Here is a 72089-nt window from a genome sequence, read left to right as displayed (position 1 = left end):
CATCTCATAGACCCCAAAATTTATTTTTTAACTTTCGTAGACACCTCGCCAGTGTTCGTAGACCCCCCCCCTGGGGTCTTTGAGAATCACTGGTTGAGACTATATATATATATATATATATATATACTTATATAGAATAATCTAGATATTACATGTATTTTAATCAAAGCTAGATCTAGATTTAGATCTAGACTCTATAGTATTAGCCGATCCAAAGGGGGTTGGGCAATAAGGGTGATCGAATCCCATCCACTCGGTCAACCCCCCTCCCCCCTCGATACAAACGAATCACTGGTTTAGACTATTATATATATATATATTGTTATAAACTTGATGGTGGCACAGATGGGGGTAGTGGTGTGAGTGTAGTCAGCCGACGCAAATTGCCCCAGGCCAGCGCAAGACGAGCGGTCAACCGTGACGAGGTACGACGGTCAGCCAAGACGAGTGTCAACACGGCGGTTCGGGAAGGATCGACGGCGGTCCGGGAAGGATCGACGTCGTAAACAGAGCTCAGGAGCGTCACGAGAGTTGTAATCATCTGACCACCTAGAAACGTCGAGCGGCGTTTTTTCCGGTTCGAGAAGGCCAGTAGGGACCCTATATAAGAGCGGAGGTGTCGCAGTCAAGACGGTTCACGGCAGGAATTTAGAGCCCGTTTCACTACAGTCCGGTTGACTACAACACAGTTCAGCGGTGTGGTTCTGTACGGAGCATTACGACGGTTCAGTGCGGAGTACTGTCAAGTACAGTTGAGACGACTGGCGTCTTGATCTTGGTCTGCGATCGAGTCCGACACAATGAGCCTGGTGTGTGAAGTAAGTCCTGAACTATTCAACCCAGTGCTAGCCCGGAACAAGACGGAGAGGCCAGTGCAAGAGTTTATACGGCGGAACGGTGTTATCGGTGAGATATTTGTACAGTGTACGTGTTGCCAATTGTACAGTATTGACTGTTATTTATTCAACTATTAAAGTGTTATGTTAGTTTGGAGCCCCTGAGTTGTCAAGTTCTTTAAGTTGGTGGTGTAAGGTGCAGTTTGCAGAGAGCCTGGATAGTGAGATTCGTAACAATATATATATATATATATATATATATATATATATATATATATATATATATATATATATATATATATATATATATATATATATATCCTTCTCTTAATTGGCCATACAAGAGTCGTTTTGGGATGCGGTGGTTTTCCATTCTGCAGACGTGTCCTGCCCATCGCAGCTGGGACTGCATCAGGATTGTGTGGATGCTTTGCAGATACGCTCTACGAAGGACTTCAGTATCTGGTATTTGGTCTTGCAATTTAACGTTAAGTATTTTCCTCACACACTTCATGTGGAAGAGGTTCAGTTTCTTTGCATGTTTTCTGTACACTGTCTATGTTTCTGAGGCATAGAACAATGTAGAGAGGATGACGGCTCTATAGACCCCTAGCTTTGTATTTGTGGTGATACCACGTCTGTCCCAGAAATTTTTAGAGAGTCTGCCATAGGATGCACTTGCCTTGGCGATGCGCAGGTCAATTTCACTATCGATTTTTCCATTTCTGGAAAGTGTGCTGCCAAGATATGTATTTTTTCCACTGCGTTTATATCCTGTCCATTTATAATGATGCTTGGATCCGAGTAGGCTTTCCCATGGGGAAGGTAAATATAAGAGTTCAGTCTTGTTTGTGTTAATGGTAAAACCAAAGTCTGAGCATGCTCTTGAGAAGTCACTGACGATGCTCTGCAGATCATTTTCAGAGCAGGCATTTAGGGCACAGTCGTCAGCAAAAAGCAAGTCTCTGATTACTGCTGAACTGGTTTTTGATTTTGCTTTAAGCCAACTCGGGTTAAATAGGCCACCATTAAATCTGTATGATATATTTATCCCGTTGTTATCACAATTTGTGAATGCATCTGTCAGCATAGCGAAGGAAAGCGTTTGCAACGTGGTCAAATAAAGCGCTTCAGGGACACCCTCAAAGCTTCTCTGAAGGCGTTCAGCATAGACCCAGGCACCTGGGAGACAGAGGCACATGACAGAGCATCATGGCGTCGCGCTGTGAAAACTGGCGCACAGGTTGCTGAGAAAAAGAGAACAATGCTGGCAGAAGAAAAACAAAGTGTTCAACATCGAACCACCATGGATGAACAATATATATATATACATATATATATATATATATATATATATATATATATATATATATATATATATATATATATATATATATATATATTTATATATACTTTTATAGAATAATCTAGATATTACATGTCTTTTAATCAAAGCTAGATCTAGATATAGACTATATAGTATTAGCCGATCCGGAGGGGGAGGTGCGATAAGATCTCCCGGACCCTCACTTCGGGGTAGGGGCCCAAATGGGTGTCCGAAATTTGTTTGTAAATACATAAATTAATATATTTGATTGACAAATAGTGTCAACGGGTGTCTTTTTTTACAACATTTATGAATTTAATTTATAACAAAGACTAAACCTAGAATATAGGTCTATCATTACGTTGACTTTGTTGACATTTTAAAAATATTTTTTTCCCCTCAGAGAAAATTTTTTTTCCAAGTTAGTATTACAATTAAAAAATGCAGATCTTTAATTCATTTGTAGTCGATTTATTTACCTTTCAAATAAGATAAAACATGTGCTTGCAGCAAAAGCTAAGAATATTACTCTCTTTGTTTCCACGAATAAAACTGTACAGCGAGAGGTATTTTGTTACCTTAACTAATAATAGATTTATATGGCGAGTATTTTAAGGTTACGCTTGTTAACCTTGAAGCAAAATTTACAGAATCGAGTATAACATATTCAAAAGTTATTCTTAATAATTGCCCATTAGTCGGGTTGGGCCTCTATAATTTCAGAATTAAACTTCACACTCGAGTTATTACCCCTCTATTCATCTTTTCTCAATCCTATGGAAACACGCTTTTGTAAATTTAAAAAAAGTTTTTATAGAGTGATAAAAGAGTGAATTGCAAAGGTGGGATAATGAATCATAAAACCTAAATGCATGTCTTTTCGTCAGTGAAAATTTCACAATCATGGCATATTTTTTATTTGTGAAATTAAAAAATGTGATTCTTTCTATGGGAACTTCCCCCATGCCGAGTTGACCAGAGTGGGGCTACAAAACTGAGTGACTCAACTTTTTTTTCAACTTTTTTCCCAAATAAACCCCAGAGATGGACCAAACTGAAAGAAGATGACGCCGGGATTTAAAAAAAAAAAGAGTAATACAAGAGAAGAAGCTACGTCGGCAGCTTCCCTGCATCTCGACAAAGTCATCATACTGTTGGAGAACCTCTTCGAATCAACAACTGAAAGAATGGACACTAGAAGTAGGGCACAGAATCTGTTCTGTTGTCACAGATATTAACATTAACATACTGTAGACATTAATTAATAATAATGATAATAATAACGGAGACTGTGATTATCAAAATAGACATAAAAGACTCCCTTTTTATTTTCGTCTAATCCTTTTACTTTCGCACAAAACATAAAACAGCAAACAATGACGGAATATCATATAATATTAGCATATCCTTCCTTTTGAAGTTATTATCACATCCTTCATTTTAAAGTTCTTAAGAGTGATATCTACTAGGAACTTAACAATTCGACCACTTCTGGTTGTCTTGATTGGCACAACAAGTTCTTTAGACGTTGATCTATAACTGTCTGTTTCGATTGTTTTAACAGTTTGTTGTTCATTATCTTCGTCGGTATCTTAGTATCCAGAGATGTCTTCATCGAAACTTTTGTTCAAAAACCGTTGATTTCGTCTGTATTTTTTCCATCATTTGTCTTTATGATCTGGGTGATAAACAATAAATAAATTGAAACCCTTTCATGCTTTCCTCAAAATGATGAGAAACTGACAAAACCCAATTTATCGAAAAAGCAAAAGAAGGTAGTAAATAATATGGATTCCCTGTAATCAAAACAACCAGAAGAAAGAAAAGACTTGATGGGAAGTTAAGTTCTAATGTAGGACTGTCAATAAAACTGCAATTCAAACGTGTTGCGACAGAAGTGCAGGACAGATTTCATATGGAGATGAAGGACAGATTACAAAGGCTGAAAATAAAATGGATAGCTTTGGGTTTCTTCTTGAACCAAGACACCTATTATGTGATGACACACTTATGACAAGCTGTGTTACTTTTTCCTGTTTGTATGATGAAAAAAAGGCAAATTGCTTGTTCAATGATGTCATTGATTAACATGCACTTTTCATCAACAAACCAGGAATACAATCACCAATAGACATATTGCGGAAATAGGCTTCATATGGTAATTTACGTGTGCTCAAACCTTGCAACCTCCTCCGAATACCGCTAACTCATGCCACTTCCATTACATCATGTGAGAGATCATTCTCAAAGCTCAAATTCATCAAAAACTATCCCAGTAGCACAATGACGCAAGAAAGGCTTATCATGGCTTTTATGTCAGTGAAGTCACAAATACTAGAAAATATCAATGTAGATGATGTTATAGAAGTCTTTGCTGCACAGTATGCACGACTTGAAGCGATATTAATTTAGATTTGTCACTTATGCATTATTTAGCTAATAAACAACTGTATTATTCATTAAAAGAGTATTAATGATTATTTTTTGTTAAGTTTACTGATATACTGAACCAATTTGATTTTGGGCTTATATATATATTCTTGCGTACATTATGTCATGTCATATTCTAATGTCAAAATGCAAGGGGCCCCGAAAAAGGTCAATCCCCACGGGCCCTCAAAACCCTAGCTACGCCCCTGCCCTTAACTTTCAAAGGGGGATAGCGGTCCAATTTTGTTCTTAGAAATCATGGGATTTTAGCATAATTAGCTACATATTTATATGATAAAAGCTACTTATATATATATTAATTAATCTTTACATTATATATATATATTGTTACGTTTCTCTCTCTCCTACTCAGGCTCTCTGTCAACACTGCTAAACACATCAGCACGTCAAGATCCTGACAACACGATCTCCAAAAAATTTGGTACTTTAGTATTGGTCAAATAGATAACAGCCAATACGACACAATTGGCAATACATCAACAACTAAAAATGTTGTACTGTACATCACAGTACTAAACTAATAAACTCTACTGTCTCTATCTCTTCCTGGACTCGAACATAACACTTGAGGACTCCACCATAATTGACTCCATGTTAGACTATAGTTCCTGTCTCAACGCTCTCCGGTCTTTAACTGCCGCTTTCTTACACACTCTGTCTCTGGTCCAAGCATGCTTATGATAAGATGACCATAATACTCGTCATATTTCGTGCAAAGTTCATACCAGTACTGTCCCTTTCCCTTTGAAATAACACGCTAAACTGTATTGCTGGCCTGTGTCACAAATGTCAGCTGATCACACAGTTAACCCTATCGAGTCGCCAATAGGGTTATAACACTGGCCGCTACTCAGATTTGTCAAAGGGACAAAATCTACCTCACGACATGAGCAGTGAAGGCTAGTCGATGCAGGAGGGAGTCTGTCGGTGGGAGCGACAATGAGCTTATATTGCCATCTCGATGGAGCCATCTGCGTCGTAGTCTGCGTATGTCTCTTTCTCCTTCTACTCCAGTTGACCTTCACCTGGTTGCATTTACGTCGTGGTCGCATCGCCATCCACGTTGAACTTGCAAACGTCGCCTTCCTCTGTCGTTCACTAGTGAAGGCAGCTATTTAACACATGGGACAGAGGGATATGATGTCAGGACTGGGGTCGTTGGCCTATCAGGTTGTTTCATAGGGCTTTCACGAGAAAGGCTTTGGGAATGGGTTTCAGGTTCAAAGGAGGGGAAATAGTGGCACACATCATCATCCTTAGCCTTGTCTGGATGACATACTAGTGGGAGAGGTTGGTAACACTCCAGTTGCGTAGGTCCCTCATCTTTGTCAGCAGGCTTCAGTTGACTTCCTTGCCCACCATCAGGGCTTCAGCAAACCTATCGTCTGTAGGGTTCAGACAGTGTCGATGACTTTCTGCTTGCAGAATTCGACCAACTGCTGCATCAGAATTCGTTGCTATCTTCTGAACACCATCAGGACTTCTCTTTCTGATCTGAACAGCTAGGCGAACATCTGCTGGATGCAGACCTTGCCGATGGGTTCCTTGAAGTTGGCGTAATATACATGTTAAAATGTAAATTTTATAAAATAACAAGAATACAAAGAGAGGTTATGTTATCAAACCTATTGAATCAAGTAATGGTCCAGGAATATTGATTTTTCAATTAGCAGTGGTCGACGCCTTAAAACGTGATTTTTTAAAAAAATCTTTAATTGAAAAAGAAATTATTTTCACAATAAATACATTTTTTTTTTCGTAAAAATAATTTTTTAGTTAAACTTTTATAAAAAAATATTTTTCATATTTTTCATTTTGATGAAGCCATTTTGTGATTCCCGTTGGCCATTTTACTTCTAGATTTCACCACTACTAATGCACTAGCAGTAAATGGCTTAAGACTCAAGACTTATCTTCTGATAAAGAAATTTAGTACCAAGAATTGAGTGGTATTAGAAAACCTTTCGAACTATGCTGCTCTATCTCTTAGTTGCAATTTGAGATTTTTTAGTGTCATGCAAAAAATGTTAGCGGCTTCAACGGCATTCTTATTTAAATGACACATTTCTTCACTTAATAATATTAACCTCATTTTTACGCATTCGGCGTCGAAAAAAAAAAGTTTACATTTTAACTACTTTAAATGTGTGCAATTCTGTACTCTGCCTAGACCGACGACTTATTGGCTTGTCATTTTTCGGTAAATATTCTCGACAATTCTTTAATCTCTAAAAGTTCTTTTCTTCACGCCTCAAACTAAGAATGCCGCCATATTTGGTTTTGTTTTGAATTCAAAATGCTGTTTTAGGTCAAGTTGCATACAAACAGACACAAAGAGCTGTATAGAAATTAAACAAGTTAGCTTATTTTCACGTTCTAATTTTAGGTCAAGATCTGTCCACTTTTCTAGGTCGTTTCTACATTCAGAAACTACATTTTGCTTCTTCAAATCTCCTATTTCATTAACGCACAAATAAATATTACAAAGCAAAACACCATTCGCGCTGATATTAAAAGAAGACAATAAAAAATGCATAACCAAGATGTCAAGAACAAGGCCAACTGAATGCAGCATGGGAATTTTCTAAGATATGTCAAAAAAAAACCTGTCAAATGATCTCGCTAAACTCTTTTTTTTTTCTTACTAAAATGTTGCTAAATCTTGATTCAGTACGATAAGTGTAAGGATTGTTCTTTCGGTTAGTACCAATCAGTTTTCAAGTTCTGGTTCTGTTCGGTCGTAAATGAGTTTCGAGTTTGGCTCATTTTCCACCTCTATTTTGTACTCATAAAATGGACGAAACCAGTCATACGTAATCACATCAAATACGAAGTTCTCGATTCAGTGCTGAGACATGAAATTTGTGTGATGCAGTCGGCCATTCTGAAACTACTGACCACATTCTGACTAATTAGTCAGAAGTAAAGTTGAATACATTACATATGCTTAATTGATAGCAACTGTGTATTAAGGATTGGCCTCTTTACTCATACAAGAAGCTGCAAATGGAAAAGATCGTCTCCGACACGTAAAATGCCACAGAATGTTGAATACAACGCGGTTGTAATAAAAAAAAGTCGTCTTCTCTAAATCATTTGTATTGAAGCAGATGAGCGAGGAAAGTGAGTATTTGATTTGGCCCGAGGGTTCAAATAAGTTTCGCTATTAGGCCATCACTGCTCTAGACAGTTCCAGTATACCGGATACATTCGAAAGCAAATTACCATTATAGGTGTTTCTTCTTTAAAAAGTCTGAAAAAAATATTGTAACATTCGTTAAAAAATATATAAACTTTATATTTAAGATAGGAGCACATATTTATAGAATCTTTAATTATATTTAATGAATGCTTCTATAGTTTTTGAAAAGTCAACAAGTCTGTTCTTTTTTTTCCATATATATATATAAATATATTGGATAATACAATTTAAGTATTAAAAATAAGTTGCGTAGATTTAATATATTATTTTCTCTTTTTTTTACTTAGAAAGTCTTTGCACTGACTCAACTGACTAATCAGTGTGTATTAACAGTTTAATTTGTCTCCAAGTAAAGACAAACATGTTAACTCTAAACTTACTGCTACAAGTCTACATTTTTGGGCTATTGGTCAACAACGTTTTTCTAAAACCTATCTTTGCTCTGTATCTCTTTGACATTGTTCTTACTCCTGGGATCTACAACACTAACATGCTTTATCATGATCGTACAGACTTAACTTATTATCTCTGGAACAAAACTGCCATGTCATCAGTTGAGTACCAAATGAGCCTATGCAAAAATAAGTGTGGCTATGAGATGTGGATGGACCTGATACCGAATGTGAACTACGTATGTCAAGACTGTGAATGTGAACAACCAGCTTGTGATATCTATGACAACTGTTGCGAAGAGGTCACAGACAAACTGTCGTCTTCAAATAGTTCAGCTTCATCTCGAGAACCACCAAAACTATACTGTGAACATCAAGCTATTTATGACATACAATTTCTTTACATTCGTTCATGTCCAGTAGGATATCATGACACCGAAAACACTACAAGATTATGTTTGAATAATGTTAAGGTGGCCGAGACAACGCCAGAGACATTTATGAGAGTCATAGATACAGAGACTCAAGTTGTCTACTACAATATGTACTGTGCCAAGTGTAACAACGTCACAAAGGTTTGATTTTTTTAAAAATATCTCTATTGTAATTAGGGACTCATTCCAGAAGCAAAAATCACGCTTTCTTAATAATTTCTTAACACTTTTTAAGCTTTAGTCGTTTTGCACCCTACCATATAGTAACGTATATATATATATAGAGATAGATAGATAGATAGATAGATAGATAGATAGATAGATAGATAGATAGATAGATAGATAAATTCGATTGTAATAAAAATGGTGCCGTTAGGAAGGTTATTTAAAGCACTTTAATTATATATATATATATATATAGAAAGAGAGAGAGAGAGAGACAATAGCGTACGCAAACTTCTTGACCACGAGCTAGATATCGAGTTCAGTGTGAGCAAGTAAGGCGTATAGAAGCTGTGTTATCACCATTTTATTTCTTTTGGTCTAGGCAAACCACAGCACATGTCGTGTAGTTTTACATTGCAACTTTTGCGTCCAACTATTTGGACTATTATTGGCTTGGCAGAAAGTCTTGGCAGTGCAATATCTCAGATGGCTACGTTCAGGCACTTAATAATGCAATAGTATATTCATTAACACCTATGTACGATACATCAAATGACGCAAATCTCTACGTTATAGGGTAAAACAAGCACTTTGTGTCAAAATAAAATGACGCTTTTTTCTTAATACACTTAAATTAGGTAGTTGCACCAAAAAATTTTAATTAATCTTATACTAACAAATGTGTAATAGAATGAAAGAGGATAAAACATGCTTTCCAACAACACCAAATTTATTATGCTAGCATTATTGGTTCAAAAGTTATTGTGATTTTAAGTTTGTCCGAGGCGTCCTGACATCCAATGGACTTTATATTGAGAAATATAAAAAAAAGTGAAGCTAATTTTTTTTAAATGTGAATATTTCGAAAACTATTGTGAATACATATACAAAAGTATATATCAAATTGTACAGTTTTAAAGGAGTAATTTTAATTTATAAGTGGCAAATCAAAATGAAATTAAAATTATAAAATATCATTAGTAAATTATGAAAAAAATTTTTTTTTTCTAATTTTCTTAAAATAGTCTATAAAAAGAAAAATGCTCCTGGTTGTCAAGTTTTCAACACAATAAGCTTCTAAATTGATCTAGATCTATCTAGTTATAAAACAATAGTGTAGATTAGAAAAAGAATCTTTAAATTTAAGATTTAGATCTATTTAATTATATTTATTTGAAAGAATATTTTAGATACCTAGATTTACAGATTTTAGCTTCGACATCGACTGACCAAAAGAACTCCCAAGAATACAGATCTTTATATTTTATGGTAATAAGCAATGATATAGGTATAAAGAAGTGATTCATTCAATTTTACATGTTTTAGTGTACACTAATTTTATTTTTCTTATGTAAAAAACAGATATTATTGATAAAAGGTCATCCCGACCTTAGTAAAATTCTAGTACCTGATAAAAGTGTGCTAAGTTTTAAAATATCGTTGACTCGTTTAATCATAATAAATTTGGTATCATTGGAAAACTGAAGGAATTTTCTAAGTGTATGGTTTAAAACTAAAGATGTACGAAATCCTTTTTTTATTTTCCTTGTTATTTGAAAATTTCAAATTTTTCTGATTAAAATATTTAGGACATAGTATTAGAACAAAAATATTTTTTTCCCACAGGCCGTTAGAGGAACCTCTTATCTTTAGAATAAACTCAAGAAAATGTCATAAAAACACTCAGTTATAAAGCAATGTCTTTTCTTAGGACATGCTTAATTTCAGTTTTGTAAAACATGAACAGGAAATTGTTTTAATGTCAAATGTGTTTTTAGATACAATATGGCCGCCTGTGAGAGTACCTAACTTAAATCATTAGTTTTATAAAGAAACGTTTCCGTGGGGCACTTCTGTTACGCCGTCCTCCATACGGCATACGTGCCCTGTCCAAAATAACTGTCAAATTATTATATACAATCTCATACAAGCTTTAGCATGCATCCATCCATCCCAGTGGTACTACAGCCAGTGGAGGGATAAGGCCTGCTTTTACACATCCCTCCATTCAGATCTCTACTGTGACTTCCGTCTCCACGTCCTAACCCCAAGCTTTTACTGAGGCTGCAGCGTACGCCGCTAGCTAGATATCATGTTCAGCGTGAGCAAGTAAGGCGTAGAGAAGCTGTGTTATGAACATTTTTTTTTAGTGTTGGGTAGTAGGCATGGAAGCATGCACATATGGTAATAATTCTCCATTAAAAAATAATATTATAAACCTGGTGTTGGCACAGATGGGGGTAGTGGTGTGAGTGTAGTCAGCCGACGCAAATCGCCCCAGGCCAGCGCTAGACGAGCGGTCAACCGTGACGAGTTACGACGATCGGCCGAGACGAGTTAACAACATGAAGGTTCGAGTAGGATCGGCGTCGTGAACAGAGCTCAGGAGCGTCCCAGAATGGTCGAGCGACGTTCTGTCCGGTTCTAGAAGGCCAGTAGGGACCCTATATAAAGAGTGGAGGTGTCGCAGTCAAGACGGTTGAGAAAGCGGGTTCACGACAGGAGTTCAGAACACGGTCGACTACAGCACAGTTCAGCGGTGTGGTTCTGTACGGAGCATTACGACGGTTCAGTGCAGATACTATCAAGTACAGTTGAGACAAACGGCGTCTTGATCTTGGTCTGTGATCGAGTCCGACACAACGAGCCTAGTGTGTGAAGTCAGTCCTGAACTGTTGAACCCAGTGCAAGCCCGGAACGAGACAGAGAGGCCAGTGCAAAAGACTTGATACGGCGGAACGGTGTTATCGGAGAGATATTTGTTATCGCAGAGCTATTTGTACTGTTCTACGTGCTGCCAATTGTACAGTATTGGCTGTTATTTATGGACATTAAACCTTTACGTTATTTTGGAGCCCTGACTTGTCAAGTTCTTTAAGTTGGTGGTGTATGGTGCAGTTTGCAGAGAGCCTGGATAGTGAGATTCGTAACACTGGTGTCAGAAGTGGGATCGGATCGGAATCGGATTGGATCGGATCTACTATGGCTCGTCTGAAACTGCTGTACGAACTTGAATTTAGAGAACTGAAGCAAAAACTCCGTGGACGAAGGCTGAAGGTATGTGGAAACAAGGAAACTTTACAAGCACGCCTCCGAGAAGACATGTTGGAAGAAAAAGAAGATCCGGACACATATCTTTTTGAAGTCGAACCTAACTTGCTGGAACAGCTCACCAGTAGCATGCAGCAATAGATCACCAGTACCAGTATCATGCAGAAACAGATGGCAGCTATGCTAGACGAGATGAGTGTGACATTGAAGAAGAACACCGAGGAGTTCTGTAGAGAGATTAAAAAGATGTGTACCTCAGCGAAGGAAGTGACGAGCCCCGTGGTGAAAACGATTTGCGTGATGGAAGTAACCTTGTACGACCAAGGAGACTTGAAAGATGAAGGAGATTTACCATCGTTGGACATTGAACTATTACCCACCCAATGCTGTGAATCAATAAGCAGTAACAACGGCAATGCTGGTGAAGGTGGTACTGCCTGTGAATCCGAAGACAAGAAGTACAGACCTGAGAATCAGAAAGAGAGCGAAGAAGAGACAAGAGAAGCGGCCTATAGTCCAACAGAAGCTTGTGATGCAGCTGTACCTGATATGAGCACCTCAAACAGCAAGACAGATCAAGAGAACGCTGAGTTTGCCTACAAGCCTGTTGCTGAGGGACGTTTACATGATGAAAGCTACCGACGAGGCTTGGACTCTACAGACGTTCGTCCAGATGCTAAGACCAGCGAGAGAAGCCCTGATGGTGATCATGAGAACCCATTGAAACCTGACGAAGCCGTTGAGAGACATATGCAAGTCGAGAGATACCAGCCAGGTCCGGACCTAACAGACGTTGGTCCAGCTGCCAAGACAGGAGATAAAAGTCCTGATGGTGGTGAAGAGAAACCAAGGAAGCTTGACGTTGAAGTTGATGGACATTCGCACGATGAAAGTCATCGACCAGGTCTGAAACCAACAGGCGATTGTCCCGATACTGAGACGAGAGAGAGAGGTCCTGATGGTGGTAAAGAAAGCCGAATGGAGCCTGAAGCCGAAGACGAGAGACCTTTGCACGAGGAGTGTTACCAACCTGCCCCACAAGCATGCCCTCCAGACAAGGCTGGAGATGATGACCTGTCCCACTATTCCCTGTCCTGTGGATTTGAAGCCTATCCCAGTCCTTCTTCGCAAAGCCCTAAGAAGCCATCTCTTTCGTCAACAATCTTGGTAATCCCTGCCCTTACATCCTATACCTCTCCATGTGTCAAGTGGCTGTCCTCAGTACCGACCGACAAGAGAGCGATGCAACCACAACGTCACTGCAACAAGAGGACGATCAACTGGAGGAAAAGAAGAAGGCGGCGTTTGCGTAGTCCAACGTGCATTGAGTTTCTACCAAGAAATAACTGCAGCCACATGAAGACCAACTGGCGGAGAAGAAGAAGGCTACTTTTGTTGAGTGCAACATGGATGACGATGCGACAACGACATCGATGCAACTAGATGAAGGCTAACTGGAGGAGAAGAATAAAACGTTTTCTGAATTCAACATGGATGGCGATGCACGCAAGACGTCCCTGCAACCAGGTGAAGGCCAATTGGAGGAGAAGAAGGATGCGACCATTGCTGACTGCAACATGGATGGCTCCATCAAGCTCAAGAGGCAAGCCAACTGCCACTGATCGACCCCCGCCTGCAGCGATAAAACTTTACAGACAATGTCATGATGTTGATTCTGTCCGGGACGGACAGATCTAAGGAGGGGGCAGTGTTATAAACCTGGTGGTGGCACAGATGGGGGTAGTGGTGTGAGTGTAGTCAGCCGACGCAAATCGCCCCAGGCCAGCGCTAGACGAGCGGTCAACCGTGACGAGTTACGACGATCGGCCGAGACGAGTTAACAACATGAAGGTTCGAGTAGGATCGGCGTCGTGAACAGAGCTCAGGAGCGTCCCAGAATGGTCGAGGGACGTTCTGTCCGGTTCTAGAAGGCCAGTAGGGACCCTATATAAAGAGCGGAGGTGTCGCAGTCAAGACGGTTGAGAAAGCGGGTTCACGACAGGAGTTCAGAACACAGTCGACTACAGCACAGTTCAGCGGTGTGGTTCTGTACGGAGCATTACGACGGTTCAGTGATGAGTACTATCAAGTACAGTTGAGACGAACGGCGTCTTGATCTTGGTCTGGGATCGAGTCCGACACAACGAGCCTAGAGTGTGAAGTCAGTCCTGAACTGTTGAACCCAGTGCAAGCCCGGAACGAGACGGAGAGGCCAGTGCAAAAGACTTGATACGGCGGAACGGTGTTATCGGAGAGATATTTGTTATCGCAGAGCTATTTGTACTGTTCTACATGCTGCCAATTGTACAGTATTGGCTGTTATTTATGGACATTAAACCTTTACGCTATTTTGGAGCCCTGACTTGTCAAGTTCTTTAAGTTGGTGGTGTATGGTGCAGTTTGCAGAGAGCCTGGATAGTGAGATTCGTAACAATAATAATAATAATAATAATAATAATAATAATAATAAGGAATGTTATATCTCCTGAAGCTATGCAGCCCCAGCTGTGACCTACATTTTTTGCCACAATCAGTGGCTGCATAACCATTGTCAGCCGGTGGTTGATTAAGATTTTCTTTTTGCTGTTATCGTCTGTTTACGGCTCCGGATTTTCTTTTTGTCTCAAATGTGTATCCCTCGGACTTCTTATGGCCCGACAGTTACGCTTGGCAGGGCACTTATCCTGTATGGGAGACGAACGTATGCCAAAGGCAGTCTTTTTTGGTGAGCTAAAAATTGGTCGACGTAACAGAGGTGCCCCACGGAAACGCTTTAAAGATCAGCTTAGACACCAACTCGCCTTAGGTGACATAACAGATAGCATCCTGGTTGCATGCGGCCTTAGAACGAGAGCTGGAGGTCACCAACAAAAAAAAAAAACAACTAAGACAACTAAGTAAAAGCTACCTTCAACGCTCTAAGTAAATGAAGTGTAAAAAAAATATAAAACACTTAAAAACACAATTACTAATCATACATTGGCACATTTAATTTCAGTATTTCTCTTCCATAGTTCCACAAAAAATCAATTTACAGTAAGAGCTGTTTTCTAAACACAAATGTTTTATTAGGCTATTATTTTTTTTTATAAAATACACTTGCAATGATAATTTTAACACTATCTAATCGACTACAAATGCACGTGCATTTTATGTCACGTGTCTTGCTAGTTTCCTCCTCAACTTTCCCATGATTCCTTTTTTATAATGACGACTGTCCAGCGCGTGGTTTGATTCAGAACTCGTCAGCCTCTACACCCTAACCACACAAGATCTGTCAAAAGTTTTTCTCTTTTCTACTTTTTCATTGACTTGAATAAAATTTCATTCAGTGGCAGGCCAGTCCAGTCTTTAATGTGGTCTTCCTATCATGTTCTCTTCTTTCCCTTTTCTTTCTTCCTGGTACTGTTCCCTAAAGGACGATCTTTGCAAGCCCTGGCGACTTTGTGATGTGGCCCTAGAATTCGAGTTTACGTTTTTTTGGACAGTAGTTAGAACGTCATCGTTGGGTCCAATTGTTGAAATACATGTCAACTATTTATAAAATAGAATGCTAGTGACTAATGTGCCTGACTGAAAAATACCTTATTATTGACGATAATAATTTATAATCATTTTATCTAGTTATTTCTTTTTTTTTCTGCTTAGCCCAAACAACTTTTGCTGAACGCAACGTGTACAAGTTATATGTCTGTGTACATGGCAGAGAACATCAATGACCTCATCAGACTGATGTTATTAGATCGTAAACATTGTTCGGTATATCAAAAGTTCTACAATGACTCGAGACCGTTGGATTGTTACGTGAACGAATATGGGTAACGATCCAATTATAAATTGTATTGTTTAGCTTCATTAATAAGTCGATAACATTAAAAACAGCTAGTGGCTAAAATTATTGTAACTAATTTATAAACATTTTTTAGTTAATTTATTTATTAATTTTTAAAAATCTGTTGTTGTTGTTTTCTTTAAATTTGAGGTTTATGCTAAAACTTAGAGAAAAAAATAGCCATAATCAAACTACGTAACTTTCCATTTTACACAAACATTTCTTTGAAAAAAATGGACAAGGACAATAACAATGTATATGATTTCATAGTACTGCAAAATACTTTACAGTAGGAATACAAATATTGTTTTCTGGTACATAAATATTTTTTATAAAGCAAAATTTACAAAGAAGTTTGTATAATTCAGAAACGTTTTTATTGAGACATACAATGTGTGTACCACTCATTAGGTTCGCCTAGCCAGTCTATAAGCAGCTCCATGAATCTCACTAGTATATTATAATTCTGAACTCTAAACCTTCAAAAAAATATATCGCTTTGCAGGTGCGGTGGCTTAGTGGTAAAGTGCTTTTACTTTTGTGACTCGTCAAGGCGCCTGTGAACCCACCCAAAGAGTACCTCACGTTATTAGGGAAACGTAAATGTGATTGGTCGTTGTGCTGGCCACATGAAATCATGTTGTACTTTCATATAACAAAAACAAACAAACAGTGTTAACATGTCAAGCATTAGTACTGCTACCAATTGAATGAAGGTTGCTTGTAAGGTACCCCATGTTACATAATAATGGGGATTGATTCTAAAAGAGCACCCCATTCAACATCTCAAAATTTTGATCAATATATTTACCTAGTAGCGGGTATAGCTAAAAATATTCAATTAGAATTATAGCTAATTTTAGGTAATGTAGATCAACAGATCAAAATTTTGTTATGTTAAGATATGAATTCTATTGGGAAGTGATCAGACAGGTCACCAATGTGTCTAATCTGGCCTTTTTGTCCCTAGTAAAACTGATTGAGAATGGATAGGAACGTAGTTGGGCATCTTAGCCTACCCAAAATCGTCCACAAACTATCGGACTGACCGTGTAGAAATCCTTGGTGAGGTCCACAAAGGCAGCGTATAATTCCGTACATTTTATTATTTGACGTCTTTTTATCTCTATAAAACAAACAAAATCAATGTGTCAATACCCATTCAAAATAAATGGGTCAATACACATTTTAAAAAATGGGTCAATACACATTCAAAATAAATGGGTCAATACACATTCAAAATAAATGGGTCAATACACATTCAAAATAAATGGGTCAATACACATTCAAAATAAATGGGATAATACACATTCAAAATAAATGGGTCAATACACATTCAAAATAAATGGGTCAATTCACATTCAAAATAAATGGGTCAATACTAGGGGTGCACCGGATAGTACTTTTTGATATCCGGCAGGAGCCGGATATAACCGGATAGTACAATTAGATATTCGGCTGGAGGCGGAGCCGGAGCCGGATACCTACATGACTCAAACAGCTCGTTTTACTGAAGTTTTTGCAAATCTTCTATATAACACACCTATATTCATATTATTTTGTTATTTACTTTCTTACTTTAAACTCTATCACTGATTGATAAATTAAAATGAACAGCATTTTTTTTACAGATATGCTTATCATAAACTAATCTTTGTAACATGAGATGGTGTGTGCGTATGTATTGTAAAGTAGAATGTTGGATAACTCATGCAGAATATATAAACATATGTGTAACTAATGTAAATCTTTTAAAGGTAAAGTTCACTCTTGGTTTTATAGCGTAAATCTTTCTTAAGTACAATCTAAGTTGTATAGTGGGTAGATGTTTGTGTTCATGTATTTGACACCATCAACTTGTCATTAGGCTCGTGTTTTAAATGCCACAAACCGCTTCTGGTTTGTATCTAATACAGATAATGGCTTAGTAAATATCTTAAGTACAGCATAGCTGCTTCGGTCAAATGACTCATTCAACCAATGGGCAGTTAAACCAAAATATGATTCGGTGGTATTATCAGCTGTCCAAGTGACCGTTGAGAAAGCGATGCTTTTAGCATCAGATAGCATTTCACGAAGCTTTGAGGAAATATTGTCGTAGATATCTGGAATAACACGTTCTGTAAAATATTTGCGACTAGGCACAGTGTATCTTTTCTCCAGTACTTTTAAAAGTCCAATAAATCCAGGCTTCTCAACTACTTTGTAAGTTTCCATGTCAGTTGCAATCATCTTTGCTATGGCCAAGTGAATGCGTTTAGCATTATCACTATTAATATCCCACAATTTAGCTTTCTCTAAGACCTCTTTAATCCCTGGTTGCTGCTTGTGTGTGAGGCTTGACGAATCACTGGAGCTCGTAGACGTACTGGCACAGGCAGTGATATTACTTGATGCTGATTTCAATGCAGTCATTTCATTGAATAAGTCTGGGTGTTTCGAGCGCAGATGACTAATCATAGTGGTGGTTGAGAAGTCTTTAGGTTTGCCTGGTTTACCACATGACATTACTATTTTACAAGCATTGCAAACTGCTTTAGAGTTGTCCATTGTTTTGACATATAAAGTAACGCCATATAAGTGATGACTTTTTATCAGCCATTATTATTACTATTCAATTTACTAAATGCCCTTGCAAGCCACTTTTATACCCGTGGCTTGTGTAACAAAATACTTGTAGGGATGTGTCCTGTAGTTCAGCGCCCTAATTGACATTTCTCTCCAAGTAAACAAACTTAGTGTCATCATCTAGTGACCTCTAGACAAAGTCAATATGTCTTAACAATTTGGTTTGTGGACCAGACCCTTGATTGACAACCTATCTCATAATAAACAAACTCATACCAGATAAACCTTATAGAGATTTGGCTTGTAGTCCCGCCCCTAATAAAAATTCTACTCCAAGTAAACAAACTCAGTTCCCTCATAAGATGTGACCTCTAGACAGTGTCAACACGTTGACATCTGGCTTAATGTGGTCAGCTGCCTATCTGTGAAATCAATGTTATGGACTAAACAAACAAAAGGAGGTGGGGATGCTCATCTCTACCTCTGGAGATATACTCGCACATCTAGACAGATTATCAGCGTGACGTAGTTAAGGAATATTACATGTTTACTAGACCACTCAAAGGTCAAGACAAGCTTTTAAAATGTGCCAGACATCGCTGCTACGTATGTAATACGAATTTATAATGTAAAGTCTAGTCCACCCCCCCCCAATAACAAACCTAGTTCCCTCGTGTGACCTCTAGAGAGTGCTTACGTCCATCGTATCTGACTTGGGGTCACCTGTCAATCAATGAACTCAATGTGATGGGCTAAACAAATAAAGGGGAAGGGAGTTGTTCATCTAGAAATATACCTGGTTACATTAGAGGTGTGGCTCTTGTAGTCCAGCCCCACCCCCTAATAAAGATTAACTACTAAGTAAACAAACTCAGTTCCCTCAAAAGGTGTGACCACTAGAGAGTGTCAATACGCTGACATTAAACCTACGTCCATCGTATCTGACTTGGGGTCACCTGTCAATCAATGAACTCAATGTGATGGGCTAAACAAATAAAAGGGGAAGGGAGTTGTTCATCTGGAAATATATCTGGTTACATTAGAGGTGTGGCTCTTGTAGTCCAGCCCCCCCCCCCTAATAAAGATTAACTACTAAGTAAACAAACTCAGTTCCCTCAAAAGGTGTGACTACTAGAGAGTGTCAATACGCTGACATTAAACCTACGTCCATCGTATTTAACTTGTGGTTACCTGCCTATAAATAAACTCAATGTGATGGACTAAACAAATAAAAGGGGTGGGAGCTGTTCATCTCTACCTCTGGAAATATACCCGCACAGCTAGACAGACGTCTGGTCAGCATGACGTAGTCAATGAATGTAGCATTTTAACATGTTAACTAACTTACTTAAAGGTCAAGACAAATTGAAAAAAGTGCCAGCCATTGCTGCTCTGTATGTAAAGCGCATTTATGATGTAAAGTTTCATCTCTATTTATATTAAGTTATTAACACTCCTTGTCTTTATAATAAACGAAGTTTGGTGCATATTCATAATGGCTCTATTTTTAAGCACATTATTTTGTTTTCATATAAGCATAAATATATTCTTTAACAGACAGTAATGGAACGAGGTCCACTTTATGCATATTAAATAGGTGTATTTTTTACTATCCGGTTTACTATCCGGTAGTGATATCCGACCGGAGACGAATAGCACCGGATAGTAAAAAATGCCGGATATTCGGCAGAAGCCGGAGCCGGAGGGACTATCCGGTGCACCCCTAGTCAATACACATTCAAAATAAATGGGTCAGTACACATTCAAAATAAATGGGTCAAGACACATTCAAAATAAATGGGTCAATACACATTCAAAATAAATGGGTCAATACACATTTTAAAAATGGGTCAATACACATTCAAAATTGTACAGGCTCTTGCTGTCCTGTTGTACATGCCGAACAGATGTGTGGACGAGGAGAACTGCTGTTGCTTTCCTGACGATAGCTTTGAACCAGGCTCTCGTCTCAAGACGAGATAAACCAGGGTCGTTTTAACGACTGATGGTGTCCAATAATATTAACGTTTTAATTTTTAAAAGAAGATTTTTTTTAACTAAACAGAGATAAACAAGTGGGTGCTTGTGACAGAAATGATTCTCGGAAATTGATGGATCCCGATATTGTTGCTGCATGTGATAATCTCAAAAGCAATAAATATCAGATTTTGAGTGTGTATAATAGCATGTATTACAGAAATATTTTCTGCATGATTTGTGACTTGGTGAGTATTCGTAAAAAAGAAATAGTTAATGAAAAAGTAATAGAAATATTTAAAAATAGCTTACATCGAATTTGTAAACTTTATAATTATTCAAAATTCAACGTCTTTTATTGGCTACTTATTTTTCTTTACATCATCAGATGTCATACCCGTTCTATGCAAGAACAGTTCTGATTGCAGATGCATCATATGACCCTCGAATCTTGTATCAAATGTTGATAAACTTTGAAGATCTACACGAGTTCTCTGTGGATGACTATGTGAACAAGTGTAACGAGACCACATGGCCTGCACCAAATGTTCGTACGTCTTAGAATCAATTCTATTTATTAGCGGCACCCGAAAGGGGAAAAGACGCTATTAGTTTTGTGCGAAATGTCTGTCCGTCTGTCCGTCTGTCCGCCTGTCTGTCTGTCCGTCCGTCCCGTTTAGATCTCGTAAATTAGAAAAGATATTGAAAATCTGACATCACAATATTTTAGACCATTCAAAGTTCTGATGCAACAGCTACTTTTTTTTTCCTGACAGCGAAAAATCTAATTTTTAAAATCAGTTATGCAATCAGTTTTTTAAAGAGAAAAAGCTAATTAGTATGCATTTTAAGTTAGACCTAATTTAGAACGAATAGTAATCTTATAAACTCCATTTTCTTATACACTTTCTATTATGTATTGCTTTTGAGAATTCGAATAAAAGACGAAGCATTTTCAAAACAATTACATTATGTAAACTCCAGGAGAGGCTCGGTAAAGCGCTTAGCTTCCGAATCGAGGGTCCCGGGTTCGAATCCTGGTGAAGACTGGGATTTTCAACTTCGGATACCTTGGGCGCCCAAGAGTCTACTCAGCTTTAATGGGTACCTGACATTAGTTGGGGACAAATAAAGGCGGTTGTTCGTTGTGCTGGTTACATGACACCCTCGTTAACCGTAGGTCACAAAAACAGATGAACTTTTCATCATCTGCCCTATAGACCACAAGGTCTGAAATGGGAACTAATTAGGCCAGGTTCACATCTAACTTTGCATTCACTTTCACCTATCCTTTGATCTGCAGCACCATTGGGGCACTACACAAGATCTGTCAACCTTCTTTCTCCATTCTTATCTCTCATTTGTCTTTGATATAAATTCATTTGGATGTTCTTTCTGAAAATATTGAAGCCTGCCTGGGTGGGCCACTTCGGGGGCCTTTTTAAGTTTGTGTTTCCACACAAACTGTCTTTGTAACCTTGTTTATTATTTTGACACGGGTTAATTATTTTTTTAATATATTACATTTTTTTTTCTTTCTCTTTCTCATTCTGCTAATACAAACCTTGTTGCTACACGTCAGGGCGAGTGTCTCCAACTGCGCTGTTCACTGGGCAAGACATTCAAGAATGGAACTTGTACTTCCATATTTCCAGAGATTAAAGGTTTGGTGTACCGATTGAGGGCACTACTTAAAGTTACTCACAGAAACTACGAGACAACTAACGAAATTTTAGAATTGGTCAAAAGACAGGTAATATACAAATTGCTTTAAATTGTTTTATGTGAAATTTAAAACCAGAAAATAAAAAAAAAAATACAAATAAAAACAAAGCGTATATTAAGTGTAATGGTATATATTGGAACAATTAGGTGATACAATAAAATAAAGTAAAAACAAAATAAATCTGTGAGATTAGAATTTTTTTTTACCAATTCTATTTGTTTAGCTTTCTAAATGTGCTACGATCCTATCACTTGTCTGAACCTGTTGTTAAACCAGACAGAAAGGGGGGGGGGACAGAAGGGGGGGGGGAGACAGAAGGGGCTACCTTGCTGAATGTGTACACAATCTTTTTCTTAAAGGCATTAAAATGTTTTCTCAGGACCCAAGTATTCAAGTAAATTAGCTCATTTTATACCGCCAAATCTGCCAAGAACATTTTCTTTATCTTGTTCAAGTTAATTATATTTATTTATTTATTTATTTATTGGCCTCCTTCAGCATAGGACGTATATGGTTCATCTCGAACACTTTTCCATGTGATTGTGAAGCCCTATTTTGGAGAAACTTCCGTCCACATATATTGCTGGTGAAGGTGTCTTTCGTTTTAGTGGTAAAGGAGCCGGCCATTTTCTGTATGGCACGCTTTTCTTCAAGATCTGAGGCCCATGTTTTCTCGCTGTCTATAGCTTTCTTGGTCACTGTCTCTCTCCAGCTTGTGCAATCTAGGGCTATGTCTTCTGTGACAAGAGGGACAATAAGGGTGGCTACCTTTTTTTTTATTATTAGAGTTAGCCCCCTTTATTACTTGATATAAGTCCCTGTCAACTGTTTACAATTGCCACTCTCTCTTGAGTCTTTCAACTGACCAGTGTAGCTTGAACTAAATGTATATAATGTTTGACTAATAGTTGTGTTGTACTATTGTTGTGTTACTCAAGAGGAGTGTGCCACTGTTGTGGGAAGAGTATTTCGGTAATGAGCTAAGTAGACTTTATCGATTTGTTAGTACTAAGTTGATTTATGTAAATGGTATAGGTCTACTTGGTCTCTTATCTTCTTCTGTATGTCTTTTTTTTAAAGACATCTTTTGTTTAGATACGAGACAGTAGTGTGTCTCATGAATGACGTCATTTCATTGGTGATGTATTATGATATTATTGTAAACTAATGTAAACCATCTTTTTGGTTTTTCGGCATAAGACATTATTGTGCCTCTATGATGGTGGTCCTTTCATTATATTGACCGGAAACTGTCTTGCTACATTACTTTGTTTCATTATGTCATTTTCTTTTGTGAGCCTTTATTGCCATTTATATTTTTCATGATCTTTTTCTTTTGTTTGTAAATAAACTCCTTTTTTTTTTTTTGCAACTGAAATCTCAGAATTATTAATTGTTTGTCTCGTTAGTTTTATACATCTAGAGGCTATAGTTATTAGCCTAGATAATATAATTGGGACCACAAAGTACCGCTGGACTAACTTGCCGGTGCAGTACAGGTCACTGGTCTTATGACCTATCCTATTTCTAGGTCACATCTTCCCAATGGTCTGTATCAATGTTCACTGATTTTAAATCCTGTTTTATCACATCCACGTAACGGAAATGGGGGCGACCAGTTTTTCTTGAGCCAGACGCGAGTTTCCTGCACAGAATAATTTTGGGGGTGCGATTATTCTCCATCCGGCGAACATGTCCTAGCTAGCACAGGCGGCGTTATCTGAGGACTGTAGGGATGCTGGGAAGTCCCTTTCTCGAGAGAATCTCAGTATTACACACGCTTTTGTTCCATGTTATTTTTAAGATCCTTCGAAGGCAGCGCAAGTGGAGTGAGTTAGTTTTCTCTCTTGTTTTGTTCAAGATACCAAACAAAATAATTAATTATCAAAAGTTTATTAACTAATTGTTTTTTTTTATAATGATTCTTGTGTTGTCATGTAAAACAAATGATTGTGCAAAATTTCAGCTTAACCCGATATTGGGTGTGTGAGAAATAATGTGTACAAACTTTTTAACCAAACAGGCAGATATTACAAAATGAGTTGATATAAGACATAACTAAATGCAATCGAATCAGAATATTGATTTGACAGAATTATTTGGGGTTGTTTTTGTTGTTTTATTTTTACATGAAATCAAAGAGCAACATATCAGATGAACGATTGGAAAGAATCATTTGACATAGTTTTCCCTAGAAAACAAACGGAACAGACTATTATCTATAATAAAATAAAATTTTAAATTATATTAGATTTTATTTTATTTATATTGCCAAAAGGACAAATAATTTTTACTATACATTTTCAAGTCTTTACGATTTCAACGTAATAGACCGAGAGACAAATGATACAAAACTAATACCGCCTTATTGTCTTAGGGAAGAGAATGCAGTTTTTGAAATATATTTTGGGGGTAATAACGTAGTAATTCCTCGTGAATACCGCAGGCACGCTACTAACCACTTGTACTAGATCTAGGCCTACATTGTTGTCACAGGTTAGGGGGTGTGATGTGTGTTTGGCTGGTTTAATGTCTAGGGAATGATTATTTTTGAAGCTATCACACACCGACCTATCAGCATATAAATCGGGTGCAGGCACGCAACGAGACAAGCAACGAAAGAGAGATACAAAAGTTAAAATCAAAGAATATTTATTTACATAAATATTTACATAGAAGAATAAAATGTTTGTTTTACATGTTTCGGATGTTCCTTCAGAGTTGAAGATAGTTTACCTCCTAGTCCAAACCTCCCGCAGGACGACGGGGGATGGGAGCGGGCAGGGTTTGAACCCGGGACCATCGATAAATCCGAACGACAGTCGAGCGCGCAAACCGCACGACCAGGCAGCCAGCTAATAAAAGGGGGAAGGGTTTGCATCTATCTCTAATCAATACTATATTTAATCATCACTCTTGCACTTAATAAGATAGTATGTCACTTTGTCTTTTGAACTTAGCTGATTGTCCTGCTTGGGTCGCAGCTGGCTGTGTCCTAGCTTGAGGTTCTGCAGCTGGAGGTGGCGCTCTAGCGGGTAGAAGAACGCCGGTGATACAGTTCATGTGGAGTCTCAATCCAAAGTTCTGATATCTGTAGTAGGCACAGTAGGGCGGGTGGCCGGCTACCATGGGCACACGTGTACTGCGGGCAGAGCTGATCTGCCGTGGGCAGCGTAGTTAGCAGAATATTCAAAAATGCAAAAAGCTAAAAATGCAAAAATGTTCCCTCGGTAATAACGTAGACCGTAGTGTATGTATTGAAGCCATAAAACAAACTAAAGACCATCAGAAAAAATAAAGTTGACTAACTCTATTAAAGCTATAGTAATCTATGGTTCTGTGCTTTGTTTACAATGTTGACATGAGAAAAGATCGAAAGGATTTAGATCTAGATCTAATATTAGGAACTACACTTGGCGTACATAGTTTTTTACTATCACACATGAATATACAAAAGAAGTTCCATTGATTTCATTATTTAATAAAATTAACCTTAAAATTTGTATTTCAAAAGCATTTTTTACATCAATTCGTTCCATATCTCTGCAGATTCAGACGTCCTGATGTACTTTATAATCCCAATCATTTAACAAATTGGGTAAACCCGTTTTAATTGTTCTTTATATCTTATTCAGCTATCGCTCCTTTCGTTTTTAATAGATATGAATGTATCGGCTTCGGGTAAACCCATATTCGCAAAACTACTTTTCTTTTCGTAGCGAAAGAGAAAAACTTGAAAGGATCATTGCTAAGTTTAACATAGATCTAAATCCAATCCACTAGATTAGTAAACACAAACTAAGGCCCGCAGGCCGCGGGTAATGTCAGGCTAGTAAATTTATAAAATGTACAAGAAATAGTACGCAAATTTGTTTTAAATGGACTTTTTATGCAGCGACTTTCGTGCAGTATCATGATTAGTAGCTGGAAGTCATAGTACTAATCAGTACCCTCAAAATGTTTTAAATAATTAAATTCTATTTATTTTTTTGTTTAGTGCCCAATTCAGAATAATAGAAGCTTATTTTGTGCTTTTTGTCTGTTGGTCTGTCTGTCTGTTACGTTTAGATTAAAAAAAAACACTAACAGTTATTGAAAATCTGATTTAACCTTTAATGTTCCTTCAGAAATAGTGCCATAGTTTTAAGTATCTATAATAGATTGTTACGGATGTTGTTGTTGTTGTTGTTTTTTTGTGAAAAACAAATCAATGCCAACGAATGTTTTTTTGCTCATCTAACATATTGTTACGAATCTCACTATCCAGGCTTTCTGCAAACTGCACCATACACCACCAACTTAAAGAACTTGACAAGTCAGGGCTCCAAAATAACGTAAAGGTTTAATGTCCATAAATAACAGCCAATACTGTACAATTGGCAGCACGTAGAACAGTACAAATAGCTCTGCGCCTTATCAACTCTTGTTAATAGCCGTTCCGCCGTATCGAGTCTTGCACTGGCCTCTCCGTCTCGTTCCGGGCTTGCACTGGGTTCAACAGTTCGGGACTGACTTCACACACTTGGGCTCGTTGTGTCGGACTCGATCACAGACCAAGATCAAGACGCCGTTCGTCTCAACTGTACTTGACAGTACTCCGCACTGAACCGTCGTAATGCTCCGTACAGAACCACACCGTTGAACTGTGCTGTAGTCGACCGTGTTCTGAACTCCTGTCGTGAACCCGCTTTCTGAACCGTCTTGACTGCGACACCTCCGCTCTTTATATAGGGTCCCTACTGGCCTTATCGAACCGGACAGAACGCCGCTCGACGTTTCTAGGTGGTCAGATGACTACAACTCTCGTGACGCCCCTGAGCTCTGTTCACGTCGGCGATCCTTCCCGAACTCTCTTGTTGACACTCGTCTCGGCCGATCGTCGTAACTCGTCACGGTTGACCGCTCGTCTAGCGCTGGCCTGGGGCGATTTGCGTCGGCTGACTACACACACACCACTACCCCCATCTGTGCCACCACCAGGTTTATAACAATATATTAAATTTAATTTCCATGCTTAAACGTTTCAAAAACACATTATCATTAATATGTTGTTCCGCTTTTTTAAAATGTAAATAGCATATAAATGCTAAATGAAAATATCTACACTTATATTTCATTAAATACAAAGTTGTCCCTGATATTGTTTTATAAAAATTAAATTATGACATAACAAACCATTTTTGCGCAGTGTAAGGACGGAACATTGTCCTATTGGGGCTTACTTTGCCCAGTTCCGCCTGAACTACGACCTTCGATGCCGTCACTGTGGAGAGAGCGTCAAAACAGTGTCGCACGTCTTGTACGAGTGTCCCCAGCTCCGAGAGCTAAGGGGGGACTTGTCTAGGCAGTCACTCGACTTGTATAGCAGCTACGTGGTATTACGCCGAACGGCCCAGTTTCTTGCCAGAGCACTACGGGAGGTTTGAGTCCTTCCTGCTCTGATTTTTTTTATTAGGAGTTCATCTCAGGATTCTAGCTCGAGCCTCCTTGCTAAATAGCATATTATAAAAACTAACTTCCCAAAAACTTTTTAAAAAGTCTTTATTTTGTCTGAAAAACTGCTTGCATAGTTAACTTGAAAAATTCGCTTTTAAAAAACTTAAGTAACCGTTGTACCGAAAATCTAAAATATCGAAGATAGCATAAGATCTAAAATACATAGATATTGAATTTTTAATATATTTTCTATTATTTACACTCTCTAAAGGTTGGGAGTGATAGTCGGACTCACAGGACATATCACATTAACTAGTAGAAGCTTTTCCCTTTTTGGGGGACGCTAAAAAGTAGTAGAAATCTCTATGGGCTTATTTTTCAAAAAAAAAAAAAAAAAACCAAAAAAATGATAATCACACACATCTTATTTTTAAAGTAAGCTTCTATATTTAACTTTCTTATAAGTATCAGTGTTCTTTTCTTTTTTTCGTCTTAAAGCTGGCTGGTCTCTTTTTACAAACTAATATGATAAAAGATGAGGGGACTGATTGGGATTTGCCTTAAAATTAATAGGACACCGACATTTATGTTGTCGAGGCGGGATGAAGTACTATTGTCCTCCACGTTGAGAAATCCATTGGACTTGACATTTTTTGGAAAGTGGAGCTAGTCAATTCAAAAAAACTTTTGCGCCTCCAATAGGATTATACTATCATAATTTTAATTTTCAAGTTTTCGAAATCTCATCGTGATAGACAAAACCTACGGACAGTTGTCTGAAATTAAAAGTGGCTTTTCTCTTTTTCGAGACCCTTAAAATACATTGTCTCCTCATTTGATTCTTTTGTAGGTCAATGAAACTTTCAAGACTATCAGTGATGGCTACTCTTATCAACTTGATGTTGTCCAAGAAGTCAACGGACATCACAGTGACAATACAACTCACTTTGTACGGGCTGACATTTTTATTTTAGCGTCAAGTTTATTGACAAGAGATTCTTTTGAGAACATTGCGGTAGACCTTTTCTTTGGAAGCACATTTGAAGAAGAAGGTAATACGTTTTGGTATTACAATGTTTTAACGGAAGATCTTTACAACAACTTGAGTTTCACGTCGTTGTCTAAACGTGTGACTGTTCTATTTGATACTACCTACAGTAAATCTTTCACTATTGATCCTCTTAAAAGTATCATTTTGTCCTCAACTCTGACTTGTAGTTTTCTTACATTTCAACAAACAAATTTTACTGTAAAGTGGAATATATCAAATATAAGAGAAAGTGTCAATGTGACTCTAGATGTTGGTGGAACAAAGCTAACTATCTCCAACATGTCTGATATAAATAGCATGCTACTGACCGGAAACAGTGAACTAAACATTTGTATAGACATCTTAGATAAATATGTCAACAAGACCAGATCAAGTAGTACAAATAGACCTATGGACGGAGTTTTATACGTATGTGGAAATGTTTTAACCTATATATGTTTAAGTGCATCAGAGTTGTGTCTCTTCATAACTTTGATTACTTACCTTGTTTTTGCTGAGTTGAGAACTGTTCCAGGTATAAACAATATTTTCCTCACTTTGAGTCTTTTGCTTGCACAGTTGGCATTGATTATGGCTTCAAATGTGTAAGTAAAATTTGTGTTTGTTTGTCTTTATACGTTTCAAAGGTTATATGTATAGATCATAGATTGTTATATGTATAGATCATAGATGTTATGTGTATAATAGATTGTTTTATGTTATTTATTAATGACTAAAAAGATAAATACTATAAAGCTAATATAGGTGTATTATACTTCAGCCCTACGCCCAGTGCCCTGTGTACATATACTGGTATTATAACACATTTCTTGTGGTTGTGGCACTTCGCTTGGAGTTTCCTGTGCAGTCTTCACATGTTTCGAGTTTTTACTGCCAAAACTCGAATATTTTTAGGGAGAAACTCTAACGTCTGTAGTCACGTAATCAAGGTCATGACATTCTCATTGTGTGTATCAGTCTCAGTAGTGGCTCTAGTGATAGTTTCTTCTCATTTGACGTCACACACCATTGGTTACGGAAAGAAAACTTGTTATCTGGACTCAGCATTTCTCATTGGTAGGTAGTATTAAATAGGAGAATAATTTTAAAGCGTCAGCTTTTTTTAGTCTTAAAGTTTTAAGATAGTTTTTCTTAGACCTTCTTGCTGTGTGATCTTGTTATCAAGATTGGAGCTTTTTATGCCAATAAAGAGAGCATTGTTTATTCAATACGCAAAAAATTGGTCGCTTAAGAATGATGCTCTAATCTAAATGGGATTAAGATATTTTGATTTTGTAAAGATGTTAACAAAAACACTAACCATAATGAAAAATATCACCTGAAAGCTGCAGCACTTAGGTAAAAATTAGAAACATTAGATACCATTCATTTTCTTAATGTTATGTACAAAATGTGTAAGAATATAGATAATTATATAAATAAATATAATATATATTTTAATTAATTAATTAATCTATATCCATATATGTATTATATATATATATATATATATATATATATATATATATATATATATATATATATATATATATATATATATATATATATATTATAAAGTAGAATGAGAGGGGTATGTATGTATGTATGTATGTTACTTATAGACATCAAAACCGCTTGACCAATCTTGATAAAACTAGGCAGGAATGTTCCTTGGGTACCAACTTAGACCTTAGTGAATGTATTGTAGCCCTAAAACAAATGTAAGACCCTCAAAAAAAATAAAGTTGTCCGACTCTATTACAGCTATAGTATTTTATGGATCTAGGCCATGTCTACAATGTTGACATGAGAAAAGATAGAAAGGATTTAGACCTAGATCTAATTTTAAGAAATACACTTTGCGCAGATAGTTTTTTACTTTGACACATGAAAATACAAAAGAAGATCCATTGATTTCATTATATAATCAAATTAACCTTCAATTTTGTGTTTCAACAGCATTTTTTACATTAATTAGTTCCTTATATCTGTGATTACAGATTTCCTGACGAACATTCTTTCATTAGACAATTCCGTAATGAATCGCGTACTAAATATTAATTCGTTTAATTGTTTACTTTATAATCCCATCCCTAGATCTAAAACTCTAATTCAACTCTAAGATGATAAAACTTCTCTTCGCACAGATAGTTTTATACTTTAACACATAAACATATTAATTAAAGTCCATTCATTTCATATTTTGATCAAATAAACATTCAAATTTGGTTTTCTAAAGCTACATTCGTTTACGAAAGCTGCGAAGCCGAGTTAAAGGCCTAGATCTATATTCATTCATGAATCGCGTACTAAAAATTATTTCGTTTTATTGTTACTTTATAATCCCATCCCTAGATCTAAAACTCTAATTCAACACTAAGATGATAAAACTTCTCTTCGCACAGATAGTCTTATACTTTAACACATAAACATATTAATTAAAGTCCATTCATTTCATATTTTGATCAAATAAACATTCAAATTTGGTTTTCTAAAGCTACATTCGTTTACGAAAGCTGCGAAGCCGAGTTGAGATAGTCCTAGATCTATATTCATTCATGACTCGCGTACTAAAAATTATTTCGTTTAATTGTTCACTTTGTAATCCCATTTATTTAACAAAGCTATCGCTCTTTTCGTTTTTAATAGATAAGAATGTATCGACTTCGGGTAAACCATTTTCGCAAAACTAATTTTATTTTCGTAGCGAAAGAGAAATAACGTGAAAGGATCATTAGCTACGTTTAACATACATCTAAATCCAATCCACTAGATTATTCAAAAGCAAATGTTTTAATTAAAAAAAAATGGATTTAAGCCTATTAGCTATTTTTACATTGACACATTCGCTTTACTTATTACATTATTATTTCGTTTAATTGTTTACAAAACACTCTCAGTGACTATATCGACAGTAATGCGCAAATAAAGACCCGCGGGTCGCGGGTAACATATGTCTAGTCTATATTATAAAGTAGAATGTGAGGGGTATGTATGTATGTATGTTACTTATAGACATCAAAACCGCTTGACCAATCTTGATAAAACTAGGCAGGAATGTTCCTTGGGTACCAACTTAGACCGTAGTGTATGTATTGTAGCCCTAAAACAAACTTAAGACCCTCAAAAAAAATAAAGTTGTCCGACTCTATTACAGCTATAGTATTTTATGGATCTAGACCATGTCTACAATGTTGACATGAGAAAAGATAGAAAGGATTTAGACCTAGATCTAATTTTAAGAAATACACTTTGCGCAGATAGTTTTTTACTTTGACACATGAAAAGACAAAAAAAGATCCATTGATTTCATTATATAATAAAATTAACCTTCAATTTTGTGTTTCAAAAGCATTTTTTACATTAATTAGTTCCTTATATCTGTGATTACAGATTTCCTGACGAACATTCTTTCATTAGACAATTCCGTAATGAATCGCGTACTAAAAATTAATTCGTTTAATTGTTTACTTTATAATCCCATCCCTAGATCTAAAACTCTAATTCAACTCTAAGATGATAAAACTTCTCTTCGAACAGATAGTTTTATACTTTAACACATAAATATACTAATTATTGTCCATTCATTTGATATTTTAATCAAATTAACATTCAAATTTGTTTTTCTAAAGCATTTCTAATACATTCGTTCGCTGTTCGCTAAAGCTGCGTAGCCGTGTTGAGATAGGCCTATATTCATTCATGAAAAAAAGTTCACGCATGCGCAGCACAGAACTCTAAATTAGTGTAGATTTAGATCTACGTCTACCTCAAGATCTACTTTATACTTTATACACATGAACATACAAAATTTAGTATATTCATCTCAAATTTTAATCAAATATATGTAGGCCTTCAAGCAAATGTTTTAATTTGAAAAAAAAATGGATTTAATTAAGCCTATTAGCTATTTTGATTTGATAGCTTCATTCACACTATTTTTACATTGACACATTCGCTTTACTTATTACATTATTATTTCGTTTAATTGTTTACAAAACACTCTCAGTGACTATATCAACAGTAATGCGCAAATAAAGACCCGCGGGTCGCGGGTAACATATGTCTAGTATATCTATATTATAAAGTAGAATGTGAGGGGTATGTATGTATGTTACTTATAGACATCAAAACCGCTTGACCAATCTTGATAAAACTTGGCAGGAATGTTTCTTGGGTACCAACTTAGACCTTAGTGTATGTATTGTAGCCCTAAAACAAACGTAAGACCCTAAAAAAAAAATAATGTTGTCCGAATCTATTACAGCTATAGTATTTTATGGATCTAGGCCATGTCTACAATGTTGACATTAGAAAAGATAGAAAGGATTTAGACCTAGATCTAATTTTAAGAAATACACTTTGCGCAGATAGTTTTTTACTTTGACACATGAAAAGACAAAAAAAGATCCATTGATTTCATTATATAATAAAATTAACCTTCAATTTTGTGTTTCAAAAGCATTTTTTACATTAATTAGTTCCTTATATCTGTGATTACAGATTTCCTGACGAACATTCTTTCATTAGACAATTCCGTAATGAATCGCGTACTAAATATTAATTCGTTTAATTGTTTACTTTATAATCCCATCCCTAGATCTAAAACTCTAATTCAACTCTAAGATGATAAAACTTGTCTTCGCACAGATAGTTTTATACTTTGACACATAAACATATTAATTAAAGTCCATTCATTTCATATTTTGATCAAATAAACATTCAAATTTGGTTTTCTAAAGCTACATTCACCTACGGAAGCTGCGAAGCCGAGTTGAGATAGGCCTAGATCTATATTCATTCATGAATCGCGTACTAAATATAATTTAGTTTAATTGTTCACTTTATAATCCCATTCATTTAACAAAGCTATCGCTCTTTTCGTTTTTAATAAATAAGAATGTATCAACTTCGGGTAAACCCATTTTCGCAAACCTAATTTTATTTTCGTAGCGAAAGAGAAATAACATGAAAGGATCATTAGCTAAGTTTAACATACATCTAAATCCAATCCACTAGGTTATTCAAAAGCATTTTTTACATAAATTAGTTCCTGATATCTACAGATTTCCTGGCGAACATTCTTTCATTAGACATTACCAAATGGTTACACATTAACACATCTCTCTTCTGAGGTCTGAGTCTATTCCTAGGTCTAGGTCTAAAACTCTTACTGAACTCTAAGATGATAGAACTTCTTTTCGCAAAGATAGTTTTATGCTTTAACACATAAACATACTAATTATTGTCCATTCATTTGATATTTTAATCAAATTAACATTCAAATTTGTTTTCTAAAGCATTTTTAATACATTCGTTCGCTGTTCGCTAAAGCTGCATAGCCGTGTTGAGATAGGCCTATAATCATTCATGAAAAAAAGTTCACGCATGCGCAGCACAGAACTCTAGATTAGTGTAGATTTAGATCTACGTCTACCTCAAGATCTACTTTATACTTTATACACATGAACAAAATTTAGTCTATTCATCTCAAATTTTAATCAAATATATGTAGGCCTACAAGCAAATGTTTTAATTTGAAAAAAAAATGGATTTAATTAAGCCTATTAGCTATTTTGATTTGATAGCTTCATTCACACTATTTTTACATTGACACATTCGCTTTACTTATTACATTATTATTTCGTTTAATTGTTTACAAAACACTCTCAGTGACTATATCGACAGTAATGCGCAAATAAAGACCCGCGGGTCGCGGGTAACATATGTCTAGTATATATATATATATATATATATATATATATATATATATATATATATATATATATATATATATATATATATATATTGTAATTAACCTGGTGGTGACACAGATGGAAGTAGTGGTGAGTGTAGAGTGTAGACTGCCGATGCAAATCGCCCCAGGCATGCGCTAGACGACCGGTCAACCGTGACGACTTACGAAAGTCAACCAAGAGAGTTCCGGAATAATTGGTGTTGTAAATAGAGCCCATGAGGCCACGAGGGATGTAGTCATGTGGTCACCTGAGAGATGAACTTCATTTGGTAGCAAGGCTGGAAGGATTAGTCCTCCCAGAGCCTTGGCTAGAAACTATGCTGATAGGCGTTGCGCCTTTAAGCTCCCATACAGGCTCCATACAGTTCAAGTTACTCTGCAGACAAACTATCCAGACCTTTTTAGCCTCCACCATGGATCGTCCGGTTCCGACTTTGCAAATGCTGCCAGACTCCAGGGGCTTTGTTGGAGCCATCATAGAATTTTAACCACTTTTCATGTACCCACTCTCGGATGAATGTCGTAGCCCCTCGTTACTCACGCCCCACGCCGCAGTGCGAGGGCACTTACTGCATAAAGATGACAGCTCCAATAAATAGGTGGATGTTATTTGCGGCACCTAATTCCTCTTCTACCAAAGCTGACTTTCCACCCAAGCCAACCATGGCTTGGAGAAAGGAGCTAGAATCGGTATCTATTTCAACAGAAGTCGAAATGGTTTCTTTTTTTTAATGAAGTTTTTCCACTTTATGGCGTATTGCGCGATTATCTCCTTGAGTTCAGCGTCAAAGCTACATGTGGCGAGGCTACATGCACCTGACAGCTTATCTTGGTCGAGGTCCGGGTAACATATCAGGGCCCCATAGCCAGCTTTTGCGGGGTCCTTAACTACGGACCCATCTGTGTAGCAGAAGATGGCATCTGATTCCGATGGGTACGTTTTGAGCGTTTGTGATGCCATCTTCTTGAGTGTCATGTGGTCACCAGAATGGTCGAGCAATGTTACCTCCGGTTCTAGAAAGCCAACATGGACCCTATATAAAGAGTGGAAGTGTCACAGTCAAGACAGTTCACTACAGTCCGGTCGACTACAGCACAGTTAAGTGTGGTTCAGCGGTGTGTTTCTGTACGGCGCATTACGACGGTTTACTGCGGAGTACTGTCAAGTACAGTCAAGACGAACGATCTTGGTCTACGATCGAGTCCGACACAACGAGCCCAGTGTGTGAAGTCAGTCCTAAACAGTTGAACCCAATGCAAGCCAGGAACTAGACAGAGAGGCCAGTGCAATAGTTGAAACGTCTGTACGGTTGTTCCGAAAAATAATTGTTACGTGTTGCCTATTGCACATTATTGTCTGTGATTTATTGGACATTAAACTGTTACTTTAGTTTCGAGCCCTGAGTTGTCAAGTTCTTTAAGTTGGTGGTGTCGTTTGGTGCGGTTTGCAAAGAACCTGGATAGTGAGATTTGTTACAATATATATATATATATATATATATATATATATATATATATATATATATATATATATATATATATATATATATATATATATATATATATATATACATACAGAGAGAGTATACTTGTAATCGAAAATATTTTTCATAATGTTCAATAAATAAGTATGAGTCTTTGACTTCAAAAATACAAAATATAAAATGTACATATCATAAATGGTGTCAAAACACCAAACAAAATAACTGCATGATTATATGAGCTTTGAATAACGAAGATAGTAAAACGATTCACGCTTGGAACTTGAATAGTCTACAATACAATCTTCCTCATCGTTAGTACTAGAGCAAATGAAAAAAAATCTGCGAAAGTCAGACGCTGACTAGCGTGTGTAGCGAGATAGCATGCTGATGACGTGGCGTCAGTGATAACGTTAAATCCACCAGTGGACCAAGAATATAAGCCATTATCTTGTTTTGATAGTTTAAAGAAATAAAATTTCAAACAAAAATATGTATCTTTTTTTTTTACTTTAAAGCCAACAGGACAATACGTCATCTTATCTTATTCAACACATACGTTACTTAAAAAGAGAAGATTTCTTCCTACACGTCATGCATGTTAACTAATGACTTTGCCAAGACAATGGTTTTCCTTTCTAGCTCAGGCAACCCTTTCCATGCTCTAACAGGGGAAGAATAAGCATTTGTACAAATTTTTCTATCATATGAAACGAGCAATGTGCCTTTATCTTTGTGTCTTTCTAAGTTTTTTTATTGACTTGACTTAATCCTGTACACTCCCAGAGGAGCATAAGGCCGCAACAACACCTCTCCACCGAACTCGGTTCTGAGCAGCTTTCTTCAGCTGCCCCCATGTCATTCCAGAACCCTCAGCTTCACTGATTACTGACCTCTTCCAGGTTTGCTTGGGTCTGCTCACTTTCCTCTTTCCTTGTGGGTTAGAGTCAAGTGCCTGCCTTGCAACATTGGTAGCTGGTTTTCGCAGGGTGTGTCCTCTCCAGCTCCATTTTCGTTTTGTGATGTCTTGGGCTATGGGCTTTTGTCTAGTTCTCTCCCACAAATCGATAGTAATTATTTTTTCTGGCCACCTAATTCCTAATATCCGGCATAGGCATCTGTTAACAAATGTCTGGAGCTTTTCCATATTTGTTTTAGTGACTCTCCAAGTTTATGAACTGTATAGAAGGACAGACTTAACGTTTGTATTATAAATTTGTATCTTGTTATGTAGAGATAATGCCTTTGAGCGCCAGAGTTGAGTTGAAAAGGCAGACCTAGCTTTAATGATCCGAAGTAGTATATCATTATTAGCTCCGCTGTCTTTACTAACTCTACTTCCCAGATATGTGAAGTGGTCCGTATCAAGGATATTCTCTCCCTGTAGCATGATTAGGATTTCTTGTCTGTTGTTGATCCTTATAACTTCTGTTTTCTTTTTGTTGATTAGAAGTCCAGTCTTTTTCGCTATTTCTGAGAGTCTGGTCAGTTTGGTCTGAGCATTTTGTTGTGTATGGGAGAGGAGGCAGATGTCATCGACGAAATCCAGGTCCTCTAAATGTAGTGTTAGTGTCCATTGTATGCCGCTTTTATTATCTAAGACTGTCTGTCTCATGACCTAATCGATCACCAGCAAAATATCAAGGGCGAAAGCATACATCCCTGTCTTACTCCTGTTTTTACGTGAAAAAAATTGGTCAGCTTACCATTGTGTATTACTTGGCATGATGAATCATCATATAACTGTTTAATGATATTGGTGAATTTTTCCGTAGTGATTCATCAGTCTCCAGATTACGTCTTTGTCAATACTGTCGAAGGCTTTCTCGAGAATGCAAAAAAGGGAAAAGCGCCAGGCCAAAATGGTATACCAGTAGAGGCTTTAAAAGCAGACCCCAAAATATAAGCTGAAATGCTACATCCACTGCTATGCAAGATTTGGGAACAAGAACAGGTCCCTAAAATCTGGAAACTGGGCTACCTAATTAAATTACCCATAAAAAGTGACCTTAATCAATGCAACAACTGGCGAGGAATCCTGTTACTGTTAACCCTTAGAAAGGTTTTAACTAGGATAATACTAAAACGCCTAAAAGATGCCCTAGACAAAAGACAAAGACCAGAAAAGGCTGGCTTCCGTATACGGAAATCATGCACTGACCACATTGCTACACTACGTATTATCATAGAATAATCTATCGAGTGGCGATCTCCTCTGTACATGACCTTTGTTGATTTTGAGAAAGTATTTTATTTGCGACCCCCAAAAAAAGAATATCCGCTATTAGTGTTGTGTGGTCCGTTAGACCCGTTTAAATCTCAGAAACTAGAAAAGAAAATCAGACATCTTGATAATTTATATCATTCAAAGTTCTGATGCAACGGCTACTACGATAAAAATTTCAAACTCAAAATGCAATAATATAACTTATAAAGCTATATGTTTGAAAAAGGCTTGAAAAAAATATTTCCAACCGCACTAAATGTATCATTGTATGACAAGTGGAATGAGTGATATTAATTTTTATGTGCAAGGGGAAAAGTTTCATTTGTGTGACCCAATTCATTGTAGCTCACTACCGGAAAGTAAATTAAATTGTGAAGTAGGTCAAGAATATTTTTAGTTCGTGTTGCCAATTTATCTAATTTTGTAACAAGAATGAATCTTAATTATTTTTTAAAAGTTTTTCTTTAGTACATATAACATTTTAAAAATTTTAAATGTGTGTATAAAGCTCATAATTATAATTTAAAGAAATATAAGTGTACACTTAATAAATACATAGGAGGCGTTGAAGCAAAACGTTAGTCTTCCGAAACGGGATCCCGTGTTCCAATCCTGGTGAAGGCTGGATTTTTTACTTTTAGGATCTTCACGGAGCCTTTGAGTCCACCCAGCTTTAATGAGTGTGCAATGACACAATAGTAAGACGTGTAGAAGTTTGGTTTAATTAGGTATTTCCTTAGTGACGCGACAGTACATTACAAAGTTTGAACCGAAATAGATTAGAAACAATGAACGGACAAACGAGGACGAAGAAGACCGGCTTGTTGAAAATATATACAAAGTAGACTGTGCCTTTAGTTCGTGATCAACTGTAGTTGTATATAAAAGCTGGATTACTTCATAATATACTGTTTTTATGTTCTTTTGGAGGTTAAAATTACGAACTCGCATATAACATTCGATCTAAAAATAATCAACTTCATCTACACCAGTGATTCCCAAAGTGGTCTATATAGACCCCCAGGGGTCTACGAAGACTTCCAAGGGGTCTACGAAAGTTAAAACGGGAATTGAGGGTCTATGAGATTGCACGGGGATCTCAATTCAGCATGTCGTGACTTTAATTTTGAAAATTGGAATTTTAAAATTTTTTCATACACACATTTATGATTTGTACCTTAGGAAATCCTTTAAATTTTAATCCTGCTGAAAGTTCAGAATACACCCACAAAATCTCTCTTGGACCTGACTTTGAGAAGACGATTAGTGAGCGTTTTACTATATCTCTTTAAATGGGCGTAGCTAGGATTCTTTTTCTGGGGGTGAGGGTTTGGGGGATTTTTTTTTCTCCCCATCCAGCGAAAAAAAAATTAACATGTATATACGTGTGTGTGTGTGTGTACATAATTAATCTCTATTACATTCTGACCCTTCATTCTTTCGGAACACCTTTATTGTGCCCTAGAATAGTTTCTTCCTGGAGTTAGTGGAAAAATTGTTGACTCCCAGTCGTTGCTAGCAAGGGGGTCTTGGGGAGCGATAGGAGCTTCCCCAGCGCGGGCCGCCAAGCACTATTTCTTGTATTGAATGCCAACAAAATACATATTATGAGGTATCTACAGTGCATTTTCCAGCTACTAAAAAGTGTCATTTCAAAAATCTAATGTGCTATTCTTACTGACTTAGACCCTCCCGCACCGTTCAGTGCATTTGCCGTCAAGTTGTTTCCACAAAAAACTGTCACTGGTAATGTCTGAAGCCTCTTCCCACCTGTTCTGAGGACCTCCATGAATGTTTGGCGCCAAGTTGTACTAGAATGTCATCCCAACTCTTATTATGAGTAATTCATTTTATGGGAGAACATGTCATGCAAACCTCATGCGACGCTCTGTCTCAATCTTGCTAAGCGGTCGACTCCTAGTTCGGCATTGGATTTCTTGATCTCTATAACTGACTCCTAAAATCTATCTTAGTTGAGCCACATTTAGTGTTTTTCAATTTCGATAGATGACTATTTATTGCACTTTATTAATGGAGTCCCGCCACTGGTAGAAATGTGTAGCCTCTCTTGAATACGCTCTTGGAATTAGGTGACTGTAGTTTGCTTTAGATTTTATATCGAAAAGGGAAGTTTTATCGGCAAATCATCAAAACTAAAAAATCTCTGAAGTTGTTTTTTTTTCCTTTTTTTTTTATTCAAAACCCCATTTAGCTACGGTCAAAGAATTTGGTGAGTGTAGTTTGCTTTAGAATAATATTGCAGAGAAAGGTTTTCCACATCAAAACACCCTGTAGGGGGATTTTAAACTCAAAACCATCTGGAGTGGTTTTAAACTTTAAAAAAGCCATCTGTAAGAGAGGGGTTTAAACTCAAAACCCCCAATTGGCTTGGCTACGCCAAATACTTTTAGTGTGTAATTTGCTTTTTTTTTTATTGAAGAGGGGGTGTGACCTAAAATTAAGATAGGTCATAAGACCAGTGACTTCTGCTGTACTGGCAAGTTAGCCTAGTGATTTTTTGTGGTCCCAAATTATACTATCCAGGATATTAATTATAACCTCTAGATATATAACTTACTAAGACATACAAATAATAACTTTGAGATTTCAGTACAACTAATAAATAATTTATTAAGGAACAAAAGAAAAAAAATCATTAATAGAAAATGGGCATAATGGCCAACAAAGGCAAGTCAAATAATGAAGAAAAAATCAAAATAGTAGGGCCGGTTCAGTTCAACATAATCATAGAACTGCCGTCACAGAGGCACAATAGTCTCTCAGCTCAAAACAAACAATGGATTACAATAATATAATACAGGAATCAAAATAGTCCATGAGACAAACAACTGTCTCTTCTCAAGACAAAAGTTGGTCTTTTACATACTATACGACCAAAATCTGGTCTTTATAAAAGAAAACACATACAGGAAAGGATAAGAGACTAAGTAGACATAATATTTACATAAACCAACTTATTAACAACAAATAAATAAAGTCTACTTAGCTCGTTAGTGAAAGATACATTCCTATAAAGTGGCACACTCCTCTTGATTAACACAGTCAGAGCAGAACAACAAAACTATTATATAAACATTATGGAGATTTAGTTCACAATAATGTACAGTGGTAGCTCAAAGACTTAAGAGGAAGTGGCAATTGTACACAGTTAACAGAGACCTAAATAAAGTAATAAAGGGGACTAACTCTAATTTAAAAAAATAAAGGTAGCCACCCTTATTGTCCCTCTTGTCACATAGGGTTTATAGTAAAGTTTGGAGGGGGTTTTAAAATCAAAATATTTTTTAACTGTGCTCTTGGAATTTGGGTATTGTCGTTTGCACTTTTTTTTGTTTTGTTTTATAGAAGAGGGGGTTTTGACTGCAAAACCCCTGATGGGGGTTTTAAACTCAAACCCCCTGGCTGCGCTCTGGCAAGTGATGGCGTAGTTAAAACACAACACAATAGCAGACTCTTTGGCCCACCAGGGAGGGCAAATTCCGCCCAATGAACAGGCTGTAAGCTTTCATCAAGCCAAGGCTATAATACAGAAAACAGAAATGGAAAAGTGGTTTGAGTGCTGGGACCCAAAAAGCCCGTGGAGTCTGGGAGTGCATGAGGCGCCCTGACCGCTCTTCCCCGTGGTGGAGGCTGTCCAGGCCTGAGCAAGCTATTATAGCACAGTGCAGGACATGTCACTATCCTGTTGGCTCATATTTCTCGCAGCTATGGCCAAATTTTTATTCACGGTGCCCCCGCTGCGGGGAAGAAGAGGAAACCGTACCTCATATTCTGTTTGACTGCCCCAGACTTGCTGATCTGCGTCTCGACAGGTCAGATTTAAGCCTTTCATGCCCTCAATCTAATGGAGTTTGATGATGATGATGACCACCTTTCAGCTCACAAAAAATAGTGCCTTTTTGCAAAAGTTCGTCCCCCCTCACTGTCGCACTATTAGAAGACGTTCGCTAGAACATCGCTGTTTGTAATGCGGCCTTGCTACCAAATGTCCTTGATGGAGTGAAAACATCTTTAGTGAAAATGTTCAAGAAGTCTTAGTTGCTTTCTGTTAAGTATCCACGTCTCGAAAAATAGAAAAAGGTTGCTTGGCACTTATTAATTTTTTTACACAGCAGAGCGATTTAGTCCACCAGCTAATACCTGAAGGTGTTCAAAAAGCACTAATGACTTCGGTACATATATCCTTTCTTAAGACAATACTCAACCGAGCGAGGCTCGGTCACTTTGTACTAATTGATTATTTCTCCAGTATTTTCACAAATCCTAATGTTCTAATTCTCTACATTGTTTTGTTCCACCAAAAGTTTATTTTGCATACAACTTAAAGAACGGAATTTTTAAAAATGATGTATGATTGTTTTAAATTTTTCAAGCTGCTATTTTCACTATTGGAAAAGATAAAATGTTTGTAGCGGTTGCATAACAACTTTGAGAGGTCTAAAATATTATGATGTACGATTTTCATTTTATTTAGTTTCTGAGATCTAAACTGGACGGACGAACATACGTACGTACGTACGTACAGACACATCATACACAACTAATAGCGGCTATTCTCATCAGGGACCGCTAAAATATTTTTTCAACACGTAACTGTTTACTTACATTTACTCAGAAAGACACATAAATATAGGCACATTCCTTGTTCCATATGCTAGGACATATTTGTACAAATGCTAATTCTTTCGTAGTACTATTAGAGCATAGAGGAATGGGATGATTGAGTCAACTAGGAAAACCAATGACTTGGCAGAATTTAAGTCATTGATTAACATGCATGACTATTTTGATCTAGGAACACGCGAAGGACGTAATCATCTTTTTTTTTTTTTGAAGTAACGTCTATATTTCATAAGATAAGATATGATTTCTTATAAAAAGTATCCAATTAACTCAAGTTTGGCTTGTACTTTTTATGGTGAACAATAGTATGAAACAAAAAGCCTCACATCCTTTTTTTTGTGAGCGATCTTCATAAAAAAAACACCTCATAAATTTTAATGTAGCTTTGTATGTGCCTTTCACTTTTGATGTAGTCTACAAACTTTTAAAGTAAAAACCAAATAGAATGCAAAAAGTTCACATAAGCCAATTCCAGTCAATGAAACATTGTGTATATATAGTTTTCAAGTGTAGATTTATAAATGTTTAAATATTTTTTAAGGAAGAAAATTAACTAGATAAGAAAAGGATATAAAGGAGAGATCTAAGGCTGATGATGAACCAATGGCAAAAATGAAATATTTGATTCACATCAGCTGTAAGTGACGCGTCAATAAAAAGTCTGTGTAGATAAATTGGGTCTTCGTTTAAATTGTTTTATACAAATTAATTAAGTTTGTTTTTTCTAATTGCTCGTATTAGATTATGGACTGTCGTCTTAATGGTCTCGTGCTCAAACCTCGCCTGTAGCCAATCTGCATCGTCTTGTGGGAGGTTTTGGCTAGAATTTAATAATCGTCTAATTTGGACGGAACATTCGACACTCGTATCATAAAACAAACAACTTAAACAAATGATAAAGTTTGGAATTACAAAACCAATTTTATGCAATATAATCCCCAGGTGTCGCAATGGTTGCTCCACTATCTTTGGTTTTCATGTGTAACTTGACATTTCTGGTGATAACAGTTGTCAGCATACACAGGGTCAATACACTCCTGACATTTGATGCCATGAAAAAAGAACAATACCAGAATCTTATTCTCTACGTCAAGTTGTCATCTGTGACAAGTGTGTACTGGATTGCAACCATTGTAGCTGAGGCTGTAGACAGTGATGTTTTGAGGTGAGATCTAAAGTCAAGAGAAAATAAAATCATTAATATTTACCATGTACGTGAGAGTGATATTATAAAGTTTACTCTTATATTCATTCACGATAGCTGTCTTAAAGTTGCGACTATTTGGGAATCACTGAAACACATAAGCAAAACCAAAAAAAAAAATTACAAAGAGAGTTTGTGCTATCACACAAGGGGAACCCAATCGAATTCACCAATGGACCAGGAATATTCAAGCTATAGTGTTGTTTTGATCGTTTAAAGTAATAACATTTTTAAAAAATCATTTGGCGTTATTTCTCACATAAAAGAAAACAGGACAACAATTTGTCTTTGATAAGACTTCTAACTCTTCTGGGATAAGTAGAGTAGCGTTAAGCGATCACTTATGAAAACTTCCCAGACAGTGTCGGTGGTACCTGGTGCGGTAGCTCAGGCTGCCTGGTCGTGCAGTTTGTGCGCTGGACTATCGTATGGATTAATCGATGGTCTCCGGTTCAAACCTTGCCCGCTCCCATCCCCCATCGTCCTGCGGGAAGTTTGAACTAGGAAATAAACTATCTTCAACTCTGTAGGAACATCCGAAACATGTAAAACATTTTACAAACAATCAACTTTTTAAAAATTAAATGGTTCACTTTCGGAAAATTAAAAGTAGCAGTTGCATTATAACTTTGAATGAACATCATGATGTCCGATTTTCATTTTCATTTCTAGTTCCTGATATCTTAACGGGACGGACGGACGAACGGGCAGACAGAACACACAAATTTAATTTTCGGGGGCCGTTAAAAAATAAAATGGTTGTTATCCAAATAGCTCATTAAAAACCACCATACTATTATTATGAGACATTCGCAGCCTTTGTCAACATAAAAATGTATGATATCGATATGAAGTCCTTGTGTAGACCATAGGAAAGTATAGGTTTTCATCAATCCATACATATAATCCGGAACAGGAGCGTCTGTAATTTGGTTTCCGGTCATTTATCCCCCGTCTTTTCATCCCCGGTCACTTCTTGCCCTGTCACTTTATCCCCTGGTCACCTCATCTCCTGGTCATTTCATCCTCTTTTCATTTCATCCTCTTATCCATCAAATAATAATTGTAACAAGTATGAAAAAAACACTATGTAATATATTTATTTTCATTCACATGACAAAAAGAATTACATATTAATAAATAAGAATGTGATAGAATGCTAATAAAAATATAAAAATTTAACATCTATAGATTTAGAGCTTATGTAAAAATGGTTTCTTTTCGTGTTTATTGCAATCATTAAGATAGGTTATTGCTATTAGATACATAAAACGATCCATTGATTCCTATTGATTCCTATTGCTGTATATCGTTTGTAGTTTGTTGGCCGGTGTTGCATTTTACTTCCTAGGACTTTCTTCAGTGCCACAATTATAACTTTAATGATATAACTTTATAACAATTGCATCACCTATTAATAGTATGTGGTTTGATTTAATAATTTATTTACCTTGAATTAGAGCGGGTCCTTTGAAAGTGCGGGGTCCACTGCGGTCGCATAGGTTTGCAGTGGCCTAAGGCCGGCCCTGCAAAATAGCGGAGTATGCTATCTATCTATCTTTTATATATATAATTCTCTTCTTCCCTCGACATTTTGAAACGAGAAGTGAAGGAAAGATCACTCTTTTATTTCTGCAGATAGTCACCCCACGAAAAATACAAGAGAGGGGGGGGGAGAGAACACGTTTTCACAGCTCGCTACGGATGGCTGCGTGCTGGACTGTTAAACCTTTCCCATCCACCTTCGTCTTGCGGTAGGTTTGGACTAGGAAGTAACGTATCATCAACTCTGAAGGAACATCCGAAACATGTAAAACATTTTACAAACAAAAATTTTACAAACACTAAATAGCAGTGCCGGGCTTAAATATTGTGGGGCCCTATTACAAATGAATTGAGGTTGCTTGTAAGAGTAACCCATTTTACATATTAATGGGGATTGATTCTAAAAGAGCACCCCACTCAATATAACAAAATTTTGATCAATTAATTTATCTATTAGCGGGTATAGCTAAAAATATTCAATTAGAATTTTAGCTATATTTATGTATTTAGATCAAAAGGTCAGTGTTAAATGTGTGCTGGCACGTTTGTCCAGAGGTGTACTGGTCCCTTCTTGTACTGCCTAGGTTATTAGGTATGACCTCCAGGTATAAAATTCAACTAATGTATGCAACAAAAGACTTTACAAAGTCGCAGGTAAACATATATATATATAAAGTTTATTTACACGAGTAAAATAAATGTGTAAATAAATGGCTATCAACTCACAGGCCGACACAACAAAAAGTAAACAAAAGATACTCAAAAATAGTATGGCACACAGCCCTAGTCATATGTTACATTATCGTAAACATTCTGGAGAATACACATTTACATGAGTAAAATAAAGGTCACAGGCCTCAGGTCAACACATGACCACTTTTGACCATTCTGGGGTTACAAGCTTCAGGCTGACACTTGCCACTTTTAGCCAAAAAACACAAAATGGTCATGATGAACTAGAGGCTTCAGGGAAACCTATGAGCCTACAAGCTTCATAGAATCCCACCTATAGCCATCCGTTTGGTAAAGCCCATCTGATGATTCAATACAGGTTGAATCCCTCAGAGACAAGGCTATAAAAATATGTAAAGCCCATCTGATGATTCAATACAGGTTAAATCCCTCAGAGAAAGGTTACAAAAATATGTCACGTTTGGGAGTACCCCAGGATGCAAAACATTAGGGTAAAAATATACTGCCTGAAAATCATTTGAGGCTATATATACTTATACATACCTTATATAATATACAATAATACTAAAGATATACTTAGCCCAAAGATTTCCAGAGCAGGGCACACTTGTCTGAGTACCCCATGACACACGACCACTAACAGAAAAAAATACTATTCATAACACAGATCAAGTGGTCAAGCTGGTAACTCAGGAGCAAGTGGCAACTAAGCACAGTTTGCAAGGCCTTTTATAAACTACATAAGGGGAACCACTCCTAACTTTACAAGTAATCAGAAATAGTTAGTTCCCCATTATGTAACAGGCCCTATCCGAGGGAAGAGGACGATAAGTAAAATTTAAGAGTTTGTATTAGAAAATAAATTCATCTTTGCATTTTATTCATTCTTTACTACGTACAGAACTACGTTACGAGCCTTGCGTGTAGCGAAGTCATAGAGTCATAATAATTCTGTTTCCTATATAGATCACACTCAATAGCAAGAATTACAGTTTCAATCTATCTTTGAGAATTGTTGACCTCAAGTAATTCTTCATTAGTTTGAGGCGCAAAAGCTTCTTTCACATGCATAATGCCGTTTTTATTTTATATCGCATAAGATAGGCCTTTTCCATATTGAATGACACCCCAAAATGACAAATTTTTGTCTATATATATGTCCGTATATTTTAAGGACTTTTTCGTATATTTTGCAATTTTGGGAGATTTCCAGGAGCTTTTTGAAAATCAACTGGAGGTCGCGGGAAATCTGTTTAAAGTTATAAAATGGTTTGATTTAATAATTTATACACCTTGAATTAGCGCGGGTCCCATGAAAGTGCGGATACTTCCGTCGCATAGGTTGCAGTGGCCTAAGACCGGCCCTGCAAAATAGCGGCGTATGCTACGCCGCCGGTCGACTAGTATTTATATATTAGATGAAATGAGTGCTTAAAGGCAAAGCTTTTACAACACAATTACAAATTGACTAAGAAAATATATTTAATTGGGGATGAAATGACCGGGAATGAAGTGACCGGGAATGAAGTGACGGGGATGAAGTGACCGGTGATGAGGTGACCAAAGATGAAATGACCGGGGATTAAGTGACCGGGTATGAAATGCCCGGTCACCTGTAATTTATACGGTCATAACAATAAAACAAGTAAATAAAAATAGTTTGTTGACCTCAAGTAATTCTTCATTAGTTTGAGGCGCGAAAGCTTCTTTCACATGCATAATGCCGTTTTTATTTAATATCGCGTAAGATTGACGTTTTCCATATTGAATGACACCCCAAAATGACAATTTTTTGTCTATATATATGTCCGTATATTTTAAGGACTTTTTCGTATATTTTGCAATTTTGGGAGATTTCCAGGAGCTTTTTGAAAATCAACTGGAGGTCGCGGGAAATCTGTTTTAAGTTATAAAATGGTTTGATTTAATAATTTATACACCTTGAATTAGCGCGGCTCCCATGAAAGTGCGGATACTTCCGTCGCATAGGTTGCAGTTGCCTAAGACCGGCCCTGCAAAATAGCGGCGTATGCTACTCCGCCGGTCGACTAGTATTTATATATTAGATGAAATGAGTGCTTAAAGGCAAAGCTTTTACAACACAATTACTAATTGACTAAGAAAATATATTTAATTGGGGATGAAATGACCGGGAATGAAGTGACCGGGAATGAAGTGACCGGGGATGAAGTGACCGGTGATGAGGTGACCAAAGATGAAATGACCGGGGATTAAGTGACCGGGTATGAAATGCCCGGTCACCTGTAATTTATACGGTCATAACAATAAAACAAGTAAATAAAAATAGTTTTCTGAAAGAAATTTAGTCCTATATGCAGCTGGTAACTCTTTTGTAAGCGCGATTACTTTGTTCGTGTTAACTATTGAATGTTACGAATTATAGATTAATAAAGTGTAACATTTTTTACTCCGCATTAATGCCCACCAAAAAAAAAAAAAAAAGATTCTGCTTAACCCAAAGTGTATTTATTTATTTAACTCTTTAATGAAGACATTTGGAAATACCCGCTGACGTGTGTTCAAGATAGACATTGTCTAGATCTCAAGGTAATTTTATTTTTGTCAAACTTTGAAAATTACCGGAGATCTCCCAGTGTGGCCAAAAAGGTGATAATTCTTTTACCAAAGTTTTATAAAATGTCAAATTTCTAGAAAACAAATCTTTAGAGCTGTTTTCTAAAACCTTGTCCGTCCAAGTTTTTGTTTTGTTTGAACAAATAAATAATTTTCAATCTGAAAAGAGGAATTGTCCTAAGATTTTATGACATTTTTTAAAGTAAAAAAAAAATCACGAGTACGTTTTTAAATAACAAATCAAACAAAAGCATATAAATAAAATGTTTACGGCTAGAAATGTAGAAAGGGGAGGGGTTGATAAGTTTTCATTGTTTTTGTTTTAATGTAACATTCATTAGTTAGTAAGAATAAAACTCTCGCTCTATAAGCTATTTAAAGGATGTAATTTTTATTTTAATGTAACATTCATTAGTTAGTATATTAAGACTCTCGCTCTATAAGCTATTTAAAGGATGTATTTTTTTTTAAAAGTATTTTAGTGTTTTTATTGCTTCTTCTGAACATTCTTATTTCTATCGCAATTATTACAGTCGAATAAACGCATTGCTTTCCCAACTTATCAATACAAATCACACCTACCTATTAAACTGAGACCAAAAGAAAATCTGCTGCCGAGGAGAAACGCAGACGGCGAAAAGAAAATCTAAATCGACCGACTGCGGACAATGGTTATGCTTGCCCTGGGTGTAGCAAAATATGTTGGTCACAGCTGGAACTGAGCAGGCATGAGAAATACTGCATTCCTCACTAATCTTCTGACTCGAAGAGTAGCCTTATTATTATTATTATTATGTTAGAAATGAACGAGTAGTCATTCTCTGGCGCTGCCAGGGTCGAGTTTCGCTAAAGAGAAACAAAATTCATCGTAGTCCCTTTAACAGTTTCCACTGAGGAATTTTCTGGTGATGTGGCAGGTCTGCAGCAGTACCGCCCTCTGACAGGCAACGAAGATGTTCCTAGGAATGTTAAGGGCCTTGAAGGTGTCTGTGAGGTCAGTTGTTATTATCCCCTCGGTTGATATAACAATGGGGTATATTGTTATTTTGGACAATTATTATTATTATTATTATTATTATTATTATTACTAGGTCAAAAAAACATTGGTGTTTATTGGATCTTTTTGGTGCACTGAAATGTTACTGGGTAAAGAAAGTATCGAAATGGCTTTGGTAAAAAACAACAACTGAAAGTTTGTATTTTGGAGGGAAAGGAAATGAACCATTAGTGTTAATGCAGTGCTTAGAAAATGGAACTACATTTTTGTGGTATCAAACATTTTAAGTAAGTCGGCTTTGTAAAAACGTAATGAGACAAGTCTGCAAAACTAATATCATTAAGGGTAACATTAATGTCGTTACGATTGTGAAAGGTGTATAGTTGTTACAGAAACACAGGTAAAAACATCAGGTTACATTTTGTAGTCCAGACCAGATTATTAAATAATGATTAGTGTTGAATCAGCCAGAATCTTTGTAAATGACATCATTCTATATCTATAAATCTAAGAAAATAATGAAATGTTTATCACTTGGAATTTTCTTCTATACAAGTATGCATTGGAGAATATTGAAGTGCGTTTAGTCAGAATAAACAATCAATATTGGCTACAATCGACATCGGTACATCACAGGACAATACAACTATGTCTTCGTTAGCCTTATACATTGGCATGCCCAATTCAATTTATTTCTTTTTAAACGGACAATAATTAACAGGCCAAACGTTTGTGTATGTGTGTGTGTAGGCCACTCCACTTAAGAGTGTAGCTCTTTACATGAAAATCTGTATATGTAAATCAACCTAAAAGCGCAAGGTTTATTTCTAAGTGTTAAAGAAACAAACAGGTATGCATTCTTATAACAAATCATTTCAGAGAATTTTAATAAACAAAAATTACTTACACATTTATCCTTTCAGAATCATCTCAATCTTACTGAACGGACTTCAAGGTGTCTCAATATTTATCTCTTACACTTGTAACAAGAAAGTCTACCAACTGTATTTCAAGACGCCATTATTGCAGGATTCTTCTTTATCCTAATTAATGACAATGAAACATTTTCCTGTACAAACTGTAGTCTCTCTTTGTTCCTATCTTTACAAAGCTTATATCGATTAACTCAGTCTGTCTGTCTGTCTGATAAATAGTTTGTACACGCTGTTTCTCCTACACCTTATCTCGGATCAAGCTGAAATTTCGAACAATTTCTTGTACCTAACAAAATAAGAACCAATTTAAACAAGATTACAAAGAGGCTGCCCCCGTCGAAGTCGGATCCCTGTCGGATCTGTATATTCGCAAATAATATTCAAGAGGTGATTTAATTTTGATGGTCAAAAGTAAAAATGTTTCAAAGATTCATTTGCCGTAAATTTAAATTTAAATTAAATAAAAAATAGTAGATTAGTTTTAGTATATTATAACATTGCAATATTGATCAAAACGTTTGGAAATGAAAATCTACACTTTTTTTACACTTAAAGTTTAGAAATTGAAATTCTACATCTTAATCTAGTATATTTTAGTCTAAACTAGATCTAGAAATTCTAGATCTAGACTCTAAAATAATTTTAATTAGAATATAAATCCAGATCTAGATATACTGTAATAAAAATCTAGATCTAGTTTTAAAAATCTAGATTAGATCTAAATCAAGATATCATTCCATTTTTAAACGCGAGTCACATAACGATGCTTAATAAACATTACTATACCGAGTTCTTTTAGCATTTTATATGAAGAATTAATTCCATATAACGTCAGTAGGAAAAAAATACACTACGTCACACGGCCAAGCTAGAATAAAAATCGCCTTCATCATTACGAGCCATTTATCGAGTGTTCATCATCATCATATCATCAAACTCCATTAGAGTGAGGGCTTGAGAGGCTCAAATCCTCTCTTGCAAAATCCCTGGACTGAAACCCTGCTGTCTTGCGTAGTGCATAAATGTCGCCATACAGGTCGAGAATTTTGGGTTTCCCAGACCTGTCGAGACGGAGATCAGCAAGTCTGGGGCTGTCAAACAGAATATGAGGCACGTTTCCTCTTCTTCCCCGCAGCGGGGGCACCGTGAATCAAAATTTGACCATAGCCGCGAAAAATATGAGCCAACAGGACAGTGGCTTGTCCTGCACTGTGCTATAATAGCTTGCATCGAGTGTTCATAGACATTGGTGCACCGAGTGCGTTCTTTTAGCATTTCTTTTAAAGAATTCATTCCATATGACGTCAAAATAAAAAAAACACTACGTCACACGGCCTAGCTAGACTAAAAATAACCTTCATCAATACGAGCCATTTATCGAGTGTTATCGAGTGTTCATAGACATTGGTGCACCGAGTGCGTTCTTTTAACATTTTATTTAAAGAATTCATTCCATATGACATCAAAGAAAAAAAAAACACTACGTCACACGGCCTAGCTAGACTAAAAATCACTTTCATCAATACGAGCCATTTATCGAGTGTTCCTAGATATTGGTGCACCGAGTGCGATCTTTTAACATTTCATTTAAAGAATTCATTCCATATGACGTCAAAGGAAAAAAAACACAACGTCACACGGCTTAGTTAGACTAAAATATGTTTTCATCAATACGAGCAATTTTTCGAGGGTTAATAGACATTGGTGCACAGAGTGCTTTCTTTTAGCATTACATTTAAAGAGTCCATTCATATGACGTCAAAGAAAAAAAATTCCATTACCTCACAATAGGCTAGTACCGGTACCATAAAAAAATGTCTTTATTTACACGAGATATTTAACGAGGGTTCATAGACATTGGTGCACTTATTTCTAAAAGAATTTATTTAAAGAGGATCAAAGCCGCATTGTTTTTGCGTTTTGTCTGGCAGTCGTTCTGTCCGTCATCTTGATATAAAATAAACAACAACTAAAAGTTATTAAAAATTGATTAACCTTTATTTTACGTTTCAAAACATCACAATAATTTCTAGGTATTAACACAATTGAAAAGTTTATATAATAGATTGTTCCGAATGTTTGTATAAATAGTAAAAGAAAAAGAGCTTTCAGATAAATGTATTACCAATAATTAAATTTTTTGGATGGTCTCGTATAAAAATTAGATGTACTTCAGCCATGTGGAGAGATTTTCATACCTTACTTTGGGGTTGGATTCTGTTTTACTTAAAAATCGGAACATTATATTAACGATAATTAGATTTTTTAATGTTTTAGGTAGAAAAATAAATGTACTGTAACAGAGAAGTGAGTTAAAATATTTTTTTTATAAAAATCCGTAAAAACATTATTTATTTAATAAGAAGATTATTTGTTTAATAATTAGAAGAGGGATTTTAAACAATTATTCGGCGTTAGTCGATTTTTAAATAAATTCGGAAATTTCTGCCCACGATTTGTAAGAAACAAAATCCGGAACATTCTTTATCGATTACAAAACTTCAATGTTATTTTTCAGCAAGAAAATGTCTAAAAAGTAATTTTCAGTAATCAATTCTAGTAAATTACTTTTTTTTTAAAGCCTTGAACAACCTATTGTCGATATTTTAAAGTTTGTTAAAAGATGAAAATACGAAACAATTTGATATTGATAACCAAATTATAGTGACGCGTTATCAATTAATATAAGTGTAATATTAGTAATTTATGCGATTTCAAACAATCATTAGGCATAATTTATGTTTTATAAAACAATATCCGGAACATTTTTACACTTAATGAAATATAAGCCAGTATAGAGATTTTGGTTTAGCATTAATATGCTATTTTCATAAAAAACGGAACAACATATTATTGATAATGTGTTTTTGCAACGTTTAAGCATGGAAATTGAATGTAATATTAGTTAGAAGAGCAAACAAACATTTGTTGGCGTTGATTAGTTTTGCACAAAAAAATACGGAACAATCAATTTTAGATAATTAAAACTATTGAGATGTTACGGGAGGAACATTAGAGGGTAAATCAGATTTTCAATAGCTTTTAGAGTTCTAGCTTTTTTAATCTAATTGTGACGGACAGACCGACCAACAGACAAAACGCACAAAAATAATCTTCTTTTATTCGGATGGGGGCACTAAACAAAAAATAAATAAAATCTGATTTTTTAAAAAAGTTTAAGGAATTGGTTTAGCACCTGATCATGTTGCGACGTTATGCTACTGCACGAAAATCGCTGCATAAAAAGTCCTTTAAAAAAATGTGCGTGATATTTACATACAAAGTGCATTATTAGCCTTTATAAACAAACAGAAATGTTTTCTATTAATTTTAGCAGCTAGTTGACCAGAAAAAAAAAACATCTTTAACTATTATTTATATTTGTTGTAAACATTTCCTGTACATTTTAAAAATATATTTGACTTAGTAATACTGAAAATACACAAAAGTTGTCAATCTTTGTTAGCATATTGTAACATTGCCTCCCTTACATTTACGTAATTGTTTTAGAATTGGTGTATTTTTATGAAAAAATCGCTTGCATAATAAATTTTATAAATTAAACGGTTTGCTTTTAGAAAACCAAAAATAACCGTTGCACCTAAACTTTTCAAGCCGCATTTAAATATGAAATAATATTTTTCATATCTCTTCTAGTTTTCGAGATCTGAGTGTGACAGACAGACAGACGGACACTTTGCACAAACTTAATAGCGGCTTTTTCCCCTTACGGGGGCCGCTAAAAAGTATCAATAGGTTAATTAACTATTGGTAATTAATTATTTTGTTTGATATCGAATATTGGAAAATGCATTGACTGATATGGTGATACAAGTTAAATTAGCGCCCTTTATACATTATAGTTCAGTGCTGTAAAGTTTAAGGCTAACCATTGATAACTATAAAACCATCTATTTTCATAATCGATTCGCTGGCATAGTGGTTAATGTATTAGCTAGAGGAAGCTTTATCTTATGTGTTTCATTAAAGTTTTTTTTTTACAAATGCATTTAAAAATCGATTAATGTAACATAAACACAGATTTTAGAATTTATATATATATATATATATATATTGTTACGAATCTCACTATCCAGGTTCTCTGCAAACTGTACCATACACCACCAACTTAAAGAACTTGACAAGTCAGGGCTCCAAAATAACGTAAATGTTTAATGTCCATAAATAACAGCCAATACTGTACAATTGGTAGCACGTAACACAAGACTGTACAAATAGCTCTGCGATAACAAATATCTCTCCGATAACACTGTTCCGCCGTATCAAGTCTTGCACTGGCCTCTCCGTCTCGTTCCGGGCTTGCACTGGGTTCAACAGTTCGGGACTGACTTCACACACTTGGGCTCGTTGTGTCGGACTCGATCACAGACCAAGATCAAGACGCCGTTCGTCTCAACTGTACTTGACAGTACTTCGCACTGAATCGTCGTAATGCTCCGTACAGAACCACACCGTTGAACTGTGCTGTAGTCGACCGTGTTCTGAACTCCTGTCGTGAACCCGCTTTCTGAACCGTCTTGACTGCGTCTCCTCCGCTCTTATATAGGGTCCCTACTGGCCTTCTCGAACCGGACAGAACGCCGCTCGACGTTTCTAGGTGGTCAGATGACTACAACTCTCGTGACGCTCCTGAGCTCTTGTTCACGACGGCGATCTTTCCCGAACTGTCCTGTTGACACTCGACTCGGCCGATCGTCGTAACTCGTCACGGTTGACCGCTCGTCTAGCGCTGGCCTGGGGCGATTTGCGTCGGCTGACTACACACACACCACTACCCCCATCTGTGCCACCATTAGGTTTATAACAATATATATATATATATATATATATATATATATATATATATATATATATATATATAGCTGTACAGTGGGGAGGATAAGATCTACCGGGAGGTCAAGGTTGACCTCTGCCACGGAAATATCGACAAACAGACTGATTTAAAAGGTGCCAATGCCCTTTTTTTCTGCCCAGATACCCAGATTTGTAGTACTATTTTAAATCATATTACATCTATTTAGGCGAAAACGTGCTTTAACTGATATAGAAGAAAGCAACTGGTTTGGTAGATTGTATCCTCCCTACGATATATATATATATATATATATATATATATATATATATATATATATATATATATATATATATATATATATATATATATATATATATATAAAACTTGGAATATTTTTTCACACTGAAAAATGTTTCTTCCCCTTATATAAAATTTGGGCCAACCTTATTTGTTTGATGGAGAATACATATAGTTGATCAGTGTGAAAAATAATTCCAGTTTTTAATTGTTATGTATTTGTTTTTAAAAAGGTAGAATAACATCTCTTAAAAAGTTGTATTCTACTTAAGGGAGGTATTTTTTGTTATATGTTAGTAAATGTTACTTGTTACAATTGTATGTGCAAGATTCTTTTAAAACTGTGTTCAAATGTTTAATACATGTCTGATTGTTTAGTAAATATTGCAAAGTTTTTATTTATTTTTATCATTTATAAGTTTTTAGTACTCTAGTCTAATTGTACGTGTAATGTTTAAAAGAAAAGAAAATAGAATTTCAATTCGTTTGCTCTTATAATGGATTGTTTTGTGTAATGCACATTGCAAAGCAAATTTCCTCACGAATAATAAAGGTTATTATTTGTATTACTATTAAATATTGTATATATTTTTGTGAATATACGTTACAATATATCATTAATACTTTATTATGTTTCCGTAGAAAAAAATTTAAACATGCAGTAAGATAATTGTCTGGAGATGTGACAAGTCAAAAGCTTGCTGTCAGAGTCACTCAAATTTATCACAGCATTAATTATTATTTATCATTATTTATTTATTTTATTTTAGTTATTTCCCTTTCCTATCCCCCACTTTCTCCACCCTCCCCACCTCTTCGAGCTAGACTTGGTCCGCCACCTTGGCGTCCTTTCATTTATCTTCCCTTAACCGGGGTAAAGATACACACAGTCTCTTTGATCTCACCCGCAGGATGTCTGACAGCCGCAGTGGACACCACCTTGGCTGGAATGCGAGTCCATCTTCCTCCCCCTCCCATGTCTCTCTTTGATCTAGGAGATCACACGGACCAACACACCTATTGACCTCTCCAAGGTGCGACTCTTGTCGGATTTACCCACGTGTAAGATAATTCTTAGCCTAGGACATTTCCTGTTTCCGCCCTCATTTTCCAGGCCTATATATAAGATAGATTAAATCAAGCCAGACCCTCTTATTTCTCTATCGCTGTCCATCGAGTCTGGAATATATCATTTATTCTTACTCCTAGAGGAATACCTGGTGCCTCCCTTAGGTGTCTTTCTTTGTGCTTAGTGCTATTCAGCGCTGCACTTGCCTATTTATCGGGTCACTCACCTGCCTATTTATTTGGCATTGTCTGCCTAGTCAATTGCCTATTTGATATTGAGTATCATCTCCTGCCTACGTGGATCTACTAAACTCTACTACTTGGCGCTATCGGATCTTTTTTCCCGCCTATTCGACAGCCCACCTGTCAATTTATTAGGTGCGACGTCCCTATAGACCCAGATTTGTGCGAGACGTCATAGCTACGCCAACCTTTTACAACCCACTGGACATATCCTGCTTATTACGCTGCCCGCAGTAACCTTGTGCCCACGGTAGCCGGCCACCCGCCATACTGTGCCCACTACAGATATTAGAACTTTGGATTGAGACTCCACAAGAACTGAATCACCGGCGTCCCTCTATCCGCTAGAGCTCCACCTCCAGCTGCAGAACCTCAAGCCAGGACACAGCCAGCTGTGACATCAACAGGACAACCAGCTAAGTCAGAGGACAAAGTGACATACTCTCTTATTAAGTGAAACAGTGATGATCAAAATTAGTATCAATTAGAGATATATGCAAACCCTCCCCCTTTTTACTCTTTTATGTAAATATTTATAAATAATAATAAATAATATAATAATAAATATACTTCATTTTTAAATTTGTATCTTTCTTTCATTGCTTCTCTCGTTGCGTGCCTGCTCCCGATTTCTATGCTGACGTGTTGGTGTGTGATAGTTTCAAAAATTATCATCCCCTAGACATTAAACGCGCCAAACACACATCACATTCCCCAACATGTCACAGGAGAAAACAAATTTACATTTTTTTTCAAATATTCTAATAATAAATTCGCTTGTTGCCTCTTCTGATCCTTCATTTGAGGAGGTACATTTCTTACACCCGATGAACTGTTCACACACACACATACACATTAAAAACAAACCTGCAATATGATAGTTGATAGTTTCAGTACATTCCTTGTTCTCAGACAGACACAGTAACAGACTTATGGACAGAAAGAAAGACAAAAGCAGAAAGAAAGAAACACCGAATGACTACTCAAAACGGACTCTTCTGTGTGTGTGTGGCGCTAACATGAAAAATGTAAAGCAAAAAGCAAGAGATCGTTCACCTTTGCTTCTAGAACTTTCGAGCTTGTTTACGAGCACAACAAACAGAAAAGTGTACATCCAGTTGTAAAGGGACGGAATCACATGAAGCGTCTCAAGCCTCAGTGGAAAGACACTTGTGAAATGTCAGTAGGGGAATTAATTCTACAATTATCAAGCACTCCATTGACACTTCTAAATATTGATGGCTCCGACCAATGGTTGAAGAAAATAAAAAGTGATATTACACTTTATATTCATCTCACATTATCCCAAACAATTTTAGTTGTCAAGCTTTGCGGAAAAGTCAAAAGTAATCTTCTGCAACCAATTATTTCTTATGTTTGTCTAATTCGAGAAAATTGAAACAAAATTGATCTTACTAATGAGAGGCTCATTACTATCTCTATACCAAACTTTCAAAGCAGGGATCTCTCTATTTTACTTACGGGGGTCTTGTTCAAGAATTAGAAACTATTCATTTCACATTTTGTTTTAAATGAACTTAAAATAATTCTTCATACTTCGACTAAATGGACTGATTGATTAATAGTTATTTCAAAATTACCTTTAAACTTAAAAAAAATATATTTTTTACGGTACAACGCTGTTAACCTGATTAGATCATGATCTAAAATAATTACATCACACATGAAAAATACTAATGAAAACAATTTATAAATAAACTTAGATGTTTTAACAATTGTTTGAGATTGTTGCCAATAATTCCTTGAACAAAAGATGTTTACAAGTTTGAGAACTACAAAAAACAAAATAAATTTAAAAAATCAATGTCCATTTTGTAATCTGTAAAACTATATAATGTGCATGAATCGCAAGGGATTCACTCATCGTACATTCCATATGAAATCATGCATGTGCGTAGCAAGGGGGTTCAACCCCCCCCCCCTAAATGAAATCCCCCTGAGCAGGGGGGAGTGATCGGAATTTAGTGACTGAATTTTTGCTTTTATTTTGTTTATTTTAGTTGATATTTTAACTACGCCATCACTTGCCACAGCGCAGCCAAAAGGTTTGAGTTTAAAACCCCTTCCAGGAGTTTTGTAGTCAAAACCCCCTCTTCTTTAAAACAAAACAAAAAAAATTATGCAAACAACCCCAAATTTCAAGAGCACAGTTAAGGAAGATTTTTATTTTAAACCCCCATCCGAAATCTACGATAGAAAGGCCTCTTCAATAAAAAGACTATCTATACATCAGTCACCAGATTCTAGCCAATAGGAGGTTTGTGTTTAACCCCCTCTCCTCCAGTTTGGGTTTGCAGCTACAAAATACCTCTTCAATATAAAAAAAGGAAATTACACACTCAGAATTCTATGAGCATAGCCAAAATGAATTCTGTAGTTTAAACCGCCCTCCAGCGGGGTCTGAAGCTAAAAAATATAAAAAAAAGAAATTACTCAATCTGCTATGATCGTAGCCAAAGGCATTATGAATTTAAACCCTCTCCAGCGTGGTTTGAAGCGAAAAATACCTCTTCAATATAAAAAAGCTAATTACACCCTCAAAATTCTATGAGCGTAGCCAAAGGAATTCTTTAGTTTACCCCCCCCCCTTTTTTCAGCGAATTACGCACTCAAAATTATATGAGCGTAACTAAGCCAAGGGTGGTTTTGAGTTTATACCCCCCTCTTCCAGAGAGCTTTTTCTCAAATTTAAAACCCCTCCAGATGGTTTTAATTTAAATACCCCCGTACAGTGAGATTTGAGTTTGAATACCTCTTTCTTTAATATTTATTTGATCCATTGTTGAGATGGCATATAGGAGAGATAACTTACTTTGAGCGAGTAACAAAAAGTATGTAGGATTATTTCCCTTTAGCTATTAAGATTAATTATTGAAAAAGAGATGTATTTCTAAAAAAAAATTTTAAGTGAGGTAAGTTTCTTAAAAAGGTCACAGACTACTTCATTAATAACTCAAGCTTTATTCATAGATTCTGGCACTAGTACTAAAAAAAATTGCATCTAAGGTCAAAATGGAAAAAGTATCAATTTAAAAATACATCTTCCATTTATCAACTAACTTATTGAATAAAATGCTGATTCAAATGTTGTTATAGAAAAAAAAATTGATACGAGCTTTGAATTAATTGTAAGTTGAAAAAAAAATAAAAAAAAAACTAGTATTATAATGAGCAGTTTCGAGTTCTCCTCAAGTGGGGGCCCGGGGGGGATTCTGAAGATCCCCCCCTCCTCCCCTCATCCTAGCTACATCACTGGATAAAACATAACAACAGCCTATTCCATATGAATAATATTAATCCCTCATAGTCTAGATCTTGGCCTAAACTGATTTATAGTCACTGAGCATAGAATTTAGAATATAGATGTAGATCAACATCTTGATTTATGTATACGTTTAGACTTACATCTAGTCTAGATATAATGTAGATTATTGTAGATTTAAATTTACACAGATCTGTATGGAGAAAAATAAGTCTAGATCTATAAGCTATAAATTACAACTCCATTTTATTGACATGACAAGAAAGTGAAAAACTAACAAGAGACTTTAATACACACTAATAACATACGTGAGAAAACATGTGAACACGTGAACATACTGAGCAGTAGGCCAAGGGAGACAACAGGTAAACAACACACACACAACATACATAAACATAAATACACATATAAATGTAACATCCTCCAGTGTTTGAGGTTAGTCATATACATAGTCACTAGTCGGCTGACTACACTCACACCACTACCCCTCTCTGTGCCACCACCAAGTTTATAACACTGCCCCCTCCTTAGATCTATCCGTCCCGGACAGAATCAACATCATGGCATTGGCTGTGAAGTTTCATTGCTGTAGGTGAGGGTCAATCGGTGGCAGTTGGCTTACCTCTTGAGCTTGATGGAGCCATCCATGTTGCAGTCAGCTTCCTTCTTCTCCTCCAGTTGGCCTTAACCTAATTGCTTCGCCGTCGTGCTTTCATCGCCATCCACGTTAAGTTCAGAAAACGTTTTCTTCTTTTCCTCCAGTTAGCCTGTATCTGGTTGTATCAACCTCGTGATCACATGGTCATCCATATTGCACTCAGCAAAAGTCGCCTTCTTCTTCTCCGCCAGTTGGTCTTCATGTGACTGCAGTGATGTCGTGGTCGCGTCGCTCTCTTGTCGTTCGGTATTCAGGGCAGCCGTTTGGCACAAGGAGAGGTATAGGATGTAAGGGCTGGGGATACCAAGATCATTGGCCAAAGAGGTGACTTCATAGGGCTTAGCGATGAATGACTGGGATGAGCTTCAAATCCACAGGACAGGGAATTGTGGGACATGTCATCATTTTCAGCCTTGTCTGGAGGGCATGCTCGTGGGGCAGGTTGGTAACACTCCTCGTGCAAAGGTCCCTCGTCTTCGGCCTCAGGCTTCATTCGGCTTTCTTAACCACCATCAGGACCTCTCTCTCTCTCGTCTCAGTATCGGGCCAATCGCCTGTTGGTTTCAGACCTGGTCGATGACTTTCGTCTTTCAAATTTCCATCAATGTCAACGTCAGACTGCCTTGGATTCTCTTTACCACCATCAGGACTTTCCTCTCCAGTCTTGGCAGCTGGACCAACGTCTGTTAGGTTCGGACCTGGCTGGTATCTCTCGACTTGCATATGTCTCTCAACGGCTTCGTCAGGTTTCAATGGTTCCTCATGATCACCACCAAGGCTCCTCTCTCTGGCTTTAGCATCTAAACGAACGTCTGAGTTGATGATTCTATCCTCCACAGCAGGTATACGTTGGTTCATGGCGGCTATCTTGGTGTTCATGGCATCTATCTTGGAATTGGTGTTTTCCAGCCCCGAGTTCATAGCTGCCATCTGCTCCTGTTTGCTACTGGCGATCTGTCCCTGCATAGCTGCAATCTGCTCCTGTTTGCTGCTGGCGATCTGTCCCTGCATAGCTGCCATCTGCCCCTGTTTGCTACTGGCTATCTTTTCCTGCATAGCTGCCATATGTCCCTGCATAGCTGCCATCTCTTCCTGCATGATGCTAGTGAGCTGTTCCAGCAATTTAGGTTCGACTTCAAAAAGATATGTGTCCGGATCTTCTTTTTCTTCCAAAATGTCTTCTCAGAGGCGTGCTTGTAAAGTTTCCTTGTTTCAACATGCCTTCAGCCTTCGTCCACAAAGTTCTTGCTTCAGTTCTCTAAATTCATGTTCGTACAACAGTTTCAAACAAGCCATAGTAGATCCGATCCAATCCGATTCGAATCCGATCCCACTTCTGACACCAGTGTTACGAATCTCACTATCCAGGCTCTCTGCAAACTGCACCTTACACCACCAACTTAGAGAACTTGACAACTCAGGGCTCCAAAGTAACGTAACACTTTAATAGTTGAATAAATAACAGCCAATAGTGTACATTTGGCAACACGTACACTGTACAAATATCTCTCCGATAACACCGTTCGGCCGTATCAACTCTTGCAATGGCCTCTCCGTCTCGTTCCGGGCTTGCACTGGGTTCAACAGTTCAGGACTGACTTCACACACTAGGCTCGTTGTGTCGGACTCGATCGCAGACCAAGATCAAGACGCCAGTCGTCTCAACTGTACTTGACAGTACTCCGCACTGAACCGTCGTAATGCTCCGTACAGAACCACACCGCTGAACTGTGCTGTAGTCGACCGGACTGTAGTGAACCGGGCTCTGAACCCCTGCCGTGAACCGTCTTGACTGCGACACCTCCGCTCTTATATAGGGTCCCTACTGGCCTTCTTGAACCGGACAGAACGCCGCTCGACGTTTCTAGGTGGTCAGATGACTACAACTCTCGTGACGCTCCTGAGCTCTGTTTACGACGTCGATCCTTCCCGGACCGCCGTTGATCCTTCCCGAACCGCCGTTTTGACTCTCGTCTCGGCTGACCGTCGTAACTCGTCACGGTTGACCACTCGTCTAGCGCTGGCCTGGGGCGATTTGCCTCGGCTGACTACACTCACACCACTACCCCTCTCTGTGCCACCACCAAGTTTATAACAATACGATGGACGTAGGTTTAATGTCAGCGTATTGACACTCTCTATAGGTCACACCTTTCGAGGGAACTGAGTTTGTTTATTTAGTAGTTAATCTTTATTGGGGGGAGGGGGGGCTGGACTACAAGAGCCACACCTCTAAGGTAACAAGGTATATTTCCAGATTTCCTCCCCCTTTTATTTGTTTAGTCCATGACATTGAGTTCATTGATTGACAGGTGACCCTAAATCAGATACGATGGATGTAAGCACTCTCTAGAGGTCACACGAGGGAACTATGTTTGTTTACTTAGTAGTTAATCCTAATGTGGGGGGGGGGGCTGGACTGGACTTCAAGCCAAACATCTACACGGGTATCCGGACAAAGAGTTTGCTTATTTGGAGAAAAATCTTAATACGTGGTTGGGCTAGAGGCCACACCTTTTCAAGTGTGCCGAGTTACTTGAACATAAATCTCAATTAGTAAGCTGGAATAAAGATCACACGCACCTAAACGAGTGACTTTTAGCTACACAGAACACAAACCGCGAGATTATATAGCCCAATAAGCCAGTAACTAATTATTTTGTAAAAGATACGACCAGGGCTACCTTTAAATGGAGAGCTAAACACCCCCTACTCTTTATTTTATTTCTTTGGTCCTTGACACTTAATTTATTGATAGACATAGATCATTTTTAAGCCAAAATGAAAAAACACAACGCGCTAACAAAGGATATTACACTGTCAATAAATATTACGGTTAAATACTTTTTCTAACGTGTTAACTTGAATATTACTCCTGCAGTTAAGTATCTTTATTTGGTAACAATATTCTTAATAATTTGTGACAGTCAATTAACTCCTTGTTATTACTATTTTTGTTTACTTAAGATGCGTACTTAGCCACTGTGTATCAGGCTAGGACGACCTTTACATCCATAGGCTTACTTTCGTGCCTTTTTGTAACAGTTACTGAAACCACAAATAAAATCGGTAATAACTAAGGAAGATGTTTCTAACATACGTTCTTTGCATTTAATGTTTCTTGCGTACGTTCTTTGCATTTAATGTTTCTTGCGTACGTTCTTTGCGATATAAAATAAAACAAAGATGTGCATGTTGGCGTGTGTGTATTTTTTGCCTTGTATTAAAATCTTTAGAAAGAAAGCTAATTTCATTGTTTAATTTTTTTGACTAAATAAATAACGGAAAACCTTACAGTAAATTTTAAAATCGCATAAAATGAATTGAATAATAGTACCTCAGTTAGATCTAGCAAACAAAGAAGCAATATGCTGTAGACTAAAAAAAATCAACTTGACCTCTAACTAGTGGATGGGTATAATTTATCTATATGCTTGACTGACCATGCGAATGTGTTATTTTTTTTGACTGACACCCAACTGTATTGCGTGCGTAAGCTCAAGGAAAAACAATGCTTGATGGTTAACACAAACAATTATACACACTACACTAGGACTACATGTGTAGGCTCACTAGGTATATCTGACCAGGTTGTTGGTATGAAATTCATGAACACATACATCCGACCACTATACCTTGCAGATTACACTTTACTTATGAAATTTATATTAGTAACTAGATAAATGTATACTAACATTATTTACATTGACCTTCCTACACATCCTTTACAGTTGGTGGCATTGTACATACACACAGACACACTCATGCTATACAGATTTTTAGAAATACTGTTAAGCTTAAATAAATCAATCAGTAACAGAGTTTAAAACAATAAGGTATATAAAAGGAAAACAAATAAAACCAACCAATATAGGTATGTTATTTAACAGTTTCGTAAAATGTTCAGCAACACAAGCTATTAACAAGACACTTAGGTATCCGGCTCCGGCCCCGGCCGAATATCAAATTTTACTATCCGGTCATATCCGGCCTCGGCCGGATATCAAAAATTACTATCCGGTGCACCCCTAATATATATATATATATGACATCTACAGATGTATATATATATATATATATATATATATATATATATATATATATATATATATATATATATATATATATATTGTTATAACCCTATTCGCGACGCAAAAGGGTTAACTGTGTGTGATTAGCTGACATAGGTGACACAGGCCAGTAATGCAGTTTAGCGTGCTATATTGAAAGGCAAGGGACAGTACTGTCATGAACTTTGCACGTGAATAGCGTGGTCATCTGATCATAGGCCTGCGCAGACCAGAGACACAGTGTGTAAGAAAGCGGCATTTCAAGACCGGAGAGCGTTGATACCGGGACTGTTAGTCAGCCATTAAGTCGGTCCTGGTGCAGTCCTCCAGTGAAACGTACGAGTCCAGGAAGAGACAGTAGAGTTATGAGTTTATTACAGTGATATACGTTATAACGTTGTAGCAGTTGATTGTGTTGCCAATTGTGTCGTATTGGCTGTTTGATTTGACCATTATTAAAGTACCAGATTATTTGGAGCCTTGTTGTTAAGTTCTTGATGTGTTGATGTGTTATGTTGTGTTTAGCAGTGTTTACAGAAAGCCTTATAAGGAGAGAGAAACGTAACACTTGTGTCAGAAGTGGGATATTCTATGGCTTCTGTAAAACTGCTAGATGAACTGAATCGGAAAGAACTGAAACAACTGAAATGGCGAGGACTGAAGTGCTACGAAAGGAACAACGAAACTCTTAAAGAACGTCTCCGCCAAGCCCTGGTGGATGAAGAGGAAGATCCGAACACGTACCTCTTTGAACTCAAACCTGATGTGGTAGAGCTCTTGATCACATTTCTCGCTGGCTTTCCGAATGTTATCAAGGGTGACTCGTAAAAGAGACTGATGAAGAAACCAGAGAAGAGACCGAGACCAATAGCTCAACCAACGCTTTTGCTGCATAAATGAGTGCCTCCGAAAGCCAGATAGAACAAGACAACGTTGTGTCTTACCTCAAGCCTGTAGCTGAGGACATTAAAGACATCTGTCAATTTGCTAGTGCTAATGAGACGAACTCAAATCCTGATGGCAAGAACTATATTTTCGAGCTTCGCAGGGAGAACGCAAGCTCCAAGAAACCCTAACAGACGTTTGTCCAGCTGCCCAGACCAGAGAGAGAAGTCCTGTTGGTGTTCTGAAGAATGCAACGAAACCTGATGCAAGCAGAAAGTAATCGAAACGGTCTGATTCCAACAGACGATTGGTCTACTGACGAGATTCGAAGGAGAAGCCCTGATGGTGGTCAGAAAAGTCAACTAGAGCCTGATGCTGAAGATGAGGGACCTTCGCAAGTGGAGTGTTGTCAACTTGCTCCACTAGTTTGCCCTCTGAAAAAGCCTGTAGATGATGTGTGCCACTATTTTCCCTCCTGTGGACCTGATAACCATTACCAAAGCCCTTTTCTTGAAAGCCCTGTGAAACAACTTGATAGGCCAAAGATCTTGTTGACTTCGGCCCTGACATCCTATCCCTCCCCATGTGTTAAGTGGCTGCCCTCAGTAGTGAACGACAGAAGAAGACCACGTTTGCTGAATCCAAAGTGGATGGCGCTGCGACCACGATGCCAGAGCAACCAGGTGAAGGTCAACTGAAGTAGGAGAAAGAGACATGCGCAGAATACAACGCAGATGGCTCCATCGAGATGGCAATATAAGCTCATTGTCGCCCCCACCGATACACCTCCTCCTGCATCGATTCACCTCCACTGCCAATGTCGTGTGATAGATTTTGTCCGGGACGGACAAATCTGAGAAGGGGGCAGTGTTATAACCCTATTCGCGACGCAAAAGGGTTAACTGTGTGTCATTAGCTGACATAGGTGACACAGGCCAGCAATACAGTTTAGCGTGTTATTTCAAAGGGAAAGGGACAGTACTGGTATGAACTTTGCACGTGAATAGCGCCCGTGTTATGGTCATCTGATCATAGGCCTGCGCAGACCAGAGACACAGTGTGTAAGAAAGCGGCAGTTCAAGACCGGAAAGCGTTGATACCGGGACTGTTAGTCAGCCAAAAAAAAATTCATATTGAGGCCTTTCTCGTGCAAGCTTGGGGGTCTGGGAGAGCACTGTAAGCTTTTCTAGTGGGGTTCGGGGTGTTTTCTTTTATTTTTCTCTGAAGAAACGCATTCTCCTGACCTAAAGCTCATTATTCATCCTATTATAAAGAATGTTTTGAATAATGTTGAAAAATATTCTAATATGGGTTACTAGACCACATTTTTTTAAAGCAACGAAAACATTATGTTGTAACTAGACTATATCTATTCAAATCAACGAAATTTGTCAGTTTTGATTACAAAGTTGTATTCTACATCCTACCACTTCACATCCACTCTCCCAATGAAAGCAACCCTTGTGTAGTGTGGACGTACTCCTAAAACGCGCTGCAACGTCCTGATATACAAAAGGGTGCGGAGGGGGGAGTCAAGGGAAAACATATTTTCATTCCATGCTCTTCATGTTTCTATATTAACCAAAAAATGAAAATATTTTAAATAGGAGAAGTTATTTCATCTTTGTTCAATAGTATTCTGTTATATATTGTCACGTGACAAGTGACACCTCAGTGTTCACCAAATGAGGACAGTGTACCTATCTCAAATCAAGTCACGCGTTACCACGCTTAGATGCCAGAAAGACGTCGATTTAAACTTAATTCAAGTCTACCGCAGGGAAACATAATTAACGTAGGTTAAATTAAAAAAAAAAAAACAATTAAAAGGAAAATAAAATGTAAACGGGTCAAGGATGGGTATTGAGATGTCAAGGTTCTTTATTCAAAGGAAAGATATAAAAGGAGGAGGAGTAGCTTTGAACGAGAGAGAGAGAGAGAGAGAGAGAGAGAGAAAGAGAGAGAAAGAGAGAGAGAAAGAGAGAGCCTGAAAGTTAGACTTAGAAGTCGCTAGTTTTAAGAATAAATAGTTACTCATTTTATTGATCATTTTACTGAATCTTGTATCTGCTTTATATATCGTTTGTAATAAATTTATCATTTTAAGTTTGAGTTAAAAATAATAAAAACTCCACAAAAGCATATCAGCACTTTGTTACTTTATTAATTATTAAAGAGTTTGAACTATAATCAAGGCACCTCCGAACCTGGATATGTCACAAGTTTACATAACATAATAAACACGTGATATATATATATATATATATGTTTGTGTGTATGTGTGTGTGAGCACGTAATAATTAATCTTTAATTCATTCTGACCCTTCATTCTTTAGGAAGACGTTTTTTGTACCCTAGATTAGGTTCTTACTTGACTAGTGGAAAGATTTTAGAAACCCCGCCCCTTTCCAGGTAGGGGTTCTGGAGGAGCGCTGTGAGCTCCATCAGAGGAGTTTGGGGCGTAGCTTCGTCGCCAAGCACTCTTTCCGGTACTTAAAACAAAAAAAAGCTTTTTCTGAGGTATGTACACGCATTATTCTACTATTTAAAAAAAATTAGTTTAAAAATCAAATCCGCTATTCAATGCACTTTATTAATTGAGCCCAGTGATTGGTACAGATTTGTAACCTCTCTTGGCTACGCTCATGGAATTTGGTGACTGTAGTTTGTTTAGATTTTATATCAAATAGGGAAGTTTTATCGTCAACATCATCTCTTTGGGGGTTTTAAACTTTAAAATCTCTGGAGGTTGTGTTTTAAAACACTCAAAACCCGCTTTAGTGGACTTTAGTGACTGTAGTTTGCTTTAGAATAATATTGAAGACGGGGTTTTTAACATCAAAGCTATCTGTAAAAGGTGGGGGGGGGGGGGTGTTAAACCCAAAACCATCTGGAGATTTTTTTAAACTGAAACCCTTGGGAGGGGGTTAAACTCTTCGCTTTGCTCATAGAATTGTTTGTGTGTGTGTAGTTGGCTTTAATTTTATATTGAAGAGGTGGTTTAAAGCTTCAAACCCCGCTGAAAGGTGTTTTTAACTCAAAACCCTCTGGAGGGAGGTAGAACTTAAAGCCCTCTTGAGGGGTTTTTAAAAGGTAAAACACCTCTTAGCTACGCTCATAGTATCTGGTGACTGTTATTCTTAGATTGAGGAGTGGTTTATCATTAAAAAAAAAATAGGAGAGGATTTTAAACTCTAAATTCCCTTAGCTACGCTCGTAGAATTAGATGACAGTCTGTATTTTGTTTTTTAAATTCCACCCCCCCCCCCCGAAAAATTCATTTTTTGGAGGGGTTTGAACCCCAACCCCGCTGGCTACGCCCATATATAATTATAGTTGAGGTGTGATGAATGTATATAAAGTCTACCACATACTAAATTCAAGTGTAACATTATGTCGTTAGTGAAAAGTGTAGGCGGCGTGTGACAGTTGGTCGGAGAAACAATAGACAGCAGATTTCAATGTTCTTTTCATGTCCAGGTCACCTGATCTGCATTGTCTTCAACAGCTTGTCAATCGTGAACTAAACGGTACTTAGGGAACAAGACAAAAAGTGTCGCGTCAGAACCAGTGAATGCGACATGAAAGTCGGAAAAGCGAACCGATTTATTTTTTGTATACACAGTCTATTCTTTTCTTTGACTAAAATAAGGTCTTTAAGAAGTTACCTTGGGATGATAGGCATCTTATTGAATGATAACTAACCACAGAGTATAGTTTCAAGAAATACAAACATGTTAAATCTACAAGTGCTAAAACAAGTTGTATTTCTTTCGATGCTTTTCAAATCCGTATATTTAAAGTTTAGAGGAGAATATTCACTTTGTAAATATAAATTTATTCCTGGGATCTACAATAACGAGACATTGTACCACGATCATGAAGAGTTGACTTATCATGTTTGGAACAAAACAGCCATGTCAGCAGTAGAGTACCAAGCTAGAGTATGTGATCAAATGTTTATCGGGAATACAATGAAGATTTCAATCTGTCAGGAGTGTGAATATCAAAGACCTGCTTGCGAAATTTATGGCATTTGTTGTGACGACCAATTCAATAATTTGACGTCTTCAAATAATTCACCTTCTTCATTGGTGACACCAAAATTATATTGTGAATCAAAAGCAGTTTATGGAATTGATTTTTTTTACATTCGCGATTGTCCACATAGTAACCATGACGACAACAATACTACGAGATTATGTTTGAATAATGTTACTGTGGCCGAGACAACAACAGAGACATTTATGCGAGTCATAGACACAGAGACACAAGTTGTCTACTACAATATGTACTGTGCTAAGTGCAACAACGTCACAAAGGTTTGATTTCTGCTTTGCATTTGTTTTAGTATGAGAACTATGTTATTAATTATATTTTAATTAGAAATTTGGATACTAGTTTTATTTTCATAATTTCTTCTTTCTATATATCTTTATCTCGTTGATTTTACAAATCACAATACTTTCATCAACTTTCTACACTAACATGTGCACATATGACTTTCTACACTAACATGTGCACATATGACTTTCTACACTAACATGTGCACATATGACTTTCTACACTAACATGTGCACATATGACTTTCTACACTAACATGTGCACATATGACTTTCTACACTAACATGTGCACATATGACTTTCTACACTAACACGTGCACATATAACTTTCTACACTAACACGTGCACATACGACGTCAAATCTAAACCAATCGTTATAGAAGACTTGAGCTCTGACCTACAACGTTGCAACCGGTGGACGGTTGAAACCAATATTTCATTGTCATGTCACACGTTACGAAGTCTCAGGTCAATTTTTAGGCTATCCATAACGATTGGTTTCTTGTAAGCGCCTAGCACTCATGTAACAGTAGCTCCAGAGTTTGAATCCATTTGTCCGAAAATAAAAAGTAGACAGCATTGCTTTTATTCTTTGAGACTAAATAAAACAGATTATCCATTGAGAGACTTTCCTCTCATTTATTTTATTTTCTGTCTCAGCCCAAACAACTTGTACTGAACGCGACATGTGCAAGTTATATGTCAGTCTACACGGCAGAAACTGTCAATGATCTTATCAGGCTGATGTTGTTAGATCCACAACGTTGTTTTGTAAGACAAAAATTTGACAAGGACTCTAAACCACTTGAATGTTATCCTAATGAGTTTGGGTAACGATTATACTGTTTTATTATCTAGATATATGTATAGATATATTCTCTAATGACTTAAATTATAATAAAATAATCATAACAACATTTTAACACAATTAATATATGATTCACGTTTAGGGCTCAAAGAAAAAAACAAATTTAAAATGTATGGAATATCCAGTTTCATATTTTATAGCTTGCTAAGTTGGATATTTCTTTTTTTTTTTTTTATTTAAAACTACAAAACCCTTTTTTTTATTTAAATATTTATAAGCATTTTTTACATTACTGAAAAGTATTTTTAAAAAGCTATTTAAAAGTACCCTCTGCAATGAACAAAGAAGGCAGATAATTCTGAGATAAGTGGAATGACTTCAGTCAAATGACAGGAGTCAGAGTTAGGCAGAGATTTGCAACCCTCCGAATACCCTTATTGTGTGGTCAAGGCCCTGTGAGCCATTCAGTTGATAGAACTGCTAACAATGTTATTTCTCCTGCTTCATTGTTTTGTCGTTACCTTGCTCATCCAGTGTTTCATCGTATTTCAATGTTGCTATATATATATATATATATATATGTCAATTACTGTCAATTATTGCCTACGTAGATATACTAATAAAGCGTAAACATAGCCGATGCTTGGAAAAAAAGTTTGAACGCCTTTTCTATCGTGTTCTAAATATACAAGAAAATTATTATTCCTACAAGCAGAGTTTGCATGAAAGTATAAATCCATTTATAAATAAATGTATTCAGTACATGGTTTAGGTATTAGCTGTCACAGATGAAAAGCATTTACGCAACAACTAAAAGATCCTTAGAGTGTATGGACATTAAGGTAGTTTGTCTGAAAATCGCCTCCCTAACGAGTAGTTTTTTGGGAAGCTGTGTGCTAGAAAGCGCTCAGAAGTGGGCACTATAACGATATAAAAACACTTTCTAGAGCTCCCTCTAAGAATGTAATCGCTATTCGTAAAGTAAGGCACCTAATGTCGGCACTTTGAAATACGAGACCAGAAGATCAGCCATCAGCAAAGAATGCAGATGAATAACATCAGCTTAAAATTAAAGCATGCAATACCGCAACAGTTCCAACCTTCCCATGCC

General features: G+C 36.8%; 1 protein-coding gene across 1 annotated transcript; it reads left to right on the top strand.

Annotated features, from left to right (window-relative positions):
- Positions 1-21812: 21812 nt before the first annotated feature.
- Positions 21813-52471, top strand: LOC106058730 (adhesion G protein-coupled receptor E4-like). The gene is made up of 5 exons (XM_056019798.1): positions 21813-21988; positions 28248-29032; positions 29209-29504; positions 43480-43702; positions 50495-52471. The coding sequence occupies exons 2-5, from the start codon at positions 28728-28730 to the stop codon at positions 50616-50618; spliced, it is 948 nt and encodes a 315-aa protein (XP_055875773.1). The 5' UTR covers positions 21813-21988; positions 28248-28727; the 3' UTR covers positions 50619-52471.
- The last annotated feature ends 19618 nt before the right edge of the window (positions 52472-72089 follow it).

Source organism: Biomphalaria glabrata, chromosome 2 (genome assembly GCF_947242115.1).
Source record: "Biomphalaria glabrata chromosome 2, xgBioGlab47.1, whole genome shotgun sequence".
Lineage (NCBI taxonomy): Eukaryota > Metazoa > Mollusca > Gastropoda > Planorbidae > Biomphalaria > Biomphalaria glabrata.
The sequence above is the reverse complement of the archived record's forward strand: the minus strand, read 5'-3'. Positions and strand labels throughout refer to the sequence as shown.

What these genes read in the sequence shown, in the direction of transcription:
- LOC106058730 (XM_056019798.1), top strand. Translation starts at nt 28,728, where the DNA reads ATGTCTGATATAAATAGCATGCTACTGACCGGAAACAGTGAACTAAAC. An exon ending in TTGATTATGGCTTCAAATGT is followed by an intron (nt 29,033 to 29,208) that starts GTAAGTAAAATT and finishes ATTATACTTCAG; the next exon opens with CCCTACGCCCAGTGCCCTGT. An exon ending in GTAGACAGTGATGTTTTGAG is followed by an intron (nt 43,703 to 50,494) that starts GTGAGATCTAAA and finishes TTATCCTTTCAG; the next exon opens with AATCATCTCAATCTTACTGA.